The sequence below is a fragment of the Pyrus communis genome, chromosome 1 (genome assembly GCF_963583255.1).
Source record: "Pyrus communis chromosome 1, drPyrComm1.1, whole genome shotgun sequence".
Classification (NCBI taxonomy): Eukaryota; Viridiplantae; Streptophyta; class Magnoliopsida; order Rosales; family Rosaceae; genus Pyrus; species Pyrus communis.
The window spans coordinates 24570387-24631334 of record NC_084803.1 but is presented as its reverse complement, the minus strand read 5'-3'; the positions used below and the strand labels follow the sequence as shown (position 1 = coordinate 24631334).

The window sequence follows — 60948 nt, the reverse complement described above, 5'->3', positions numbered from 1 at the left end:
AATAATAAATAATAAATAACAAATAAATAATACAAACAATAAATAATAAATTTTGTACGTAACAAATAAATAATACAAACAATAAATTATAATGTAAATTTGGGTATCAAATAAATAATATATTGTTACCTGATCCGAGTAATTTTTGTGACAACCCGTTCCAAATTTTACGTTTTTATTTTATTTTAAAAGCGTGAATTTACGAAATTGCCCTAGAGGCAAGGACTTTGACTTCCGTTGACCATCGACTTGAGAGATGTGAGACTTATTCTTTAAGCATATCCTCGTAGTACTCTTTGGTACGAACGTATAGGCGAAATCCGTTTGCGAGTCCGGATTATAACGGTATACTTATTGACGTTTGAAATTGGTTATTTAAATATTTGAATTCCCACATTGTGGGATTAGTGGACCAATTAAATTAAAGGGACAAGGAACCAATTAGAAAATAAGAGTTAAGCTTGCAGCCAATCAAAAAGAAAAGAAGGAAAAGAAAAGAAAAAAAAAAAAAAAAAAGGGAAGAAAGCTTCCCGTGCACCCATACCCGCACCACCGCGAGACCATCTTCCAAGGCCGATTCCGGCCAACTTCGGTGGATTTTTTGGATGCCACCACCACCATCTTGAAGCTCTCATTCCCCTCTACAAAACCCACCCAAGAACCACCTTGATTAACCATGGTATGGGGCGGTTTGGGGCCACGAAAGTTGACGAAAATCAATGGTGCTCCGGCCACCCTTTTCGATTTTCCGGCAAATCGGCAAAGCAATGGCCGATGCCACCACTTGGGCTTTGTAGCCCATCATCCCAGGAGCAAAACCCAACCAACCTTGACCCCGTTGGACCACCGTAGACGACGAATCGATGTCGGGAAGTTTTAGGCACCCGCCGGCTTCGTGGGAAAAATTGACCATCTTCCGTCCACTTTTGGACTTCGTGGCAGGTATGAAAGTTGCTCCACTCACTGAGATCTTCATTTCTGTGAAGTTTGAGAATTTTTGGAAATAGTTGGATTTTCCGGCGAGTCGGGGCGGCCGACCGCCACCCGCGGCGGCGCGTGGCCAGTGAGCCGCCAATGCTATTTTTAGGCTATTTCGAATGTTTTGAATTCAGTTTTGTCATTTGAATGACGTAGGTTGATAGTTGGAACCTAAATTCGTTACGATACGTTACTTGATTAAAATGTGAATCGATGATCCGACCGTTGGATCGTCACCAAAATTGGATACATTATAATACGTAATATTTAAGGATCATAGGAATTTATGGATCGGGAATCCGACTTACGGATCTTCCTGAATTGGATTTGTAAGTTAGTAAAATAAATGTTCACGGCCACTTGTTTTAGGCAATTGGCGGAGATCTGACCGTTGGATCGTAATGAAACTTTAATATGTTATTCTAGAAACATATTGTGGATCATTGGGAGTTGCGGATTGGAAATCTGATATGCGGATCTTCCGGGTCAAGTTATACAAGGTTGTAAACCCTACCGTCGATCTTTGATCGACGGTTGACTTGTGGTCAATGGGTATCAAACTATTTTAGAATGTCGTTGAGGTTGTGTTTTATGTGAATTACGTATTCTTCGGATAAGAGTTCTGAGATGTGATTTGATAATTGGTCACAGGGACCAATCATTCAGGACGCCTCGATGTGTGCGCTAGAGAATCTTAGCGTGGACTCCAGGTGAGTGGATCTTTTCCTTTTTATTGTGCATATTATTGAGAGTTCTATCGACACTTTTAAATTGATTAGGTATATTACCTTCATATAATTATTGTGAATGCTTGAAGTACCTATATGAACTACGAATGGCTTGATCCCTGTTTAGGGTACGTAGGCAGTCTAACAAGACGTTAGATGCAGCCATAAAATATTTGAGACAAAAGCCTTGCTTGGGAAATTGAGTAATGCGAAGGAAATTGGTAAAGACACGTTTTAGTTTTGTGAATTAGTTAGTTAAATTAGAGTTAATTAGGTTGTCATGGATAATTATCCCTGAAAATAAGTAGTTTGAGAGTAGGGCGTTACTGATTGTACACTTCACACCATATTGTTTATAATTGAAAATGCTACGACATGGTTGAGTAGTAGATTGCATCATGATATATCCATATGTATATTACTTGCATATAATTATTGGGAATGCTTTCAAGTGCAAAGGTGAACTCAGGACACCCAGGTAAGTTTAGGTGAGTTTATGGTATTAGTTGAATCGATTGCGTTATAGCATGACTACATTTATGAGTTAGGCAACTTCGATACTATCGTACTGGTTGCCATGAGTTGCACATGTTATATTGAGATGCATTGAGAGCTCATAAACCTGCACCCCGGTGTTAGTGCTCCCGCCCGTGGCCAGGGCACAGTCCTTCACGTGATGTTCACCTCCCGCACCTTACGCTCACCTTGGATCCAAGGTAGGTGCACAGTCCTGTCGTACAGACCACTTTAGGTGGTTCCGACTCGTAGGTGACCCGCGATTATTCGCCCAGTCTTCACGTGATCGTAGCACTTGAGCGTATTTATTTACACCCAGACCTGTCGTACAGACCACTTTAGGTGGTTCCGACTCGTGTGCAGGTATACTTATTGAGCTATATGCTAGCCAGGATTGATGAGATATAGATAAGTCGTACAGGTCACTATAGGTGACTCCGACTTATATGCTAGCCAGGATTGATGAGATATAGATAAGTCGTACAGGTCACTATAGGTGACTCCGACTTATATGCTAGCCAGGATTGATGAGATATGGATAAGTCGTACAGGTCACTAGAGGTGACTCTGACTTATATGCTAGCCAGGATTGATGAGATATGGATAAGTCGTACAGGTCACTATAGGTGACTCTGACTTATATGCTAGCCATGATCGATGATATACGGATAAGTTGTACATGTCATTTTAGATGACTCTGACTGATATATTACTTTGTATTGATTTAGTTCATTTGGCCTACTTATTAATGTATGGTGGATTTGATGGCAAACCGTGGTTTTGGTCATTTCTGAGTATGGTTTGGATATATGTATATATGTTGTACTGTCTTATGGAAAACGATACGGGTTTTACATTTAGGGCCTTACTTTTAGAGAGGTAATAACTTTGGGAAGCTTGGTTTTATTGCTTACTCACACCTTCTGTTTGCTGCCCTCCAGGTTTTAGCTGCTGAGTTTGTATCGACAAGAATCTGTGGTGAATCTTAGTATTATTGGATATTTCTGAGGGTATGATTCTTACCCACACTACTGTACCTTACTTATGCTCTGACATCGCGTGTGAAATGGGTTCGCTCCCACTCATAGCGCACTCTGGTACTTAGACACTTTTAGATTCAAATTTATTCATTTTTTTACACTATCACATTTTATGGCTTCGTCACCTTCCAGGTGTCGGCCAGCACAGCTCGATTCAGGGTCCAAGTGGACTTTCTGGGTCGGGGTGTGTCAATTTTCCCCACTTCGAATATTACTACTAGCTTGTGCCAAGGCGTCTCTCCACGTACTAAACAATTGGCTAAGTAATTTCCAACGACTGAACATCGATTCTTTGGTTCTTTTCCCACCAATTTTCTCAAGAAAATTGGTATGAATAAGACTCCACATTTCTCGCAACTGTATCTTATTACCCGTAAGCGAACTATGAGTAACTTCAACCCAGCTAGTATACAACGCAACATCTTCAATAAGCGACCAATTCGTACCTGCACCAGTGGTCATTTTGTTGAAAAAAATGGATTCAAACTTTGAGACAAAGAAAGGAATGTGAGTGAAAGTAGTTGAGAAAATATGAAATTGTGATACTGAGAAGGTATTTATAGAAAAGTAAAAACAATTTTTTTTTACAATTTTTTTTAGATTTTTCAGATTTTTTTTTTGAATTTTTTTGAATTTTTTACAATTTTTTTTAAATTTTTATTCAATTAATTAATCTCTGCCGTTGGATATAAAAAATTTGAATTCCAACACTCCAGATTGTGCCACGTGTCACAACGGTAACTTTTCTTAATTTTAAAACTATTTTTTATTTATTTATTTATATGACTTTTTTTTTTTTTTTTTTTACCGTTGAGATCGAACGGTCCACATTAAGTGACCGTTGAGATCTAACGGATCGTGGGAAGCCACGTGGCTTCCCAACGGTAACTGACAGACTTTTTTTTTTTCTGATTTTTGTGTCGGCGACGCGCCCCCACGCGCGGGTGGGGTGCATGCGCCTGACACAAAAAAAATTAAATATTGCGCTGACGCCAGCCTGGCGTCAGCCTGACGTCATGTCCACCTCGGGCTCTCGGGCTGGCAATCCCCCACGGGCTCGGAGCTTGTGCCTCCCCCTTCGGTCAGGCTGGCCCACGCTGGAGCTCATCCCCTGACCCTCGGGCCCTTGTTTTCTCGCCTGTCCCCCGAGCCAAACCCAACGCTGGGCTTGCTCTTAAGGCATTCTTTTAAGCCCATAACTTCAGCGAAAGTAATAGTGGCCCCATCATGGTTTAAAACACCCGCTCTCACAACATGGCCATCACAATTTGTGAGAACAAAAGTCGCAGCCGCCTTGTTCTTGGACACCAATCCATCAAAATTCAGCTTTACCATATCTCATCTTTTCTAATTGCAATTTTTATTATCCTTCATCTTTGTTCATTCCAATTTTTAATCAGTGTTATTATCTTTATACATATTCTTTGCCTGTTTATAAATTAAATTATAAAGCAAAGTAAATTAGACGTTTTTAACTTCCCTGACGTCTCTGGGCCATATTTGGTATATGTATGTATGTATAGAGGAAATCTGCGTGGGAGTAATTAAAAACTGTAATCTGGTTAAATGTGTTGAGAGTATATATTTCACACCTATGTATTGTTTGGACATTATGACATAGTATGTCGTAAATACTTCAGCTTATGATGAGAGTAAAGGAAGCGTTCCGACGAAGTAGTAGGTGTAAGTAGACCATCTTGAACGAATGTAATCTCTTACAACATCTATTTGGTATTTGCTTAAACTTTGTGCTACATTTTGTTGGTGGGGTTTGTTGATCCTGCAGTGGCAGAGCCTCACTCCCCAAACAGACCGTCTCAAAACCAGGCTCAAAAGTCCAGTGATGCTCATCAGCTTATGACCGAAACCAACGGTTGGACATGATTGTAACTCCTCAATCTTAAGGTGCCAAGCTTTTCCCTTTAATTAGAGAGCTGTTATTGGCACTCCAAAACAATCTTCAGGCGCTTCTCCAAGTGACATTTTTCTGTTATCCGACTTTGAATAGACATGTAGAACCATACACAATTACAAGTCCAGTCTCATCCAAGAAAATTTGAACTGATCCACATGTAGGAAAAGAAACCAATACTAACTAGTTAATTAGCAACCTATAAAAAGTATAACCCAACTGCAACTAAGACCTGAACCCATCATTTTGAAATTGAGTTGAACTCAAACAACGGCGGCAGCTTTCGCTACAATCCCTTCTTGTACTTTTTGAGAGCCACTGAGAACATTTCCATTACTTGCATTCCCTGCTGCCTCCTCGTACGCAGCTGCATGAATACCAAGTGCAGCCCGACCAGATGGATCAGGATTTTTTGACCATTCTGCATCCCATTCCACAGCTTTTGCTGTACTGCATGCCACACTTGGACCACCGGGAACTGTTGATCTGGCAGCAATCTGTTAAGAAATAGCAGATTGAACACACTTAATTAAACCAACCCTTACCCATTTTTCATCAAGGTGCACTATTAAACATGAGAGCAAAGAAATAGCATGCCCATCATAATTTCATTAGATACTATTTGCCTGCTTAGTACAAGAATACAGCGTGCACAGAAATCTTTCACCAACTCCATCGTGATGAACAAAAAAATGAAGCAAGATATAATGACAAGGCAAGTGAATAAAATCTCTTTCATGCAGCCCGCTTTCCTTGGCTCTTCATAGAATTTGTATGTCACCTTTGGAAAGAACTTCTCAAATATTGTCCGGTAATAGTATGCTTCTTTTGTGGTAGGAGTATTTTCAGGGTATATGCATTGATCAGCATTGGATCAGCAAAGATGACTAATTAATTATATGGAGATAAAGAAGAAGCAGCTCTAATGTATTCTGACGCTGGTTTTGGAACAAAGTACAGATGGAACTCTAAATTGAATTGCAATGACATGTTCTACCGCCAAACTCTTGATTTGGACCACAAATTCAAAAAGGACATGCCTAATCAACAGTCCAAATTAATAGCCTGGCAAGTGGCAGACAACAGAGACAACAGAATATTTCCATAAAAAATATCACTTCAAGTTAAGGTGATGCTTACTTGACTGTTTGCATGATCTTTCAAGCCATCAATCCTGGCTTGAACTCACGCCGTCATATAAATGTTGAACACCTTTTCATTACTGTGGTAAATGGTCACTTACCTTGATTTTTTTCCTTAAAAAATACTTATTTTTACTTACTGTTCCCTAATTAAGTTATTTTGTTAGGAAAACTAATGAAAAAGGCTTGAAAACTTTGAGTTTTAACGATAAAGACAAAATAAAAGATAAAGTGAATAGTACCATGATTGACTTTTTAGTGTAAAAATGTGATTTTTCGTTAAAATAAACAATACCAGGAGTTTTTCGTTAAAATTTCCTATTTTGTTGGGCATAGCCCTAAAGGTTAGTTTCCTTGTAAAAATGTTAAGCGAGATAAAATCTTATAGCCACTCAGTATTAAGGTTTGGTGATATTCTTCTTCACAAGAAAGTGAAAGATATTATGTTTGGATCTCGTAGATAGCGAATTCGATACCAAATTAGATTGCTTATTGTGTGGCTTTCCTGAAATCTCCCTCCGTTTAATGTAAAAATATCAATGTATTAAAAAAAAAAAAAAAAAAAAAAAAAAAAAAAAAAAAAAAACCGTGCATCCAAACGACGCCATTTTACTATGAGTAGGGACCGCCCCAGCCCCCGAGTCTTCCCAAAGTAGAAGCAAAAGACGATTCTGAACAGAAACATACGGAAAAAATAACGTCAAGCAAATAACAGGAAAAATCTCCAACGGTCTCTCTCTCTCTCAAGTTCGCCGCCAAAAATGGCGGCCGCCAAGAAAAAAATTAATGTATTAAAAAAAAAAAAAAAAATATCAATGTATTAAAAAAAAAAAAAAAAAAAACCGTGCATCCAAACGACGCCATTTTACTTTGAGTCGGGACCGCCCCAGCCCCCGAGTTTTCCCAAAGTAGAAACAAAAGACGATTCTGAACAGAAACATACGGAAAAAATAGCGTCAAGCAAATTACAGGAAAAATCTCCAACGGTCTCTCTCTGAAGTTCGCCGCCAAAAATGGCGGCCGCCAAGAAAAAAATTCCGGCGCCGCCGAACTCTGAGCAAATGAACTCAAGGGTCTGGCTCTTTTCCCTCCTACTCACACTCCAATACGGAGTTCAGCCCCTCATCTCGAAACGCTTCACCAGGTACTCCCGCCCCCTTCCTCGATCCCTAACATTTTCACCCCAAATCATCCATTAATTCTCTGAAACTTGTATGTTTCGTCTGGAATTTCTTCTCGCAGTAGGGAAGTGATCGTAACGTCGTCGGTTCTGACGTGCGAGATAGCCAAGGTTATCTGTGCCCTAATTTTCATGGCCAGAGACGGCAGCTTGAAGAAGGTGTACAGAGAGTGGACTTTGGTTGGTGCGTTGACCGCCTCGGGGCTCCCTGCCGCCATTTACGCATTGCAGAATAGTTTGCTGCAGATTTCTTACAAGAACCTTGATTCCCTCACCTTCTCAATGCTCAACCAGACTAAAATCATTTTCACTGCTTTCTTTACGTATTTGATTTTAAGGTATGTGGGATGAACACATTGTAAACTCCGAAATGTTCATGTTGGGTTAAGTAGCTATGGTAGTTTTTAAAGAGCTCTAAGGTGTTTGAATATCGATGGTATGGTACCCATTAGACTGGTTTTGGTGTGGTTTGAGCCTGCAATGTATTGGTTTTTGGTTTCTACTTGATGGATTAACGTAATGTGAGATGATTCGGAGAGTTCTGAGGTGTCTGAGATTACCCATTAGATTGATCTTTGAGTACAAATCTGTTGTGTGTAGGCAGAAGCAATCGATTCAACAGATTGGGGCGCTCTTCTTGTTGATTATGGCCGCTGTCCTTTTAAGTTTTGGGGAAAGCTCCAAAAAAGGGACTAGTGGCGGCAGTTCTGACCAGATATTGTTTAGTGGGATTATTCCCGTTTTGGTGGCCTCTGTGCTCTCAGGTTTGGCGTCCTCTTTGTGTCAATGGGCTTCCCAGGTTAGCAAAACGTTTCGGTTTTTGTAGTTTGAAGATGCTATTCCCTAGTCTGGTCAATTTAACTTTATTGCTCTTATATTCCAGGTTAAGAAACACTCATCGTATTTGATGACCGTAGAGATGTCTATTGTGGGAAGTTTATGCTTGTTGGTTAGTACCTCTAAGTCTCCAGATGGAGAAGCTATCAGAAAACATGGCTATTTTTATGGATGGACTTTGACAACTTGGGTAATGACCATTATGATATTTGACATTTTCCTTGAGTTTTGAATATTTGTTTGACTCCGTTGGGGCTATACACGGATGAGGAATTTGCAACTACCAAGGGAATTTAGGATAAATTGGTTACAAATGAACCCCAAGGCATTGCATGGAGGGATTTTAAATGCAGTAGATGATCATTACAAGGCATAAACAATTTCAATTAGTCATTTACAAAGGCGTTTAAATGCATTGTGTCTTGTCCATGCAAATGCCTCCACCAAAACTTTTGTAGTGCGTTTCTAACTAATTTAAGTTAAATCTCTCATCCAAACATACCTGAGTTTCTTTAATTGCTTAGTAACACACACATGCAATAATCAAAACCACCAAAACCATTGGTTTAGTTTTGAAGGCAGATAAAAAAAAAATTTTGGATGGTCATGCTGCTCCTCTTTGGTCTGCTGTTATTGTTTAGATATCCGTCTGCATAACATCTGTTTTCCTCTTTCTTTCTTTCTTTCTTGGTGTTGTGTTTTTTTTTTGTTCCAGCTCTCCTTTGCTGTTTACTTGAGTCTGATTTGTAAGTTGTAACCATAGAAACTATATAGTCCCTGTTCAAAACACAATTATATAGAAGGCCTGTTTTATCCCAGTTGTTCCAATATTAAGTTGCTCCCGAGTTGGGTCTAATTCTATTTGCGTGCAAAAACTTTGTATTTTTTTTACATCATAGGATTAAATCTGTGGCAGTAATTATCTTCTGTTAAGGAAAGTGGTGCATGCTGGGGTTTACTTTTCTGTGTTGTATTTGAAACATCCTGCTTCATCAACAAAATAAAATAACTAAAAGAATAAAAGTTGTCTGTACCATCCATCCAAATTATTATTGAGAAGATATAACTTTTTAATTAATAGTACTTGGCAAAGAAAACAAATGTAATGTTATTCTCTGTTAACTATGCGTTGCATGAGTTATGGTGTGCCTTTTCAATTAATAATAATCATTATTATTTTTTTCTCAGATCCCAGTTATGTCCAATGCCCTTGGTGGAATTCTTGTTGGCCTAGTCACAAGTTATGCTGGCGGCGTTAAAAAGGTAAGTTTGACAAAATAAGGATCACAAGAGCGGTTGCTTGTTGCTCTCAAGCTTACTATTAGCTTTTTTTCTAATATTTTGTTGCAAACTGAGGCTGAAAGCGAAGAGAAAGGGTTAAAACCTACATAGTTTATTAATTCACTGCTATGCTTGACCACTAGAATCAACATGCTACCTACTTTTAAGAAAACAATAGCTAAGTTACCTTGATCTTCTTTATTCACAGAACATCTCAGCTGAATAAGTTCTCCGTAGTTCTTAAGTTTCATCCTGTTCTTCATTGAAAATTCTTTCAAAATCTGACAAAATATGCCAAATGGTTTGGTAAGTTAAATCTATCCTTTGGCATGCACTTATAGTTTCTGAGTGATCATTTTGGTGCGAATGGCTGGAAGATAACTCGCTCCAGCCATAAACAAATTTCTTATACAGTTTCATTCTTGCAAAGGCCAATTCAGTTTTAAATGTACTTACCGCAGAAGCTCTATCTAACATGGTTGCAGGGGTTTGTTATTGTTTCTGCCCTTCTTGTTACCGCTATGCTGCAGTTCATTTTTGAAGGGAAACCACCTTCACTGTATTGTCTCCTGGCGCTTCCTCTCGTGGTCAGCAGCATTTCGATATACCAGAAGTATCCATACCGTGTTAAAAAGAAAGAAGCGTAAGTCCTGTTGCAACATCGGGGGAGTTGTTTTAGCCCCCCTGATCAAAACGGCTTTAAATGGTTTGGACATATTGGAGTTAGTTGATTCCAGAACGGTGGAGAGGTATTGGAATTTATTGATTCCAAATACAATCACGCATTGTTTTCGGGTTAAATATTTGACCCGGGTTCTCATTTGCTCAGATACCTCTTTGACCGGTGTCGCAACTGGTACGAAGGTAATTGTAATGTTTTCTTGTTGTAATAGTCCAACAGATAAATGAAGATTTTTGAGATGATGATTTATCATTGCAAGATTATGCTTCTATGGGATATGTAATAGTGTGGACGCTGGAGATCAATAAAATTGTTACCTTTTTATGTTTTATTCTCCACAAGATTGTTGGTTACAACGAATGAAATGCCCAGTATTGGCTAGGGACGAGAATGCTTTGTTGGATGTGTGGCCACACGATAAGTGATAAGATTAAGAACGAGAATATCTGAAATAAAATAGAAGTGGTCGCAATTGACGATAAAATGAAAGAAAATTGGTTAAGATCGTTTTGGACATGTAAAACGAAGATCTACATATACTTCAATTAGAAAATACGATTATGAGACAGAGACTCCTGGTAAAAAGGGTAGAGGAAGGCATCAGAAGATATAAACAGAGACTTTAAGAAAAGACATGGAATACTTGGAGCGCAATAACGTTCTAGAATTTATATAAATGATCTCACTTAATGGGATAAGACTTCGTTATTATTTGTTTGTAATACAAGATTGGTAATGACTTAGTACACAACCCATTAACACTAATATATGTTGTAACGAGATCCAATGATCATATCTGATTGTCGATAGGTGATTCATGCGTGTATTATTGGGCCGTTGCAACCTTGTTTTAGGCTCCGTCGTCAACTGAGGCCCACTTCCACTGAGAAATGAAAAGTGAAGCACGAAGCTCATCTCACGCACACAAAGCTCTTCACCCGCGGCTGCTCCATCGTACCAAATTCAGAGAGGAGAGAAATTCGACATGGGAAGCAGATTGGGAAGGAGGGTAGTCCACTTCGCGAACCTACCCATCAAGCTTTTGATGCCCAACAATTTCACCAACATCACAGAAATCGCTCTCAAAACCATCCCATCGGCCTCCAAGATCGAAATCAAGCGCGTCATGGAGTCCCTCTACGGCTTCCAGGTCGACAAGGTCCGCACCCTAAACATGGAGGGCAAGAAGAAGAAGCGCGGCGGTCTTCTCATCGCAAAGCCCGACTACAAGAAGGCCTACGTCACCCTCAAGGCCCCCCTCTCCCTCTCCCAGGACCTCTATCCCATCGGAATCGTCCAGCAGGACCGCAATCAGCAGGCGGTCAACCAGTCCAAGTCTGCCGTCGTTGAAGAGGGCGACACCGAGAAGCATTGGCTTTACGGGAACAAGGAATGGCAGCAGCAGCCGCAGAGCGCTCGCAGGGGTAAGAGCAGCGCTAAGGGTTCGGCTGTTTTTGGCGAGGGCGCCGCCAAGTTTCCCTGGAGCAACATGAGGTTTCGCTAGGCAGGTTTGATGAGATTTTAGGGTTTTTATTTGGAGATTTCGAATTTGTGATATTTTAGGGTTTGATGAATTATATGGCCATTTAGTGGCTATTTTGCTAGTGAACCTCTCTTTGCTAGGACTGCAGCATTTGGTGTTCGATTAGAGGAGCATTTCGGTGTTATGTTTATTGTTAATCTTGTCTTATATTGCGCGGTTATGTGTTTTACTTAACCTGGTGGTTGTTCATAAGGTTTGAAATTGTCGAGGACGGAATTTAATGGGATTATTATGACATATGATATGAAAGAAATGTGTTTTGTTTGGTTGGCAATCGGTGTAAGGTGTAAAAAAATGACGGCTGCTACTCAACAAGTTTATTATATTTGTCCATAAAAATGTTTCGTCGCCTTGTGCGATCCAGTTCTGAAAATTTGCAGGCTTGTAGTTGTAGCAAAGGATATAGTGAGCCAGGTGTTCTATGGGAGCCAGGATTATTGTAGGGAAAAGTAAGGTGTAATGATAGGAAAACTTCAGACATGTTCTCTTTATTTCTTTTAATGTATATTTGATACATTATGTATAGGTATGCAATTACGAATTATCAACTATCCCCAAGTGTTCGTAAACAAACTAGCTGATACAAATGATGGTCTTGAAGGCATAACTCCCACATCATGTGGAATGTCTCTGCCTCCTAGGCTAATGCAGTTTAGGACATTGACGACCTTCTTATGGAGGTGGTTCTGCGTCTAGATGGGTTGGTTCTTTGTTGGTTGTTTCCAGTTTCATTTTCCTCAACTTTTGTATGGAAAGAGTTCTTGATTTTTCTCCATCCCAAACTCCAACCTGATACATTCTTTTGCTTTTTGCTTATTATCCTTTCATACTCGTGTTGCAGTTCAGAGTAGTCCCTCTGCAGCTCTGCCATCGTTACTTTTACATTCTCAAGTTCTGCTTTAAGATTTTTAATCTCTGCATCTGTTGATGAGTGGTTCCTCTCCTGTTCAGAGTTATCGCCACTTGGTGATTCCTTGTCTTGCATCACTGTCCTCATCTTTACTTGCTCTGAGAACAGAACCTGCACATGTTACATAACTGCTTTGTACAGTAAGAGATGTCAATTTTGATGGACCACGTTCTAGTTGGCTCTGAGATTATGGGCTCCATGTGTGATAAATGCAATGGTTGCCGAATTCTCAGTTAAGCGTCTATGCCTTTGTGAGGATTTTACTTCTCCATTATGATAAGGGTATATATAGAACAGTCTTTTCCCTGTTTGTAGGAATGCTATTAGAATTAAGGTTTTTGAAAATTTTCTGTTTATTTGATGATTTTAGGTATTCTATTTAAATGACGTAATTTTTCTTTCATTTCAAAGGGGCAACAGTTGAGTGATCTTTGACATGCATCAATCAATTTAGCCCAACAAGATTTAAATGTCTAATTAGGGTTCGTATTAGAGATTCGGATTGGAATTTATATTTGGATGGTCTTTGCTGCTATATATTTAATCACGCTGGTGTAATTCAATTTTTTTTTCTGGTTACAGTGTAATTCAAATTTCACTAGAGAACTCTTAGTTTGAAATTTGTTCGGTTACTTTGTTATACAATACTCAGTTTCTAGCATGTTTTGTGTGAGATTGAAGTCTTTCCTTCCAATTGCTAGATTATTCAACCCGAGACCTGCCTGAGCCCCATCTCATGTTTTCATCACTTAGGCGGGTGCCTATATGTTTACTCTTTGAATTCAGCATGCATAAAAATTGTGCTAAGCAACAAAAAATGAGGCACTTATTTCAATTTTTTTAGTTTTCTCTTGCCATGTATTTTCATCTTCTCAAAGGTCTCTAATTAGCTTCATTGATCATGCTGCTTATAAACTACAAGTCCCTTAGTCTCTGGTTGGTGGAGGTTCTTGGGTTACATTTCATTTTCCTGTTACCACACGATAAACTTTAAATATACATATTTTTGAATTTAATTGGAATGCAAGCGTTTAGATCTGTCATGGTAGAAGGTCTAGATTCCTTAAGGATATAAATGATATCATAACATTTTAGACTAAGTTTCAGCATGGGCCAATTTGAAACTTGAAAAATGTTACCTGGACAATGGTTCTCATAGGCAGTCGATCATTTTGTGCAGCGTGCATGCACGCATCAAGTGATAGTTTATTGCAGTTCATTATTCTGCATAGCCTTCTCCGGTCATGCTCAGGCAGCGTAGGATGAGTCTGAAAGAAAAAGGGTTAAGATTTTAGGTTATAAATAAAGTAAAACTAGAGAAACAGGTGAGAAGGTAACCTTTAGATAGGTATCAATGGCTCTGTAAAGTCCATCATCACATGCTCGAGCATTTTCTGGCAGTAATTCCGCCATTACATGAAACTTGGTTATGGAGAGTTTCGGGTCTCCTGCAATCTCTGATAGGTAGTTGTCTAACAGCTTACTAACAGCAATTTTACCAGTCTTCTGTCGCTGTTCTTGCTGCTCATGCATCAAGAAATATTCCACAATCCGTTGCACAACTTCAATGTCGTGCATTGTGCATTCTTCAGGTGAACTGTACTACACATTATGATAATTAACAAGAACATGAAGGTTGGTTACGCTGTTAAGATCTATTGTATGTTTCCAATTCATAGTAAATAAAGAATGCAGAATACTCACTCAACCAGTTTCCCTTGATCTGCATTGTAGTACCTAGGAATCAGCAAATCGTTCACATTGGCATCTTCTAACATCATCCCGGCTCTCTTTTCAAGCTCTGAAATCAACGCTGGTGATGCAGAGTACAGCATGGCCAACTTTAACATCTGCAATAAGAACTTACATGGAAGAGCTTTGTTTTGAGGAGGTAGTATGCTTACTATGCTTTCAATAATTGCTTTTTGCTCCTTGCTGTATTCGTAACCCCCGTCCTCCTTCCTCCTATTCAATACACTGAACTGCATGTCATTTTTTCCAAGCCCATGTCCTCTTAGTCCTTCAAACTCTATATCCACGCCTGTCAACCATCTTTCTGCATAGTGCACGATACATTTACCAACAAACTCTGGTCTGTTACTCTTTGCCTTTATTGCTGCTATAGTCCTCATGAAATGATCTATTCGAAAGGTAAACACTTCGTTAAGCCACCAGCCTTCTTGACCATCTGCATCCCCAATGGCGTTTTCTCTGGATGCCTTCCAAGCGATTGAGTCACAGCAGCGTCTGACGATTTGAAGATTTTCAGCCCACGGAGAGAGAGTTTCACAAGATTTAAGCACAGAAATGGTGTCTTTCCGTGAAGAAAGGGCAACCAAGGTGAGAAAAGCTTCAGTCTTAGAAATGAGATTTCCATCTTGAACTTCTTCAGTCATTTCTAGAAATTCCGAGGCGCATCTTAACGGAGCTATATTGTTAGGGTTTAAGTCCACTGGAAGACCATAACAGAATTTTAAAATGATTTCAAAGGTTTCTGATCCGCCGGGGAAGTTTTCAAGCTTGAGGTCATAACCGAAATTTGAAGGTGAAGGATGAATTTCCAATCGACCTATGTAGCCACATTTCGATACCAAGGGATACTGCAAAAACAAAGAGAAATGAACCATGAACTTATTGACTACTGTGTAGTTGTGTGTTGAAGTTATGACTCGAGCCGTGCATGTTTGTATTGCTCTGTAAGTTTACCTTGTGGACGTCGAAGGTGATGCCTTGAACTTGAATGGTTAGGTCTGTCGGGACATGAGAATTGATAAACCTGCACAAATCCACCAAATAAATGTCTTTACTCGTTATGGAATATATGCAGAGTTAGAATTTAGACAAGACTTTCTCTCCTTGTACCGTGACAGTTGTTTCTTTTCGAAGCTACCGGCTATAGTGATGTGTTTGGTAGGAACAACGATGCGCTGGTCGTGAAGTTTGTCGGAGCCCTCGTAATCGGCCTCGGCCTCTGGAATTTGCGGTGGATTTAGGGACATGTTCACGGCGACGCTTTTGGCCGGATATGTTATGAGAGACGGTAGAGAGATTTGGATGGAATAGCATGATATAAGAGAGTGGGGATGTGACGTGAATAAATGAATGAGAAGTGAGTATGTGGTTGTGAAGAATGTAGATCTACTCCTTATGAGGGTTGGTGGAGTGCCGTTCTCTAATTGTTGCTGGCTTGGGACTAACAAATTTCTAAATGTTATGTTGTTTGAAAGAGATGGAGAATGTGAGTTTATCAGCTCTGACAGGTCTATTATCTGCCATGTAATCATGGAAACGACCAACAGATGGTTGTGTGGCTATCAATATAGGAGGAATCGTCTCTCTCCTAATCTCTCTCCCCTTCTATGCCTCCAATTTGAACGGCGGTTAAGACACGTCAATATCTTATATTGATTTTTATAGAGATAAAAAGACAAAAAACAAAATGTGAGAATAGGAGAGAGAAGAGGAATAAGAGGGGAGAGAATCTTACTCCATCAATATATTAGTAAGAATCGGGGGACACATTTTTTTGAGAAACTTTCTTACTACCCATTCCCCACACACACACACACACACACACACACACATATATATATATATATATATATATTTAGTCAAAATGATCCTTAAAATTGACATAACTTCTTAATTTGGTCATTGAGATTTGAAATCGATAGAAGTAGTCATTGAGTTTGTCCATTATCAATAATTTTGGTCATTTCGTGAAAAATCTCTGTTAATGAGAACCAAAATGACAAAGTTACCCTCAATTGAATAAACAATGAGCCAAAATCATGTGACAAAAGTTGAGAATATTTTGTGTCATTTTCTCCTTATTTAACAAAGACTTTCCATAGAATAACCAAAATAATTAATAGTTGGCAAACTCAAGATGGGTTATATCAATTTTAAATCAGAGATCAAAATAAGAGTTATGCAAATGTCTTGTATAACTTTTGTGAATCTCATGTTTACAGAGAATGATTGGAAGTGTTGATGTAACATCCGATCTACTTAAGGGTTCCATGTGGATGCCTTGTGGATTGTATTTAACTTGTCCAGATCTATGCCAACAAGTTGTACTAATTTCCTTTTCAACAATACAGCCACATAAAAAACAGATAAGTCAACCGACCCCATGTCAAGCAAGAAATCGGCACACCACTGAAATCGCCACCATCACAATATATTCCCAAAAGTAAACTTTCATATCAACAAATTTAACTCTTAATTTTGTACTTAAAGTCATATTTGAGAGTTAAGGTGCTTGGTAGAGTTGGAATCTGGATGTCGAATGTTTAGTCCGGTGATGGTTTGCCAAAAAATTTGATAAAACAACAACAAAGTCTTATCCAACTAAGTGGGTTGGTTGTATGAATCATAAAACGTCATTTCGCTCAATTATGTGTCACGTCTTCTATTAGATTAGTTCACATGCAATAAAATTAAAGAAGAAGCGGCAAGAAATTGAGAAAAGTAATTGGAGAATTGGTAATTTACGTGTTACTAGATTATTTGCTCTTGCCATATCCCGAAAGTGGATGTTTTGAATTTTTTGTATCGTCCGGATTGACGCAACTTTGGTTTGTTGTGTCTGTTATGGGGCCGTAATATATGGATTCGAAGAGAATGGCGAGAAGAATAAGACTAATGGTAAGCATAAGCCTGTCAAGTTTAATGGTAAGCATAAGCCTGTCAAATTAAAATCGGACTTTTGGTTTTTTGTCTGATTAATGTCATTTGCTTTCATTTTAATTACCTAAACCTTATGAAATGGCAGGTGGTAATTTGTTTATTTAGGTCATTTGGCTTCTCATTTGTAATGATCTTTCAAGCTTTTAATCAATTAATCAAATTATTCTTTGGGATTTCTATCAAACTGGTGTACTCCAAAACTTTATCCTTCAAGGATTTACGCTTGTAATCCTTACTAGCTTCGTACTATGTCAAAATCTTACACTTTTTCATGGTATTTCAATAACTACCTATGGAATTAGGTTGACATTTTTTTATGTTGGTTGACCAAATGCATTCCCTCTTAGACTTGTAAACAGGTTGGTTTTATTAGGTTTGCTTGATTTCAACACGACCCATTAACTTAACGGGTCGTCCAAACCTAATTATTAAGCTAATGGGTCACCCATTTCACCCATTAACATTTTTTTTTTTAAATTTTGCATAAATGAATTAAAAGTGAAAGAGTTAAAAGAAAAGTAGAGCGGATGTTCGATGGGGCAAAAGTTCTTCCATGTTTACTTGCAAAGTTAGCTGGTGGAGAATAATGGTTTTTATTTTATTTTTCAAGGATTGATGCATGTGATGAGTTCTAGTCAAACATTGTGAAGCTTCCCAAACAATCACCAAAATTCAGAATCTTCCCACTATCTTGGTCCCAATCTGCATAATAAAAAAACTCCAACCATCATATAACTCAAAATTTTCAATTTTTATATAATTGAAAAAGAAATATTTGATATAAATGGATGAAGAAAATGAAAAATGGGGAGGTGTACCGACTTGAGAATGGCCTAACTACTTTCTCTTGATGGTTAACAAGTACTTCCTAGCCACCGGTCTGATATGGATCAACCTCAGATACCCTATCTCAAACTTGCAAGCAGCTTAGACAATTGGAATGGAACAATGACGGAAGGAGGAAGAGGAAGCTGAGCTCCCAATATTTTTTTGTAATAATATTTTTTAATTCAAATGACCGTTAGTCCCATAAGCTCCATGTAAGCCTTTAATACAACTTCACAATTCCACTAATGCCATCTGGCACTTTTACTAATTATCTAATTAACAACTAAACTCCCATATTAACCTCTACTAAGTGATTAAGCCGATCACTTATTACATTTCATATCATTAACCCCTCCCTTGAAGAACAACCTTGTCCCCAAGGTTTTAAAAACAAAATCTCGAAATTTGGTAGTGAATTCATCAAAGTCTGCCCAAGTGGCTTCATTGGTTGTCAAACCCTCCCAAAGCACCAAGACTTGAACTCTTGCAACATTTCCCTTCTTCTACATGCGCCTTTACAACACTTCCTTTGGCTTCTTAGCTTCTAAGTTATCTATGACTAGCTCTGGTAAAGCAGCAATAGGAATGGTCTGAGAACCCAACTTCTTGTTCAAGCAGCTCACATGGAAAACATGATGAATTTTTGTGCCCTCTAGATGCCTGAGTTTATATGCTACCTTGCCAATTTTTTCCAACACTTCAAATGGACCATAGAACTTAGGGTGCAACTTGTGAAAGGTGATAGGAGCATATTTATGCTACTTAGTTATGTTGTTTCCTTGCATTTAGTGAGTTAATTACTATTTATTTTAGTCTTTTAAGCTATTTTCGTATGTTATTAGGTCCTAATGGCAAAAGGAGCAAGAAAGAGCATTTTGAAGCTAATTGGAGCATTTTTGGGCATGGATTAGATAGCTTAACCATGGAGTAAAGAGGATGGACGAAATTGAAGTCAAGAAATGCTAGGAAAGGCTACAAATCTGGTGGATGAAGTCCTAATGCAAAGAAGATAAGGAAGTAGCAAGAAATAAGGAACCTTATCCAACCTTATCTTATCCTATCTTATCCAACCTTATCCTTTCCTAACTCTAACATTATCTTGTCCTATCCTATCCAAATCAGGTTAGGACTTAAATCTAGCTAATTAGAGGGGATTAATTACACATTTAAACACCTATTTCAGTTTCTAGAAGCTTTATCCATTTGTTTGCTGCATGTGGACCATTCCTTATAGGTTTAGGAGTTGCAATCCTTCCTCTACACCTATATCATATGTCCTTGTCCCTTTAGGTTTAGGAATCTGCCCTAAACACTCTTTCTAGAACACCTTATCTTCTCCTTACATGTATGCCGCACCTATCCTTCTAGAAGACCCTGAATCCTAGCCGTGCACTACCTATCTCATTCCCCTTTGGTTTCTGCCTAGACTTAACCCTTTTTCCATGGGATTGTGCAATCCTTTTCCTTCACTAAGTGTGCATAATTAGCCTATATATACAACCCTATGCCGCACCCTTTAAATCATCCACTCACTCATTCATTCATTCATACTTTTAGCCATAAAACACCACAATTCACCCTACACCACCCTAGTGTCGCAAGCAAGGAAGGAAGGAGAGGAGGACTTGTGCAATCTGCCATCCAAGGGAGTGCCGTGCATGCCATTGGAGTGTGGAGCGTTTTCTTGGTTCTTTCTATCCTTAGTCTTAGTTCAATGTTTAAATTTAATTATCTTTGTTTTGCGAACATGAGGAACTAACTTCTTTTTAGTTGGAGGTGAATTCGAAGCCATGATTATATGTTTTATATGAATTGATTACGTCCAGTTATTATTTCTTAAGGCATGAATGTGATTTGCTTATCTAAGTTATTAAAACTGGTTTATGTATGTGGGTTGGGGGTTAACACTTAATTTGCACGCATGAATTTGATGCTAGAATATAAGGGGGTTTCACGTAATAGTTATTCACTTATATTCACAAGTAGTGGAGGTTGCTAGTCACAATCGCGTTAAGTAAATCCTTGGTATGAGTCTCATGCATTTCATAGTGATGAATGCCTTGTCAATGCTTATAGTTTTCACAAAACTTAATGACTTTTGATATGTATCTTTGTTATGCGTCTCATATAAAGAACTTGAAAAAGATAATTTGGTTGTAATTCGTTTTCATTCAATTCAATGAAATAAGGAAAACTTGAGGGTTAGTTGTGCGATGCAACTAATTTGGGGCGTTGTCATTCATAGTCTAAAGGAATAATAACTGGACATTGGTTTATATGCATATATCATGTGTGGAGAAGGACCCTCTAACTAGCCTTTTACCCATTTATTTCACTTAAATTCGTTTTTAAAAGTGTTTTCTATAAAGTTTTTGTTTTAAGTTCAAAATTCGTCAAAAACAATCCCGATTTCACTTAGTCTTCATATTTGAGTCAAAACCTGTTTCCTTGAGTCTTTTGAGTCTAGTTAAGTCCTATTTTCGTCCAAAACACTTATTGAGTCTAAAATTGAGTCTTTTTTTATTATTGTTTGTTGTTTTAAATGTCTAAAGTTAGTTTTGAGTCTATAGAGTCTAGTTTAGTGTTTTTGAGTCTTATTTATATAGATTAGCATCCCTAGTTAATCCCCAGTCTAGAACGATCCCTACTTACATATCTACTACAATTGTTACAAATAAGGTTTAATTTGTGTGTCAAGTTAATTTTCACATCAAAAGGCATGGGAGTTTAATGATTGCAACTAATAAGGTATCAATATCCAATATACCCAATCTCCCACAACAAATTCCTTCTCAGTTCGATGTTTATTTGCTTGATGCTTCATCTGAGTCTGAGCCCATTCCAAATTAGATTTCAGCAATGCCAACATCTTATCCCTTTCTAGTAATGCTTGTTCCACCACTTTCAACTTAGTTGTGCCCCTTTCATAGGTAGTAATGAGTGGAGGAGGAATACCATAAACAACTTAAAAGGGAGTAAGTTTGGTAGATGTGTGGTATGAGGCGTTATAACTCCACTCAGCCCAATGAGGTTTCTAAGCACCGGTTCATAACTTCAGTTTGTCCATCACTTTGGGGTTGGTATCCAGAACTCATGCTCAGTTTGGAGCCTTGCAATTCGAAGAACTCTTGCAAGAACTGACTGAGGAACACAGAGTCTGTCACTAACTAATGCCATGGAGTTTAAACATATGGTCCACAAATAAGTGGGCTACACTTGCTGTTGTGTATGGATGGGATAAAGCAACACAGTGGGAAAACTTAGATAATATGTCTACCATAACCATGATCACTATCTTGCCCTTCCAGTTAGGTAACCCCATAATGAAATCCATGCGGATGCTAGTCCATATTTTCTCTGGAATAGGAAGAGGTTGAAGTAAACCTGGTAGAGCTATGGTTTCATATTTATTTTGATGACAGATAGCACACTTAGATACATATTTCTTAATATCTTGCTTTATTCCCTACCAATAAAAGCACCTTTTGAGCCTTTGATAGGTTTTGAGCACCTTGGTGACCAGAAGTGGGAGTGCAATGGTGTTCCTCCAAGATTTTGGACTTCCAACTAGAGGTAGGTCTTAGAACAATTCTGCCCTTGTACTTTAGAAACCCATTATCAATGTGAAATGTGCTTAACTTGGAATTAGTGCCCTGTGAAAGATCTGTAATGGAGTGTGCCACCTCTTGTGACTTACTTTTAACCTATAGATCATGGTCCAACCCTCTGTGCAGTTCATCTAGCCATCCAACATATGGAGATGTGATAGCCTTACACTCCAGCATATTAAGTGACACTTCCACAGGCACATCAGAGAATTTCTTGGGTGTTGGAACCCTAGATAGGGCATTAGCAACCACATTATCCTTGCCATGTTTGTACTGAATCTCGTAATCATAACCAAGCAATTTTGAAGCCCATTTTTGCCTAAAAGCAGTGTTAGCTCTAAGCTACAAGAAATATTTAAGGCTAATGTGATCAGTCTTAATGATAAAGTGTCTTCCTTGCAAGTAGTTTTGCCACTTCTTTATAGCATGCACTATAGCAATGAATTCTCTCTCGTATGTAAAAAGAGCTTGGTTCCTTGGCCTCAATGCTTAGCTAGTGAAAGCCATTGGTCTACCCCCTTGTTGCAAGAAAACTTCTATCCCATTACCAGAAGCATCACACTCCAACTCGAATGGCTTTGAAAAATTAGGAAGAGTCAAGACCTATGGTGAAGCCATTACCCTCTTCAAGTGCTCAAAAGCCTCATTAGATGAGGGAGACCATACAAAGCTATCATTCTTAATGAGATAATATAGAGGTTGACAAATTTTCCCATATCCTGGCACAAATTTTCTGTAATAGCCAGTTAATCCCAAGAACCCTCTCAATTGTTTCACAATGGTGGGAACTGACCAATCAAGTATAGCCTTAAGCTTTCTAGGGTCAACTGATACTTCTTTTCTAGACACAATATGGCCTAAGTACTCCATTGTGCTTTGACCAAAAACACATTTTTGCTTTTGTCACATATAGTTGATTCTGATGCAAAATTGCAAAGGTTTCTTGCAAGTGAAGCAAGTAATCCTCCCATGTTTTACTATAGATCAAAATGTCATCGAAGAAGACCAAGATAAATTTTCTAAGAAAGGGCCTGAAAAGATCATTCATGAGGTTTTAGAAGGTAGTAGGAGCATTGGTGAGTCCAAATGGCATAACCAGAAATTCATAGTGACCTACATGAGGTCTAAATGCAATTTTCTCAACATCTGATGGGTGCATCCAAATTTGATGACAGCCGGACCTTAAATCCAACTTAGTGAAGTATCAGGCCCCAAACAATTCATCTAGTAGATCATCAATGCATGGGATTGGATATTTGTCATTCACAGTGATGGCATTCAACTCCCTATAATCCATACACATTCTCCGTCCACCCTCTTTCTTTCTCACTAAGAGAACTAGAAATGAAAAGGGGCTATGACTTGGCCTTATGAATCCTGCATCTAGAACTTCTTGAACTGCCTTCTCAATCTCAGACTTTTGAATCGGGCCATAGTGATATGGTCTTATGTTGGGTGGTTTTGCACCAGGAATCAAGGGGGTTTTATGGTCATGGTCTCTAGGAGATGGTAGGGTAGTAGGCACTGCAAAAACTTTCTCAAATTGCCTCAAAATCTCCTACAACTGTTGCAATTGAAGAAGAGTGAGGTCAAAGGCTTTTAGTTTTTCCCTGGACATAGAGTACAATAATATTCCCAAATTAAAGTTATAAGATTCCTTATCAAGCTGCTGCACTGAAATTTCTTGTACCAAAGTGTAGGAGGAACATTGTGATGCAACTTGTATGTTATTGGACCCTCAAAACCATGTCACAACCTCCCAGTGGTAAGGAAAATAACTCAGCGAAGCATTCATAACCACCCAATAATAGAAGGACATCTTTATAACAACCACTACCCTTAATCTTTCCCCCATTGGCGATCATCACTTCAAATGCTTGAGTACCTTTAGCTACTCAACTCCATTTCTTAGCTAATTGATGCGAGCATTATACGCATACAAATTAAACCCTATTTGTGACAATTGTAGTAATGATGTAAGTAGGGATCGTTCTAACCGGGGATTAACTAGGGATGCTAAACACTTGACTTAAATAAATAAAACTAACTTTTAAAACACTAAGACAAACTTAAAAGACTCAAAACAAGTTCAAAAGACTCCAAATACTTTAAAAACATAAAATAAGACAAATCAAATGATTAAGACTTAACAAAATAAGGGGGGGGGAAGTTTGATTTGACGAAAATTGAAATAACAAAACAAGTTAATAAACTAAGCAAATTGTAAAACGAATAAACGTAAATATGAATGTGATGAAAATATGGATGATGGAATAGCCAAGGGGTTCTTCTCCACACATGTTACACTTGCAATATAAGATTGATTTTCGGTTGGTCTTTCGATAAATTATGAAACTCAATGCTCCAAGTTAATTAGGTTCGCTTAAATTAACTTTCAGATTTCCCTAGATTCATTGGATTGAATGGAATACGCATTACAACCAAATTATTCTTAATCAAAGTCCCTAACTATGGAATACGCATGAAAGAGACATTCAACAAAGATCATTAAGTCCAACGGAAATCATAAACATTGACGAGGCATTCGTTACTATGGAATACGCATGAAACTTATGCCAAGAATTCGTTTAACGCGATTGTTTATAAGCGTCATATTCATGCATGAAAATTAAGCTTGCAATCTCAATGAACATACATAAATACGTTATCAATCAAACAGTTAAACGAATTGAATCCACAACTTATGAAATTCCAACCAAAAGTAATCAATTCATATTGCAAATATAAACATAGTTTCGAATCACCCCCTAGCTAAAGGGGGTTTAGTTCCTCATAACCTTGAAATCAAAGAGACAACTAAACATTCCAACAACTCAAACTTGAATTGTATGAACGTTTAGGCACTCTTCTCTTCCATTACAAAACAAAGAAAATTGAATTTAAACTTTGAAATCAAAGAAACACCTAAACATTCCAACAACTCAAACTTGAATTGTATGAACGTTTAGGCACTCTTCTTCTTCGTTATTATGGCACAAGGTCTAAGGGATGTTGTTGGTGTGTTGAATGGATTGGGGAATTATGGAAATGGATGAGGAAAGATAGAAAATGGAAAGAAACCCACGACAAGGCTTGGAATTTCAGGATGTAAAGATGGTGTGTGTTTGTGTTGTGGTGTGAGAAATGGAGAGATATGTAATGGGGAGTGAATGAGAATGAATTGAGGTGTGTTTATGAATGAGAATGCAAGGGTTTTTATAGGAGGAATGGAGGTGTGAATTAGTATTTGTTTAAGCATGCATGTGGATGGTTAATGATGAAAAACAACAAGGGAAGCATGTGAAAATGGAATTGCATGTGAAAGCCACGGCAAGAATGTTTTCTTGCTGAAAAATGCATGTGAATGCATGGCTTTTGCATGTGAAAGCATGGCTTTTGCATGTGAAAGCCACGGCAAGAATGTTTTCTTGCTGAAAAATGCATGTGAATGCATGTGAAGATGCAATAAATAATGCATGTAGGGTTAGGAAATAATGAAGAAATGCATGTGAGATGTTTGGAAAGGAATAAAGAATGAATGGTGGAAATGTGAGTGAATGATGTGCATGTGTGAGAATGCATGTGGAATTAAGAGGAGTATGGAAGTGAAATAAATGAATGATATGTTAAGTGATAAGTGAATGATATGTGGTGAGTGATAAGTGAATGGTTTGATAAGTGATAAATGAACTAGTTTAAAGGGCTAGGGTTTAAGTACATAGAATGGGCCTAAAATAGGTTGGTTTGTATGGCATAATGTGTTATGTGATTGGGTTAGGGCCATTGTTTTGTGTCTTCAAGTGCATACAAGGCCTTCAAATTCGTCCATCCTCTTGGCTCCATGGATAAGCTATCCAATCCATGCCCAAAAATGCTCCAAATGGCCTCAAAATGAACTTTCTTGCTCCCTAGGCCCTTAGAACCTGAAAACACACAAAAGAAGCATAAAGGACTAAAATAACGAGAGAAACATAACGTAAATGCACGAGAACAAGCCATTTAAGTCGCATGAATATGCTCCTATCAAATACCCCCACACTTAGCTTTTGCTAGTCCTCGAGCAAAACAGAATAAAAACAAATAAACAAAACGACACTAAACACGTAAAACACAACCTAAACCTTCCAACAACCGTCTTAGGGATTTCCAATGCACATGACATGTTAAAAATCATCATTCTCACAGATTTTAGTCATCTTGACACTTAAGTACATTCTTAATCATAGTCACCATATACTAGTTCACAATTAAGCATTTAAAACCATGTTTTGAATGTAGTAACATGCCTTAGAGAATTTGCTCAATTTCTTTCAAGATATGCACTCAATTTTTACTCAGATTTTCTAACTACACACCCTAATCTAGTCATATGTGAGAAGATTGATGTAAACATGAAAACGACACTCACATATATGTATCACAAAGAACGCAAATTCTGGAGTTAAAAATCAAGTTTAGATATGATCTCATGAATGGAATGCTACTACTTAGACGCGAGAACCAGTGACACCATAAGCTCATACCAAGTTCAAACTCCACAAATTGAAATACACAACACTCAAGATAGAAGTCAAGGGTTGTAACGGGGCTTGGGGTATGTGGATAACAAAGAAGGGATATGGAAAACAAAGGTTCTTAAAGAAATAGTGAGCAAAGCATTTGAATCAACTTAGAATTCACTTTTGAATGAAAACTCAACTTTTGAACAAAAAGGGAGAATTTAGACAATTTACGCCCAGAATTGGTGTTTTGGAACCTTTCTTCAATCACTTATTCTCTTTTTTTTTTTTTTCTTTTTTTTTTTTTTTTTTTTTTTTTTCCTTTTTTTTCTTTTGAATCTCAAAACAAAAACACTTAAACATTCTCTCCCCCACACTTATTTTCTTTCATAATGTAACTCAAAAGGAATTCAATTAAGTCATGCTCACTATCTTTTAAGAACAAGGGTAAGGACGGTCATATTCTAGGTTAGGTGAAGATAAAGTGGGTTAACAAAGAACATGGGTTAACATGGCTCAACGGGGGTAAAACTTACAACATATACGAAATATGGGAAGCGAGGCTATTTGGCTATGGTGGCAACTACACAACTTCATCTTGATATATGTTATGCAAATCAATAACATGCTTTGAATGAAATGGGCATGAGTTCTAGCATTTGGAACTATATGATGAAACGCCTTCTAAGCAGTAACCAAGCAAAGAATAATGAGATCATGCAACGATTTTAGAAAACAAGAAATCACAGATTATACTCTCCAAAGAACGTTATAGGCTCAAGTCTCTCAGGGTTGTAGCATTTGTTTGAGTTCCTTCCTTCAGGCATGTTACAAAAACTAAATTTTCTTTTATGATTGCATGTGAAGTCATACATTATAACCATAACCAAGCATATACCAAGAGTAAATCAAACTTTTCTCTATGTTTATAACTCTTTTTAACAGTCATGCAATTACAAACCAAATCCTTATCATTGTGTTGGAAGGTATCCTAAGACACAAACACACACACAAAAACAACTCTTTTTGGGTTTTTCAAAACAATTTTTCAAATTTTTATGGGATTTTCGAATTTTTAAGACAAAACACACTAAAACAGTTTTTAAAACAGTGAGAAACAACATGTGAAGTGATAGGTGATAAAATCCAACGAATTTGCATCAAATATACTTAGTTACCCCCCCACACTTAAATCAAACATTGTCCTCAATGTTTTAAGCATAGATTCACACAAAGCATAAGTAAATACACAAAAAGCACTTAAACATACTAAACATGGCATAATGTAATTAACAAAGAGAAGAGTTTAGAGACGCAAATCTGGTTATAGAGTGTAAATTCCCTCTTCTCCTTGGTGATTGCATTGAGGCTTGATGTTGTTGATTTCACAGGGGTTCTCTCGAACTGGTTGCCACCCATCGTTGATTTTCCTTTGTACTACTCTTGATCTGGGCAGCAGGATTCCCTTTAGGGTCTCCCCCGAAGGTCTGAGCTTATCCCTTTTATCTGTTTCTTTGTTCAATCTGTGCAGGAGTGGTCCCTTCTCTGGAAGTGTATCAACCGTTGAAGATGACTACTCGAGAGCAACGCTAGGTAAGCAATCAGGAATAAGTTCCAGGCAGTTGGCTCCAGATCGGAAGACTGACTCCAAGTGCCGGCTGATTGCTTCTTTCACTTTGCCATGCGAGTAAGAACAAGGACAAAGAAAAAGACAGGGAAAAAGCATGATATGAGATACTTTTGCTTTTGACCTTGATGATATGAGATACCTTTGCTTTTGAAGAAGCGGTGAATGAATCAGCGTATTTCAATCCGCCGTTTCCTCCTGGGTCATTTGTACTCCAGGCATCTGGTATCATCTTTGGGGAAGAAGAAAGAATTGAGTATTTCGAAAGGCTTTGCTGGGAGTGCTTCCTCAGAGGTGAGGAAAAGTTGGGCATTTTCTTCAGGTTTTACCTTGCCAAAAACAAAATGAAGGTCGACATATATAGAGATAATAGCAAGTGGTGGTACTTTTTACCCTTGTCGACAAACGTTTTGATCTCGCAAATCCGTCTTTTTGAAATAGTGGCGCCTCTTCGATCTTTGAATACGCCTCTTCGATTTCTGAGCAGGCGCCCCTTCGATTTCTGAACGACGCCCCTTCGCTTTCTGAATGACACGTGGTAGTGCAGATGCGGCTCCTTTTGACAAAGCTGCACGCGTTTTCTGAAAAGCAGAGAAAGCGTCGCCGAACTTTGCGCTTGTCGGCTAAAGATGTGTAGTTGCGATGATGGCCTCCACGTGCGTCTTCTGAAAAGCCGAGAAAGCAACGCCTAAATTACGCCGGAAATTCCGGCTTCTTGAATCGGTGGACGCGTCGCCTTGGCTTTTTATAGAGCTATCGATCACCACAACAAACACACTCTGAAGACTTCCCATTCTTGAAAATCGACTCCGACCCTTTGAAATTTAACTCCATCCCTTCTCTTTGAACACTTTTGAAAAATGGCAAACTCATCGAACCTTAGCTTGGAATTGAGCCTTAGCAGTGATACGGGCGCGCCGCGTCAAGGTAACGTATGGCGCCCTTCTTTCTTTTCTTCTAACGGTCCTCTCACAGGTGAAGACTCCGTGATGCAGGATGCCACAACAGCTACAATAGTAGCTAAGAACCTCCTCACTCCAAAAGATAGTAGGCTGCTGTCAGGACGGTCCGATGAGTTGGCCGTTCAAGAGTCCCTCGCACTTAGTGTTCAGTGTGCGAGCTCTGTGTCCAATATGGGCCAACGCATGCTTGCCCGCTCCCGTCAGGTGGAATCATTGATGGCAGAGGTGGAAAGTCTCAAGCAAGAGATCAAGCAGCTGAAGTATGAGAATAGAAGTTTGCATGTGCTTGCAAACAACTATTCAACGGGCATGAGGAGGAAGCTTGATGAGCTGCAAGAATCCAATGTTCGAATGCAAAGTGACCGTCAAAGTGACCGTCAAAGGCTTTCGGCTTACTTCCAGAGGCACATTTTCCTGGCTCGTCCAGCGTTTGGCCAAGTATTGGGGCCTGGAATGCTCTAGCTCCGATGCCTCCCGCTCCGATGCCTTCCGCTCCGATGCCTTCTGCTCCGATGTCTTCTGCTCCGATGCCTCCCGCTCCGAGAGTTTTGCCCAGTAGTGGGGCTTCAAGTAAACGCCTTTTGTGAAGGCTCCATCTTTCTTTGTTTAGCAGTGCCTATCAATAAACAAAACATTTTCTTAATGTTACAATCATAGACTCACAGAATTAATAAACAAACAAACAATAACAACTAAACAACCTAACAAGGCAAAAACGAAATAGCAACAAAGAGAAGAGTTTTTAGGAATCTGGAATTGGAGTGCTTTCTAAGTCTTCCTTTGTTGAATGCATGGGTTGCCTCCCAAGTAGCGCTTTCTTTTACGTCTTACAGCCGGACGGTACCTCCGTTTAAGCTTGACTAGGTTCCACGGCATGGAGGGGTACCTCCTCCACGACATGCTCCTCAAACGTCTCGTAATAGGGCTTCAATCGATGCCCATTCACTTTGAATTCTTGCTGCGTCTTTGAACTTTTGATTTGTACTGCACCATAAGGTAAAACGTTAGTAACAACAAACGGGCCAATCCATTTAGAACGCAACTTACCAGGAAACAAACGTAGGCGAGAGTTGAAAAGTAACACTTTCTGCCCAACTGTGAAGGTCTTGGTTCGAATCATTTTATCATGGAATGCTTTGGTCTTGGCTTTGTACACCCGGGCATTCTCATAGGCTTTATTCCGAATCTCCTCAAGTTCATTCAATTGGAGCTTCCTATGAACTCCCGCTGCATCTATGTCCATGTTGAAAGTCTTCACGGCCCAATGTGCCTTGTGCTCTAACTCTACGGGCAAATGACATGGCTTACCATAGACGAGCCGAAAAGGTGACATCCCAATGGGTGTTTTGTATGCCGTACGATATGCCCACAGTGCATCATCTAAACGTAAGCTCCAATCCCTCCTTGTTGGTCCAACGGTCTTCTCCAAAATTTGTTTGATTTCTCGGTTAGACACCTCGGCTTGGCCATTTGTTTGAGGATGGTAAGGTGTGGAGACCTTATGGTTGACATGGTACTTTCTTAGCAATGCCTCAATGGTCCGATTGCAAAAGTGAGACCCTCCATCACTTATGATTACTCTCGGCATTCCAAACCTAGCAAAAATGTTAGTTTTCACGAAATCTGCAACCACCTTAGAATCGTTAGTACGGGTGGCTTTTGCTTCCACCCATTTAGAAACATAATCAACGGCTAGCAAGATATAAGTGAAACCATAAGATGGAGGGAAAGGGCCCATGAAATCAATGCCCCAAACATCAAAAATTTCAACATTAAAGACAGGGGTTTGCGGCATTTGGTCCTTGGTACCTATGTTACCCATTCGTTGGCAACGATCACAAGACATACAAAAGGTTCTAGCATCCCTAAATATAGTCGGCCAATAAAAACCACACTCTAGAACCTTGAGGGCAGTGCGTTGTGTGCCAAAATGACCACCACATGCATATGTGTGACAAAAGCTTAGAATTGAGTGAAATTCAGAATCATGCACACATCTACGTACAATTTGATCTGAGCAATACTTCCACAAATAAGGGTCATCCCAAACATAGAAACGTGCATCATTTTTAAGCTTATCACGTTGGTGCTTGTTTAGTTCATTTGGAAATTGTTTAGCCACCAAGTAATTCACTAAATCTGCATACCATGGTTCACTTACCTCAATGGATAGCAGCTGCTCATCAGGAAAAGTTTCAGGGATAGGTACGGCATGTTCATGCTCCTCGTGGATCATTCGGCTTAAATGGTCAGCCACTACATTCTCGCTTCCTTTCTTATCCCGGATTTCAATATCAAATTCTTGAAGAAGAAGAATCCAACGGATAAGCCTCGGCTTTGCTTCCTTTTTCGTGATCAAGTACCTCAAAGCTGCATGATCAGAATAAACGATTACTTTAGTACCAATTAAATATGAACGGAATTTATCTAAAGCAAAAACCACAGCTAGAAGTTCTTTTTCCGTCGTGGAGTAGTTCAATTGGGCATCATTGAGAGTCCGAGAGGCATAGTATATGACATGCGGCCGCTTGTCTCTTCTTTGTCCTAGAACAGCTCCTAATGCATAGTCGGATGCATCGCACATGAGCTCGAACGGAAGGCTCCAATCTGGAGGTACAATAATGGGGGCCGAGACTAGCTTCTCCTTGAGTTGGTTAAATGCCGAATTACACTCTTCATCAAACTTGAATGGCACATCTTTTTGAAGCAATCGGCAAAGAGGGTTGGACATCTTGGAGAAGTCCTTGATAAAACGCCTATAGAACCCTGCATGGCCAAGAAACGAACGTACCTCTCTAACCGAAGTAGGAGAGGGTAAGTGACGTACAAGGTCTATTTTTGATTTATCTACTTCAATTCCTTTTTCTGAAACAATATGTCCTAAAACTATACCTTGTTTCACCATAAAATGACATTTCTCCCAATTCAAGACAAGGTTAGTTTCAACACATCGTTTCAAAATTAAGGTCAGATTATCCAAGCAATTATCAAATGAACTCCCAAATACACTGAAATCATCCATGAAAACCTCAATGATCTTTTCAACAAAATCGGAAAATATACTTACCATACACCTTTGGAAAGTGGCCGGTGCGTTGCATAAGCCAAATGGCATGCGACGATAAGCAAATGTTCCAAAGGGACATGTGAATGTGGTCTTCTCTTGATCATCCGGGGCTATCACAATTTGGTTATATCCAGAGTATCCATCAAGAAAACAGTAAAAAGCATGACCGGCTAACCTTTCGAGCATCTGGTCGATGAATGGCAAAGGAAAGTGATCTTTCCTAGTCATGGCATTTAGCTTCCGGTAATCGATACATACCCGCCATCCAGTCTGAATGCGTGTAGGCACGAGCTCATTCTCATCATTCTTGATAACAGTTACTCCGGACTTCTTGGGAACGACTTGAACTGGAGAGACCCAACGGCTATCGGAGATAGGGTAGATCACTCCGCAATCCAAAAGCTTGATTATTTCCTTCTTCACCACTTCCATCATTGGAGGGTTGAGACGGCGTTGAGCCTCTCGGGATGGCTTAGTCCCCTCCTCAAGAAGTATACGGTGCATGCATGTGGTAGGGCTTATTCCTTTAATGTCGGCCAAAGTCCACCCTATGGCCGTTTTGTGCTCTCGAAGCACCTTCACAAGCTTCTCCTCCTCCATTGCCGTGAGACTTGATGAAATGATGACGGGCAATGTTTCGCCTTCTCCCAAAAACACATACTTCAAATGGTCCGGCAACGGCTTAAGTTCAAGCGATGGTGCCTGAACAACAGAAGGTAGCATCTTAGTGGAAACTGAATTTGAAAGTGAGAGTGGAACCTTACCATATTGTTGTGGCAATGACTCAAGGGCTGCCACAACCTCAATTATTTCTTCACTAGAACCCATGGCAAAGAATTCCTCCTCCTTGCCATGGCCTTGCATTGACCAAAATCCTTCATTTTTGCGCTCTATGGCCTTAGTGATGGTTGTTTCCAGGGCATCCTCGTTCAATTCTTCAAGGTATACCTGCGCCAAAGAATCGATAACATCAATGGAAAAATAAGAATGGTCATCAACGGGATATCTCATAGTTTCAGAAATATTAAAATCAATCACTTCCCCATCGAATTCCATTGTTAAAGTGCCTTTAAACACGTCTATCTTAGTTCGGGCCGTCTTCATGAATGGCCTCCCAAGAAGAATCGGCAAGGATGGAGCATGGGTGGTTTCCTCCATTTCAAGGACATAGAAATCCGCCGGGAAGATCAAATCATTCACCTGCACTAAGACATCTTCCAATACGCCCTTTGGATAGGCATTAGATCTATCGGCCAACTGAATAATCACACCATCATTTTTCAATTCACCAAGGTTCATTGAAGCATAAATAGAGTATGGCATGACGTTAATTGAAGCTCCTAAGTCTAACATAGCATGTTCGAACTTAGTTTGACCAATAATACAAGGGATTGTAAAGCTACCTGGATCTTTGCACTTTGGTGGTAACTTTCTTTGTAAAACAGCGGAAACGTTCTCACTTACCCTTACTACCTCTTTATGTGACGCCCTCTTCCTTGTAGTGCATAATTCCTTCAAGAACTTAGCGTATTTGGGCACTTGCTTTATGGCATCTAGGAGCGGAATATTGACTTGAACTTTCCGAAAGGTCTCTAGAATGTCCTTCTCGGCTTCTTCCTTCTTTGATTGTGCAAATCTGCGAGGGAAAGGAACATTGGGCAGATTAGTGTTCGAAATCACAACATTTGGGACAACATTACCTGAGATGGACGGATGGGAAGGTTTAGATGGTTGCGGCTTGGGTGGTGCTACACTCGCCGTGGGGTCGGATTGCTCATCTTCCTTGTTTTGGGCAGATTCATGTGCTTTGCTTCCCGCTTCTTTTCCACTTCTTAGGGTGATAGCTTTTGCAGATTCGAAGCCACCCTTTGGATTGACCTCCGTAGTGCTTGGTAACTTACCATTCTCACGAAATTGTCCCAAAAATTCGGCCATTTGTCCCATTTGTTTCTTTAGTTCATTCACCTCCTTTGCTTGGTTCTGCATTCCCTGCGCCATTGTGGTTAATAATTGATATGTTTTATCATCATTCATAGACGTACCTGAGTTGGTTTGGGATGATTGTGCTTGAGGAGGTGGTTGTGGTGCCATTGGCCTTGGAAAGAAACCCGGAGGTTGTCGGAATCCACTTTGTTGGGCAGGTTGTTGTGCATCTCTCCATCTGAAATTTGGGTGATCTCTCCAACCTGGATTATATGTGTTAGAATATGGGTCGTTCCTTGGTTGGTTTTGATTCCCATAGCCCATGGCATTGGCAGATTCCCACCCTCCGTTCTCAATTAATTGAGGGCATGTCTCGGATGGATGCCCTTGAATGGAGCATACACCATAGATTGTAGCTCCTTGCGCTTTGGGGCCCTCCACAAACTGCGACAACATAGATTGAAGGTTAGCCATTTGGGATTGTAATTCGGAAATAGAACTTACCTCATTTACATGATGTGGCCGTGGGGCGTCTCTCTGCCCAACACCTTCATATTGTTATGCATTTAGAGCACGGTTTGCAATTAGGGTCTTGGCTGCCATAGGTGTTTTGTCCACCAATGCACCTCCCGCCGAAGCGTCGAGCATTTGCCTTTCAATGGGAAGAAGGCCCTCATAGAAGTATTGAAGGAGAAGCTCCTCCTTCATTTGATGTTGAGGACATGATGCAACAAGGGCTTTAAAACGCTCGTAGTATGCCGGAAAAGATTCTCCTTGACTTTGTTGGATTCCGCTAATTTTCTTCCTTAAGAGAATGACTTTTGAAGTAGGGAAGAACTTCTCCAAGAACGCTCTCTTCATGCTTTCCCAAGAAGTAACGGTCCCGGGTGCCAATTCATAAAGCCAATCCTTAGCCTTTTCCACAAGAGAGAATGGAAAAGCCTTTATCATCAGAATGTTCCCATCAACATTTATGGGTGTCATGCTCGAACAAACAACCTCGAACTCCTTGAGATGCTTGTTGGGATCTTCCATGGAAAGCCCATGGTATTTCGGAATGTGGTGCAACAAGCTTGACTTCAACTCGAATTCATCAGTCTTGCCTTGGGCAGCCTCGGGGTATTGAATGTAAAGAGGGGCTGCATTGGCCAAACCCGAGGCAGAAAGCTCTTTGATGGTTCGATTGTCCATGGCCATGGTTGGTACTTCTTCTTTAACCCAATCTGGGGCTTCCTCTTCTACTTCAGGTTCGGGACTAGGAGGATTAGACTCTTGCAATTTCTTGTTCCTTCTCAAAGTTCTCTCGAAATCACCGTCAAAGTCGGAGATATGCTCACGAACAGGTTGTGAGCTACGGGTCATAAACTAGCACCTACACACAAAAGTAAACAAGATAAATAACCAACTTAATAGACTTGGCACAAGTAAGAAAACAAAACACATACACACGGTGCAAAAAAAATTAAAACAAAATAGAAACTAAACAATTTAAACAAGACTCAAGACAAGGGATTAGCAATTTTGCCAATCCCCGGCAACGGCGCCAAAATTTGATGCGAGCATTATACGCATACAAATTAAACCCTATTTGTGACAATTGTAGTAATGATGTAAGTAGGGATCGTTCTAACCGGGGATTAACTAGGGATGCTAAACACTTGACTTAAATAAATAAAACTAACTTTTAAAACACTAAGACAAACTTAAAAGACTCAAAACAAGTTCAAAAGACTCCAAATACTTTAAAAACATAAAATAAGACAAATCAAATGATTAAGACTTAACAAAATAAGGGGGGGGGGAAGTTTGATTTGACGAAAATTGAAATAACAAAACAAGTTAATAAACTAAGCAAATTGTAAAACGAATAAACGTAAATATGAATGTGATGAAAATATGGATGATGGAATAGCCAAGGGGTTCTTCTCCACACATGTTACACTTGCAATATAAGATTGATTTTCGGTTGGTCTTTCGATAAATTATGAAACTCAATGCTCCAAGTTAATTAGGTTCGCTTAAATTAACTTTCAGATTTCCCTAGATTCATTGGATTGAATGGAATACGCATTACAACCAAATTATTCTTAATCAAAGTCCCTAACTATGGAATACGCATGAAAGAGACATTCAACAAAGATCATTAAGTCCAACGGAAATCATAAACATTGACGAGGCATTCGTTACTATGGAATACGCATGAAACTTATGCCAAGAATTCGTTTAACGCGATTGTTTATAAGCGTCATATTCATGCATGAAAATTAAGCTTGCAATCTCAATGAACATACATAAATACGTTATCAATCAAACAGTTAAACGAATTGAATCCACAACTTATGAAATTCCAACCAAAAGTAATCAATTCATATTGCAAATATAAACATAGTTTCGAATCACCCCCTAGCTAAAGGGGGTTTAGTTCCTCATAACCTTGAAATCAAAGAGACAACTAAACATTCCAACAACTCAAACTTGAATTGTATGAACGTTTAGGCACTCTTCTCTTCCATTACAAAACAAAGAAAATTGAATTTAAACTTTGAAATCAAAGAAACACCTAAACATTCCAACAACTCAAACTTGAATTGTATGAACGTTTAGGCACTCTTCTTCTTCGTTATTATGGCACAAGGTCTAAGGGATGTTGTTGGTGTGTTGAATGGATTGGGGAATTATGGAAATGGATGAGGAAAGATAGAAAATGGAAAGAAACCCACGGCAAGGCTTGGAATTTCAGGATGTAAAGATGGTGTGTGTTTGTGTTGTGGTGTGAGAAATGGAGAGATATGTAATGGGGAGTGAATGAGAATGAATTGAGGTGTGTTTATGAATGAGAATGCAAGGGTTTTTATAGGAGGAATGGAGGTGTGAATTAGTATTTGTTTAAGCATGCATGTGGATGGTTAATGATGAAAAACAACAAGGGAAGCATGTGAAAATGGAATTGCATGTGAAAGCCACGGCAAGAATGTTTTCTTGCTGAAAAATGCATGTGAATGCATGGCTTTTGCATGTGAAAGCATGGCTTTTGCATGTGAAAGCCACGGCAAGAATGTTTTCTTGCTGAAAAATGCATGTGAATGCATGGCTTTTGCATGTGAAAGCATGGCTTTTGCATGTGAAAGCCACGGCAAGAATGTTTTCTTGCTGAAAAATGCATGTGAATGCATGTGAAGATGCAATAAATAATGCATGTAGGGTTAGGAAATAATGAAGAAATGCATGTGAGATGTTTGGAAAGGAATAAAGAATGAATGGTGGAAATGTGAGTGAATGATGTGCATGTGTGAGAATGCATGTGGAATTAAGAGGAGTATGGAAGTGAAATAAATGAATGATATGTTAAGTGATAAGTGAATGATATGTGGTGAGTGATAAGTGAATGGTTTGATAAGTGATAAATGAACTAGTTTAAAGGGCTAGGGTTTAAGTACATAGAATGGGCCTAAAATAGGTTGGTTTGTATGGCATAATGTGTTATGTGATTGGGTTAGGGCCATTGTTTTGTGTCTTCAAGTGCATACAAGGCCTTCAAATTCGTCCATCCTCTTGGCTCCATGGATAAGCTATCCAATCCATGCCCAAAAATGCTCCAAATGGCCTCAAAATGAACTTTCTTGCTCCCTAGGCCCTTAGAACCTGAAAACACACAAAAGAAGCATAAAGGACTAAAATAACGAGAGAAACATAACGTAAATGCACGAGAACAAGCCATTTAAGTCGCATGAATATGCTCCTATCACTAATCTAGAGTCCAAGAAATTATGAGTACTTCCTGAATCAAGCAAAATTCTCATTGTTTGGTTCCTCACAAGACCCTCAACTTTCATTGTTTGCACTGATTGCTTGGCAGGTGTGCCATAGAATGCACATTCACTTAACTTCATGTGTAACAACTCAGGAGCCATAACACCTTCTTCATTGTCAGTCCTTAACTCTTCATCAACTACATCCAACATCAACAGTAGTTTATGGGGACATTTATGACCTCTAACCCATTTTTCTTCACATAACCAACACTCTCCCCTTTCCTTCTTGCACAAAACCTCTTCAAGGGTGAGTTTCTTATAAGGCAAGGTAGGAGTTCTAGGTTGAGGGGTAGGGAGTTGGGGTAACACCAGAGCGTGTGGTTTCAAAATAGTTGCAGGTTTAGGGAACATTGGTTTGAGTGCATTGAATTTAACATCACCTTGAAGAGCAATAGAAATAGCATCATGCACAGTAGAAGGCCTTAACAACTTAACATCATACTACAATTCTCGTTTTAAACCTCTTAAGAAACAACTTTTAAGCATCACAGGATCAACATCACCAGATCTAGTTGCAAGTTTACGGAATTTAATAATGTAATCCTTTAGAGTACCTAATTGCTGAAGTTTGAAAAGAGACTCAATGCTATCTTTGAATTTAGTGGGACCAAACTCTTGGCAAAAGGCCTTGGTGAACTCCGATCAAGTAGGTGTTGAATGCAAACAATTCATCAATCAAAACCATTGTAGTGGTTCACCATCTAAATGGACTGAGACTGTAACTACCTTCGGTGCTCTGGAATGGCATAGTTCGAAAACTATTGTTCAGCTTTGTAGATCCAGGCCAGTGGATCATTGCCATCACTGAAACGAGGGAAATCCAGTCGTTATTGCCATTAAAGACGAGGATTAAGGCCTCCCTTATCACAAGTGTCTTGTCTATGATGGCGAAGTGTCTCAATACTACGAAAATCAACATCATCAGTGAGGATCTAAAAAGGAGCAACTAGAATGGCGGATTACGATAACGGATCTGAAGGTTGCCCTGCAACCCCCCCTCGCTGATAAAAACTTGCTTCCGGCGAAATTGCTCGAAGAACGCTTGCAATTTGAGCTCCCACGACGCCGATAAGGAAGCATTGTTGGTGGAAATAGCAGTCTGAATAATCTGAGGCAGGTCAGTGATGGTAGCTTCCACTATACTCATACGAGAATCCATGGCAGAAAACTTGGAATTGGTGGTGTGGCGGGGCAGACAAAAAGGAAACCAGGATCGAAAGGCTGATACCAATGATAAGGATCAACCTTATATACCCTATCTCAAACTTGCAAGTAGCTTAGAGAATTGGAATGGAATAATGGCAAAATAAGGAGGAAGAGGAAGCTGAGCTCCCGATATTTTTTTGTAATAATATTTTTCAATTCAAATGACCGTTAGTCCCACAAGCTCCATATGAGCCTTTAACACAAGTCCACAATTCCACTAGTGCCATTTCGCACTTCTACTAATTATCTAATTAACAACTAAACTCCCATCTTAATGATTAAGCCTCTAGTAAATGATTAAGCCGATCACTTATTACATTTCATATCACGGTCGAGTGGTGGCGCTTCAGCTGCTGTAAGAACAGGACGGCGGAATCGTGTGCTAAAGAGCCACAAATGATGAGAATGGTGGTTGGGTCATGAGTTAGGTTCTTGCACACATGAACGGAGCTACTATATGCCTAGGGGGGCAATTTTTTTAGGAAAAAAGTGTACAATTTTACATCCTAAGTTATTAGCTCTAATTAAGCTACAACTAAAAAAAAAAACTAATGAAAAGGGCTTGAAAACTTTGAGTTTTAACAATAAGGACAAAATAAAGGGTAAAGTGAATAGTATCAGGATTGACTTTTTAGTGTAAAAATGTGGTTTTTCATTAAAATAAACAGTACCAAAAGCTTTTTGTTAAAATTTCCTTAAAAAAATAGGCAGAGATGGACCAAGTGATGACAACTAAAATAATAATTAATAGTTTTGGATCCCTTGTTTCCTAACCTAGGTCCCTAATGCCCCCAAAACTCATCCCCACCACCACAAAGCAATTTTTTGTTTTCGTCTTCTTCATGTTCTTCTCCTCCCCTTTCAACCAAACTCAATTAAAATTGGGAGTTTCATAATAGTTGGAGTTCAACTAATCAAGTATCAGAATTTGACATAAAAACTTCACTCCACAAAGTGTGTGTGTGTGTGTGTGTGTGTGTGTGTGTGTGTGTGTGTGTACTTCATTAATTCGTTTTGGGCATTACAATTTTGAATTTAACTACTAATTTATAAATTTTTGTTCTATGAATTCTCTAAATTACATATACATATACATAAATACATATATATATATATATATATATATATATGAGTATACTTCATTAATACGTTTTGGGCATTACAATTTTGAATTTAACCACTAATTTATAAATTTTTATGAATTCTCTAAATTACATATGAACCCTGTAGTATCAATATGTCTGACTTCGCCAACAATGATATTATTTGGAGGAAAACATAAATGGATGCCCCCATCCATACACATCTCTGACTTCGTCCCTGCTTGCACCACCACGTGGAGGTTGAGTTTGCTCGGAAAAAGGAGGAGTATGGATCTAAGAAGAAAATTGAGATTAGTTTTTCTTTTAATGAAATCACATACATATCCTCAACTAATGGGTGTTAATGGGTTCGCGAGTAGACCGGAATAATCCATAAAATAACGGGTGATTAATGAGTCCATCCATTAATGACCCAACCTATTCGTAAAGAATAGTTTTTTACTTTGTTATTCACTCTAAAAGTATCTTTAATATAGTTAGGGTTATTATGGTTAGAAGAAGAGTGGTTAAGGGCTTTAACACGAATGTAACAAGGGTTGCAAAGATAGGGTTAGGGTTTATGTTATTTCGGATGTTGAATTAATTGAATTTTTCTATTTATTTTTTATACTAAATTCATTAGTCTTTAACCATAATTGTATAGTAAGATAAAATAGACCCTTCACATTGAGTATTTGAAAGGTGATTTTCACACACTTATTTTAGCTTTTAACACAACCTCTCTTTATTTTTGGCCGTTAGATAGAACAAATCAAACAAAAATAAGAGCCAAAATTAAACTAAAATGTGCAAGGAGTTAAAAAAAGTGTGCTTTTATCATTTCCCTAAATATTTATGTGGAGTATGTTCAAATAACCATTTGGTCAAGGAAAATGAAATAAAAAAGAAGAAATCCAAAAGGAAGCACCAGTAAAAAAATTAGGGGCATTTTGATCTAGATGCTTGGTTTTAGAATTTCTTAGACCGAATATCTAAGGCCTTTAGGTTTTAACCATTGGAGAAAGATTTGGTTACTTTAGACCCAACTATTGGAGAATGATTGAGTTAGTTTAGGCCTAACCATTAGAGAATGATTGGGTCAATTTAAAATCTAAATTTTAGGTTTTATCCCAAGAGTTGGAGATAGTCTTAAAGATTTGATCAAACTAGTTTGCTATAATTTTAATTAATTTAAAATTACACAAACTATTATTATAATTGTTTTACCTTTTCACCAAAAAGTGTTTTACTTAAAAGTTATTTTATAAAAAAAAGTGTTTGGTAAAAAAATAAATTGTCGGCATATATTAAAAGTAATGGTCTCCAAACAACAATTTTTAAAAGCAGTTTGTAGGTTGCTTTGAAAAGCTTTTTTCGTAAACAGTAGAGTAAGCATTTTATGAATATTTTAAATTCCTCATATAGCCTTATTAGTGTTTAAAATGACATTATATATCCTTCTACAAAAAAAAATTCCTTTGGAAAGCAAAGTGATTGGCAATGCCCACTACTATAACCACTGATCTGACACCACCACACTATTATCACCACCATCGCTGCCACCACAATCGTTTAAACACTAATAAGGCTACCATTGTTGCCACCACTACCGCCAACCCAACAATGTCTCTACCGCCACCACCACCACCACCATCACTACTACCTTTACACCCCCAACCACCACTAGCACTGCTACCTTTACCTTAACCACCATACCCTAATATTGGCGCTACCACACCCTATTATAGGTGCCACCATCGGGTAGGATGTGTGTGATGTGTGGATGTTTAGAAAAATTACATTAGCACTCTTCAAATTTTGGACGTCTTTTATTGTCGTGTTGGAATGGGCTTAAACCAACCAAACCAAATTGATTAACAATAGTTTGATTTGGTTTGGTTTCAATAGGGGTATTAGTCAAATCGAATCAAATTAAACCGTTAAATGCTAATTGATTGGGCTATATTTTTTATGTCAAGCCTAACCGTGACCACCCTTACTATAGACCTTATCGGTAAGAGGCAGAGATGCTGATTAACCTTAAAGGGTTTTGCTACTTTCTCCTTATTAATTTTGTTTAGTTTAAAAAAAAATGCTAGGTTTGGCACATTATACTGTTAGATTGTTAAATGCTGGGTCTCATTGGTTTTTCAAAAGCTTAGCTTAATTTACAAAGCAGCATTCAAGCTGATTGCTCGTTTTCGATGTTGGATCTTAATTTGAGATCCTACTTCCATGGACAACGTCGTGTTTGCACGTTGCGAGTCTTTGCGACTCGTTCATGCACATGCATACATGCGGTTTGGTGTAAAATATACATCACCTTTTCAATTTGAACTAAAGAAATTGAAGGTATATGCACGAAAAGGCCAACATTTTATTGGCATTTCTTTAGACTTTAGTGCCGATATGTGAATAGTCCGGTGCCACCCCATTTGAGTTGGTGAATCTTCATTGCTTTTTCAATGCAGGTGAAAGGGGAAGTTGGACGTCGTCACAAAATCTCACTTCAATAATACAACAACAGACGCTTAATCACACATGCTCTATCTTTTTTATTTTCAAGCGCACCAAACCTTTTTTCTAGTCCCACATTCTCTCTTGACCGTAGTTTGACCATTGAACAGAAAAATCTCTTCTCGAGTAGAGATAAACAATGTATCATTCGGAAATGTCGAATATACACAATTCTAAATGAAGTAGAATTTGAAATGCATTTAAGATAAAAAACTTCTTACATAATAAAACAAAAGGCATGACACACTCAAATGATTAATTATTAGTCGCATGGTTGCAAGAACGTTTACCTTACACCCAATGTCGCGTGTTCACAAGAGTCTTTGGAGTGGTTAACAGTCATCGAGTGGTGATGGGTAGGTACGTAAATTTAAGAAGAGATGAGGGGCAGATTCGGGCAGTAAACAAAATATCAAAGATTTCTGACTTTTGCCGGTTTCGTCGTGGTTGGCGGTTTCCCCTCGCCCCCTATATAAACATGTTCAACTCAAAAAATCGAAAAAAAACATAACGCAGAGTCAATGTTTTGGATTCAGATCCAAAAAAGCAGTCGGAAGAAAACGAAAACGAAAACGAAAACGAATTGAGGGAGCTGAAACAAAATTAATCAAATCAATCTTGAAAATGGCGACGGTATCCCCTCTGGCCAAATACAAGCTCGTCTTCCTCGGCGATCAGTCCGTCGGCAAAACCAGCATCATCACCCGCTTCATGTACGACAAATTCGACACCACTTATCAGGTCAATTCCCAATTTTTCAGTTTTCCAATTTGTTCGTCTTCGTCTCAATCGATCGATCGATCGATCAGTTTTTTAATTTTTTTTTTAATTTTTTATATTTTGGTGTAATGTTGTTTTTATTTGCTTGCAGGCTACGATTGGAATCGATTTTCTGTCAAAAACGATGTACCTTGAAGATCGGACAGTTCGTTTGCAGCTCTGGTACAGATTCCTGTGTAATTTACGGTTGATTTTGGAATTAAGATTGTGATTTATGGGTTGATTAAATAAATGATTATTTAGTTAATTAGGGGGACGTTGATTGTAATCAAAATAATGTACATGTCAATTTGTTTGAGGCTGATCCGATTGTTTGTTGATTGCGATGTGTTTGCGTGCCATCCATACATACACATTACGATACGAATAATGGTGTCTTTGTAGTGTTTTAATTTGTTTATAAGAGTAATTTTGATGTATTGGATGTTGCTCTGCGTGAGGGAGAGATAGGGTGGATGTGGCATGTATCCTAAAATACGTATATTAAGCTCGGATCCAATGGGGATGACAATGGTTAAGATCTTGATTGTACTGCATCATTTGGAGCCAAATAAGTGAATGGAAACCGTGTTAAGAATGACACAAGTCCCCATTTGTAACGAATTAGTGCTTTCTTCAAAATTAGATGTTTGTTTTTTCATTTATACCACCGTCCAGTTGTAATGTTTTGTTTCCTGCACACCTGATCATAGTGGTTTTTGTTGCTTGACTCTAAATGTGTAGGTACGTCTAAGTTGACAAGCAAATATATTGTCCTATTTCGTGTTTCTTTCTATGAGTATTTGGTGAAGAAAATGTTAGGGCTTGTTAATGTAACTCACTCGTTGCTTTGTTAGTTTGTGTTTGTTTACATGATGTACATAATATGTTTGTTTAGGGTCTTTATTTTTCTGAACCATGGTATTGTTACTTTACAGGGATACTGCAGGGCAAGAAAGATTTAGGAGTCTGATTCCAAGCTATATCAGGGATTCTTCTGTTGCTGTAATCGTCTATGATGTAGCCAGTGAGTATTGATCAAGAGAAGTTGGGTTTTTTAGAATCATATGGTCAATTCAAAAGTTTCCTCTTTCAATCTGAATTCAGTTTCACCCGGAAAACTATAGAGCGCGTTTGTCATGGCCGAGCCTCTTAGTTGGTAAACACTAAACAATTTTGTTTCGGTGTTAAAAAAAATTGGATGGTTGGAAATCAGATACACAGAAAAACCAACTTTCTTTCCTTCTGCCTCTGTGCGGTTGCACATCCATGTATGTGGGCACTCTTGTCTCGTTGCACAGCCCTTACAACATGGAGCATTAAACTCGTTGATCAATTCATCATTTACCCTTACTTTCTACTCCTCATACAAACATTTTGTTTTCTAAACTCCTGGTTGAACCGTCACATGCAGATAGGCAGTCATTTCTGAACACCAATAAGTGGATTGAGGAAGTACGGACAGAACGGGGGACTGATGTCATCATCGTGCTTGTGGGGAACAAGACTGATCTCGTTGATAAAAGGTGAGGGCTAAAATTATTCCCTTCCCCTTCATTTTGCAAACAGTAATGTTGTACTTGTGCTGATTAAACAATTTTAGTTTCAGTCCATCTTAAGCACTTGGACATATGTACAGAACCAAAACCTACACGGTCCATATAGGAGTTTCTTCTGCAAGTGAACCATTACCATTCAATCTTTCTAAGGCGATAAGAAATCCAGGCCACCATTTGATGTTGTATTTTGAATACAATACAATTCTTGCTTTATTACAATGCATATGGAATAGACGTATGGAGTGATTTGTTGAGTTTATCCAGTCACTTAAACAATACTAAGTAGTTCGTTTGTTTTAATTTATTAAATTTTCAAAATTGTTCTGACTATATGGTGTTGTTGATCGAACAGGCAAGTCTCGATAGAGGAAGGAGATTCAAAATCTCGTGAATTCGGAGTCATGTTCATTGAAACTAGTGCAAAAGCAGGATTTAACATCAAGGTAAAGATAAATAAATTACTGATCAATTTTATTTGAGGTATATTTCCCAGGAGGATTTTTATACTACATTGACATGATAATCGTCTTAACTTATTTAGCGTGATTTCTTCTGACACAAGTATTCTTGGTTTCCCACATTTTTGTTTGACTACTACAATTGCAAAATTGCAGCCTCTGTTCCGTAAAATTGCGGCTGCATTGCCAGGGATGGAAACCCTTTCTTCCACAAAACAGGAAGACATGGTCGATGTAAATCTAAGGGCGACTGTTAACTCATCCCAAACAGAGCAGCAAGGGGGAGGCTGTGCGTGCTAGGCGGCCATTCATTTATTCGAAGGAAAAAGAGAAAGCAAGTAGCATAATCAAAATCCAGCCAACGTGATGATCAAGTAACAGATATATTTACAGCAGTGTGAAGTGGCGTCGATGCTTTCTGTTCCGTCATGTATCAGGCGGTTTTCTAAGTGTTCATAGGAAACTAGAGGTAGCAATTCTTCTGTTCTAACCTACTTAGTATATGAGAGCTTGGATTGTTTGTTATATTTCCTACAACATATATTTTTTCTTGCAGTATATGCGAATTGCGAATTGCTCCCTGTCTGTTTTGGAGCAGAAATATCGAGAGATTAAGAAAAGGAAATCGTCTATAGTTAGCATGCCAGAACCCCGTGGCAAATTGCGGTTTTCGAAAAGATATATTGAAAATGAAACTATTCTTCTAATAAATTACGCCATTTTTTTTCAATGGTACGAACTACTCGATAGTAGGAATGAACGATAATGAATGAATGAATTGAGGAAATACTATTTTGTCTTGCCAATTTTATGGATAAAAAGCTAGACTACTCAGTAGTCCGGACTACTAAAGACAAACTCTGAATTAAAAGAATGATCAGACAGTTGACTTGGCAATATCTTTGATAGGGATATATGGTGCAACGTGTTTAACTAAGTACAAATTAAACATAGAAATTGTAGAAATGGAAAGTCTCTTTAGACCTCAGGATTCAAAGAAATAGTTGTCACTCACTGTTCGAACTTAATTTAACGGTAGATCGTCATTTAACTTTTTTGTTGTACTTTTTCATCTACCATTGAATTAAGATCGAATGGTGGGTAACCACAATTTCTTTAAACCTTAGAATCTAGGAGAACATGACTTAGAAAAGGAATACCTATATTTATCAGAAGAAAAAAAAAAAAAAAAAAAAAAAAAGAAGAAGAAGAAGAATGGTTGCGGCCAAGAATAGTTAATGAATTGGCTTAATCACATCTACATTCTTGAAATTAAATTCGAGCCTCACTTAACTATTTGAAATTCAAATTGTCATTTCATTCCCTTGAAATCTAAATTTGTGTCTCATATTACCCTCTACCGTCAGAATCCATTCATAGATACGTCAAAATTGTTTATGTGGCAAAAATAGGAACTATTGTCAGTAAGATATGTGCCACAGAAGTGCAATGTAGTTGTAAAAGGGCGGTTGGGAGAAATTAGCATCACCGATGACCTTTCTCCATGGCATAGACGAAACCAATGCCATCATTGTTGGAAAATCAGCCGAAGAAATATTTGGAATACACGTGAAGAATTATTTTATCGACAAAGGTTTTTATGACACAAGAAATGCTCCGAGCAAAAGATCGTCAAATTTTTTCAACTCAAACTTAAAAATGACACGAGCTGAAATGACGTACTCATCCAAGCTGTTTTCAAGGATCAAGCACAAACTCGCCCTTCAAATAAATCTCTCTCTTCATCTTCTTGAATGAATAGTCTCTCAACAGGGAACCTTGTCCTATAAACGTTGCATAGTAAACTGTTCGTTTGACTAAAGATATTGTTGGTGTGGTTTGGCTTATACAAGCCAAAGGAGATTTGCCAGACTTGAGCCACATGCTCAGTTGGTCAAAAGTGATTCAATTTTGATAAATGATGAAGTGGTTTTCTTTGATAGTATTAGTGTGCTTGATAAATGATTGGGGGCTGGGAAATTGGTTTTTGCTTGTGCTTTTCTTAGGCGTGTATTAAATTGGATGTTTGGTTGGTTATTTTGAGGCTTTTCACGTAACTTTCGATACCTAATACAAAATGTAAAGAACCCAAGTTCAATTTGTCAATTTCTTTTTATGGCTACAAATGAAATTTGGCATAGTTAAACAATCACAATGTTGCCTTCATTTGATAGGTATCATATGTCATCCAATTTATTCGTATGCAAAAATTAAAGCTTAAGAGCTAGTTTGTTAACCAATTAGATTGGTATCATATGTGGTCTGATGACCAATGAAGAAAAGGTGGAGGATAGATGGTGAAAGCAGTGTGAATCGATGTTCTAAAAAACGGTCTATACAGCTAGCCAACACCACAATTAAATACTAATCAGTTAGAAAATCAAGTATGACGTCTATGTGGGCCTAGATAGAAAAGTGATTGTCTTGTTTTTTTTAGTTGACTTTGAGTCTTGACTTACTCTCTCCCAGACAAAAAAATAAAAAAAATAAATAAATAAATAAACCAAGAATATGATGTGTTCGTCTCTCTTTGTTATGGTTATTTGATGTTGTCAACAAATTGTAGTACTTTATAATTTAATTATATTATGCCAGTTATGTTTCCCCATTACTAGTATAGTTTTTATTTATTTATTTATTTATTTGTTTAAGGTATAAATATGCACTTATTTATATGTCATATAATAAATTTAATTAAGATAAAAAAAATAAAGAAATAAAATAAAATAAAAAACCCTAGGCCACCAGTTAGGACCCTACCCAACGCTCGATAACAGCCTAGCAATGTTTAAAACATAGGTGTGAATGGAATATGTATGGAAATCAAACACAAAATGTCTTGATTATGCTCCCTCGGCTGATTTCTGCATCCCCCTTTAGGTTATTTTCCTTCAGATGGCATAAAGCCCATGATTGAATGTTATAACCCGCAACTCTTAAGTTGCATAAATTTTCCGAAAGCCAGATTACATTTGACTTCCTAGTAAGGAGTCCATGTCCCACGCCCGTAGGCCGCCTATCGTAACCGCGCTTAATAGGGCTTGAGTCTCCCAAACCTGCTAACCGAACAAGATGAAATAGGCTAAAAGAGACTCCTCTAACACTATCAATTTGAATTTCTTAAATCTCCTAACATATCATATATATTGATAAGTAAATATGGATGTAGATGAATTTATAAAAAAAAAAACAAATGAAATGGCTTAAATTAATCCTTGCGATGTAAGGAAAAAAATCCTTTTGATAAGCATGCATCACTTTTGGTTATGTTGTAGTTTCTAGAAATGAGTTGGTTAATTGAACTAGAATAGGTTAGGTGGTTCGCATACAATGCGTTATTGGTTAGTACGTAAGGGAGAAAGCAAAAACTAAAGGAACATAAAACTAAACACGTCAAAAGAAATGGGTTTCTTTACCTATAAATATGATCTCCATTCATCCATTGCTTAAATCAAACAAATAATTTGTAATCACTTTAGCATCCATTTAAGAAACATACACCTTGAGCAATGGACTCCTCAATCGGATATGTAACTTTCATTGCATCTTTGCTCTTATGTCTCTCATCGTCTCCAACATCAATTGCAAATGCAACAGCGTCTTCATTAATTAGTATTGTTTGCAAGCAAACCCAAGACCGATTCGGCTACAACTACAATCAATGCGTAGAATCTCTTTGGAAAGATATTCCAACTCGATCAGCATCTAATCTCAAGGATCTTGATACAACCATTGTTAAATTAGCACTAACAAATGCACAACAAAGCAAAGCTTTCTTTGTCAATGCGCTCAACACCACCGGCAAAGGTATTGTTAAGGGCTTCGAAGCAATAAAACAATGTGCTGATTCATATGATTTTGCGGTAGACGGTTTTGCTTTCTCAGTGCGAGGGATCAAAGATAATGACAAATCGGTATCCCAAATACTCACACAAGTACAAGACGAAATTGTTCGTTGCGAAAAAGCATTGAGCTCTGTCGAAATTGAACTTCCTAATTTAGTATCTTCGACAAACTTTTTGACCACGTTATGTAGGGATGTCGCATTCCTTATTACTTCCCAGTTATGAAATATCTAGAAAAAATACGTGAATAATGTATTAAATTTAATATGTATTACTTACATGCTAAATAATAAACATACAACTACTATATATTTAATTTGTAAAAGAAAAGAAAAGAACGAAAAATGATTGTGAGAAAACAAAAAGCTATTCTAATGTTGAATCCTTCTGTGTTGCTCTTTTGGCTGTCCATATTGCACATACACCCAGATATACTACACGGAAATCTTAAGAACACAATATGCTATGCATCATTAATCTTGACAACATCAGTGGACACTTTCAAACTATAATTCTTTGTTGATTATTCGAATTTGAAAATATGAAGAAAAAAAAAACACAAGACAATGGGCATATATAACCATGATAGCATTTCAAATGACCGCAACGCATTGAGGACAACAAGGAGTCACATTGATACTGATACAATTACACTTTTGAGCGTTGAGCAGTATGTGAACCCAAAAAAGTAAATCCCCCACAGCACCCCAAACCCGCCTTCAAAATCCCACCCTTCTGAATTGGGTTGATATATCGAAAGTTTGACATGATAATGATAATCAATTTTGTCATACCAAAAATTTGGCATGGTAATTGGTACAAGGGTTTTGGTACGGTAACCGTACCGAAACCATTCTGGCTACCATCCCAATTTTAGTCATGTAATATAAAAATGTAAATAGCACTCCCTAACTAAGGTATTTCGGCATCCTCACTTTGTCATGTAATATATGTACATATACGCTACACTCTGGCACTTTTTTTTTTAACACTTCCCACATGTTTAACATTGTTTTAAAACCTGTGGCATCGCGCGAGATCAGCTGCTTATATAACCTACCAAGTTGTTTATTGGAAATAGAATAAATACATTTTTTTTCAATCAAGAATTCGAATGGCTGTTTCTTTTCAGAGAAACCAGTGAGTTAGAACATTTTTTTTTTTTTTTCCAAGTTCCAATAGACAACTTGATTAGAAAAGAAGCATTGCCTATTAATATTATGCAGAGTCAAGGAGATTATCCAAAGTACAACTACGACACCGTGAAATATCCAATATTTACATTAGGAAGAAGGTTACTTCAACACCAGTCCATGAGACGCAGCAACAGCAGCTGAGAAGGCATCCTGAATCAGATGGCATCGAATTAAACACGAATGAAACCGTCTGCACTCTGCCTAACTCTCAATGTTAGGTATATCAAAATCATTGTCCCCAAACTTGACCTGAAAAATGGAGATTGTTGATCGTCATTGATAAAGAACGGAGAAGAAAAGTGAAATCGAATTTCCTGGGTTTACAACATATGTTAAGTCCAAATACTTAGCATATCAATACAGGTGCAGATGTGTCCAAATTTTCAATCAAAATATAACTCATTTCACCAAAGCGGTACAAAACAGACAAAAAAAACGCTTGATACCTAAGTTCCAACCCACAAAGCACACCTTGCTGTAGAGCAGCAGAATAACCGCAAAGATAAAAATGATCAAACAATAACAAGAAACCACGCCGACATGATTCAAACCAAACTTCAAAATACATGGAGAGGAAGTGCTAATATAGTATGAATAGATTAATATACTTTAGATTTGCATGTAGTCCTTTAAAGCCTACCCTATTACTATCTGCAGTTCCCCATTCTATTTCAGATCCAATGTCCTGATTTTTCCTCCGTTTTTCTTCTCTGATAAAGGGCGCCAGCCCAGAACAAACCTGTATACGAAAATTAGGAACCAAAAGAGACATAGAACCTAACCAATGAAAGAATTAAGTTGATGGTGTCTTCCTAGTACATTCAACCAGGTTGCAAGTTGAACTTTAAGTCCATTAAAGAATTCTCCACGTCATCAAAAGCTCTGCTGTTCCACCCAAACCGTAAGCACCAAAACATGCAAAGAGGGATAACTTTTTATTAGCTTTTAGACGCACCCCTTTGCGCAAAGAGCAGGCCAATTCAGAATATGAAGGTCCATAACTCCTGGCTATATAACAGTAGACAAGAGAAGGGCCACCGATTCTGCTGATGCCTTACTTTGAAAGCACCAATTAGCAAGACACCACAGATTTTTTATAGCTATAATTTTCGGTAAATCAGTACCTGGTACTGGGGTTCCAAATCTAATTGCATACTGAACAACTAGAATCCCACTACAAAACATGGTCTCCCTGATTGAACTGGTCTGTGCCGACTAGAAACCATGTATTTTTCCTAGCACTTAACACACCATGCCACTGATACTCACTACCCATATCTCTCATGTCCATCTTAAAAACTAGAACGGTGTTTCCCTACAAATCCAGCAACGTATTACATCCCATCTATTTCATAATTTTTGAACTTTGAAGCTCAATATCAAAAGCAGACACATTGGACCAAGAAGGGTGAACAAAACAACAGTGTATCGACTCTTTCACCCCAAATGGCCAACAATCTTCACTATCCCATCATGCTTTCACTTGGAAAAACCTTATCTTCCTCTATTTGAAGCAATTTTCCCCTGCTCGCTGAATTATAAATGGTGCAGGTTCGGCATTACATTTTTTGTATTGGGCATCCTGTTTTTGGCCCAAAGCTTTTCCCTAGTAGGCCGTCATGCAGCCTCTTTCTGCTTTCTAGGGACCAACCTTGGTAGAAGAACTACAGAGACACTGCAGTTTATGTCCGTTATGGGTTATGCAAAATCCCCAAATGAAGGAGATGAAGTTTTGATTGTGTATGTAGCTTGTGATATCATTCTGTTGCATCCATTTCTATCGGATGGACGTCTAGATATGAAAGGGGCAATCTAGTCATGCAACAAAACCCAAAATTTCAACTGTAGCTTAGCCATCAAGCAAATACAGCAAGCACAAAATTAACTGTAGCCTAGCAAGTACAATCTAATTTGCTGCAAAAATGTTCATGCCCTAACAAAATGATTGAATCATACATTGAATCATACCAAAGGAAGTATAAAAATAATTGAATCAATAATAACTTCATGATTTTACTTCTCAATCAATAATATTACACTCAAATATATATAAAATATATATATTACACCTATAAAGAAGAAAGGTAAGAAGGAAGACCTGAGGTCTACTTTGGCCTCTCATAACATTAAGCATGAAATGGAATCTGAGAACTCAATAAACTATGTTAATGCAAACTATTTGAAAGCTTTAATATTCAGATCATCAAACCCTAAGATAAAATGCCTCTCCACCCTACTATTGTTCTGAGAATTATATTTTGTCCAATCGAGTCAAGTACTAATATAAAACTAGTGATAGTAAAACGTAAAAAGTAGAACATTAAGCTTTGATATTGACGGCAAAACAAGAAAAACATTAAAATGTCAATATTCCTCATCTCATTGTTGTCATGATAAATTACACTTTGTCTGATCAAGTCAACTACTGGTTTAAAATACTCATGACATGAAGTAAAATTAAAGTATTGTGGAAGAAACATTTAAATATTTTAAAAGCAAATATTTAAGCAGCTTGTTTGGTTTACCACTTACAAGATTGAGAACAAGAAGACGACTTTTCTGGAATCAAATGAGGCACTGCGTTTGCATCTTTTCCACCGGTTATTTGGTGCTTCATGAATTTTCTCAGTCACTGGGTTATCTGTTGAAATATGAGAATAAAAATCAACTTCCCATTTTATTCGAACGTGATCATCCAGCCCATACTCAATCGGCAGTGGATGGAGAGACTCAAGATCGTTTAAACTACTATGCAAGGCCTTAATTCCCCAATAAAAGAGAAGTTTTATGGTCAAGTCAAACATATGTATCTCTTCCATTAAAGTGACAGATGCCTCAATCTAGTGCTGCTAGAGAAATTGATTATATCGATGCAATATGCATCAATATACAGAAGACCCTGGAAGATTCAACATATTACGGTCTTAACGAAGAAAAAGTAAATAAATGACAGCACAGAATCCTGATAAAGGGATCATCCACAAAGCATGTGGAAAATCAGTACAAAAGAATCAGTATAAATTATGACTTATCACCTGGATTATCATAACTTATGGCTTAAAAAGATATTTTTAATATTCAACCCACTACATCCAAGTAGAAAACATCGTTAAGCCTCTTTAAGGGCTTGCTCACCAGCAGAATATTCTATTCTTTTTGCTTGCAACGATGTATCGAAAAATAATAGCTCAACGATTAATAATTTAGAAAATAAACAGTGCAAATTTGAAGGTATAGAAATGCTTACATACCTCTTGAAATGCCATGGTTGAATAGAAGCTGCAAAAGTTTCCCACCAATGTCTAGGCTAGGCTGTCTCCGAAACACTCTCTGAAAGTGTTATACCAATGATATTAAAATTATGACATAAACAGAAAATGTCAAAATATAGTTGGTATGAAATTTTTGGACCATCTGGAGTTTCAAGTTTATTCTAGATAATATCATAAAGCATAAAAACATGACCTATTGTAACTTACAGCTAGTAAGTCCTCGCGTTTTAAACTTTCAATTGCTTCCTCTTTGGATTCTGGTGCTTGAATATATCCCTTCTCCAGATCTATCTCAATGATGCATGAGGGATGAGAATCTTCCCTATTTGCTTGTAAATCATTGCAGTTCTGGCAACTCAGCTGAGCATCCATGCACATCTGACTTTTACATGAATTAGAAACTTCTGAAAAGTTCAAAAATCCCAATACTGAAGGGCATTGTGGACTGTTGCCTTCTGTGGCTAACATTGAAATGCTATACACATCTGTAGCCTTCACAAACAGAAAACTTCAAAATGTTGTAAATTGAAACAGGAAAGCCTTACTTGAAACAACATCAATGAGATTTTGTTAGCATAATCAATACTGACAACGGAATGAGGAAGCTGAAGTAGATGAGGCTTCAGAAACCCCATGTCACCAACACGGGTCAATGAGAGAATCCAAAAACAAAAATTAATTTATTGATGTATTTTATAGCATAATCAATAAATTAAGAAAGTGCACCTGGACCCGCTTAGGTGTCCGCTTGGACTTGCTTAGGTCACAACTCTGACTTGGACTTAAAATCGATAACTCTATTTGCATTTTAATTTTTCAATAAAATGTAAGACTTCGAACTGTGGAAAGTCTTGGGAGAGACGGGTATAGCATGGCTCACAGATCTTTTCAATAGGATTTTGAAAACGAAGAAGATGCCAAATGAGTGGCGAAAGAGCACTTTGGTGCCTATCTACAAGAATAAAATGTAAGAGACTTTGTTGAATACTTGGATGAACACTCATTCTATGTTTGTTCTCCATGTTTTCGATATGTTCTAATACTTTATAATTTGTATGACATTTTATTTTGCAATTTATGTATCCCATTTAATTATGTGTGCTTTTAAGTATAAATAGGCACTTATTTATACAATATATAATCAATTTACTTAAATCTGCCTAGGCGCTAGGCCCCAACCCGCCGCCCAACTAGCGCCTAGCATCTTTTAGAACCTTGGAAACAACACATAATGGGTGAAGTCAAATGGTTCTGTCTAGGTATATGATGAAAACATCAATTTATTCATACATGTCTATATATCATCCGTTGGATAAATGCAAGTAATATACACTTAGATGTCAAATTCTACACATATTTTTAGTTCCTAATGTAAGACAAAATCACAAATCAGTTGGTGCATTCATATGTTTGGTTTATCAAGTGGCCTTCTGTGATCTAATGATCCAAACCTTCTATTTGTTAACACTATCAAAGGACCACCCTTACGAAAATAAAAATAATTATATAACTAAATCCTAAGACATTTAGTCACTAAATATAATCGAATAAATAGACACAGTGTTCCCAAAAACACTGAAAATGATAATCAAATGGTCCAACGACTTCCATTTCATTTTATTTTTTGCAAGGATGATTCTTAAATAACGTTACCAAAATTTAGAGGGTCTGGATCATTGGATCACATCGCAGGATGGACCCAACAATGCTCTCCTGTATACTTCTTGGAGAAAAGGACCCCTCTTAAAAAGGGGACTATGCTTTAAATATTAAACTAGCAATGAAACCCATACAAACCTATAAATAGCATAAAACTATTCCAGCACAATTTTAACTGTTTGAAGGAGGAACTTACATCTGAACCGTGAAAGGGATATTTTGGCTTTGCTGGAAGGTGAGCCTTCTCTAACAGAATAGGCTGAATATCTGAAACAAAATGCCGTAAATGTTGAAGAATTTAAGAGAGCGTACATAGCCATTAAATCAAACTAATTGACTACAGCTGTCTTTTTTCCTTGATGTAGAGAAAGAGAGAGAGAGAGAGAGAGAGAGAGAGACCTAGAGAACAATGACGGTCGACCTCATCAATAGTTTGCTTTAGCAACTTAAAACTTGAACAGCTAGCAGGTAAGCTGCAACCTCTATCCACAGTTCCTTGGATGTATGGTTTCCCCTGCCAATAACGTAGGGGTTAGATGTATACCTGCTTAAAAATATACCTCAAAATAAAATTTTAATCCCAACGTATGGTATTGGTTGGAACAGATATCATGTCTGGAACAACACCTGTGTCGTACAAATGATTTCCAGGCCTAAGGAATCCCAAAAACTTCAAAACAAGGAGATAAAATTAGTTCATTTTTTTTTCCTGGTTGCCTTTTCCTCTTTTGGCCAATATAAGGGCAGATATATTTAGACAACGTTTTTTTTAAGAATTGATTTTATCCACTCTATCGCACTCAAACATTCATTGTTGCACTAAACAAGCAAGACATACAACATTAAGCACCTGAATCCAACATTTGTGCTTAAGTCATTTTGGCAATGTCAAAGCGATAACATATAACTCCATAACAATACATATCTCAGAAACTTTTTCCTGAATTATATGGATGGTTACCGAAGAATAATCTGAGGCAAACTTAATAATAGAGAAAGACGACATAGACTTGCCATTCGAAAGTTGAACAAGCAAATTACAATCTCAAGCAACATAACATACAGGAAGGCACTAGGCAACCTTGATGAGAAAGGGCTGTCTAGTAGTTAGCCTTATATCACATCAGTGTGATTATGTGGATGTGGGCTGTTAGTTGCAAGTTAGTTAGTACCCTTAGTCATTCAAGTCTAAACCTTGATTAGTTGACAGCTGTAACAATTAGTTAGTCCATTTATGATTAGCTGGTTGATAGAGATTTTCATTTTACTGTTGGTGGGTGGGTGGACTAATGGAAAATCATGTTGTAAAGCCATTGTGTTTCGATCTTTGGAATGAAGGGAAAATCAAAGGGAAGGTTAGTAGAATTAGAGCTCTCTTTACAAGTCTTGGTGTTGATAGTGATTGCATTCAGTGGCAAATCTGATGAAGGGCTATGGGGGCACGTGCCCCCTCTCGATGTTTTTGTGTTTAATAAAAAATATACTTAGTTTTAAACAATTTGACAAAACTGCCTGAAATATCTCTTCAATTTTTCTTCGTGCAATAGACGAGTTCAACAAAAGCCAAACAACATCAACATCTCTCCAATGCAACTCTATCACTCAATTCTCGTCTAAACCCACTGGGAGGCTGATATAAAAGTTGGTGATGGTAGCTCAAGAAGGTGAACATGGAGAAAACCTATATGTTTTAAGATAATCTTACCAAGATCAAAGATTTATACAGTAACCAATGTGAAATCAGAAAACAAGAAAGGGTTTTAGTGAATAGAGCTCGAGAGAACCAGTGTAAGCTCAATGAAGAAAGTTGAGATTCCACCATAAACCAATTGGGAATATGAGGAGTAGCCCAATTACTTATAAGCACATGAATGTCCTTTTCCCAATGTGAGATTAATGCTCTCAACACGCCCACTCACGTATGGCAAATTTTCAAGTCTAGCACGTGGACAACACAAATCAAGTCTAGCACGTGGACAACGCAAACAGGGTGACGTGGAACACATGTGGCTGTTGGGCTTCATTTTGATACCATGAAGAAAGTTGGTTCCACCACAAAATTAATTGACAATACGAGGAGTAGCCCAATTACTTATAAGCACATGAAATGTCCCTCTTTCCCCGGTGTGGGATTAATACTCTGAACTTGATTAATTAGAACTGACTCAATCTCAATGACACATACACATATCAGCTAAGCAGGAACTAGCTGTATGTATGATGTTTTGACCCAAAAAAAAAAAAAAAGAAATAGCTACGCTCCAAGGCTATCTATGAGAAACTAACCCACAAAATACTAAACATAAAAATAAGGGATAATCCAGATTATCCACCATCGAAGCCATCAGAAAACCAGCTTTGTAACTGTAATGCAGTTTCAACAAAACAAAACCCATTTCAATTCAAATCCAAATAGATGAGAAATGACAAATTAGGCGCTGAAATCGTGCATATAAAGTTGGGTGTCTCTGAAACTCTAGCCAGAGTGTTAGGTGAAAGATGATTTGTTGTTTCAACATGGAAATTTAAATTTCTGAGTAGGTGAAAGAGTAGAGAAATTCAAAATGCTACCTAAAATTATAGAGAGAGAGAGAGAGAGAGAGAGAGAGAGAGAGAATGTGATTGGAAAAATACCTCATTGGAATCGGAGGTATTAACAGCCGGCATTGCAGCAAAATTTGGAATTGCGGAGAGATAGTTCTTCGTCCCCACTCCCAGTCACCCACTACTGCTTGCCTTTCAAGTTTCAACAATTTCAAGAATCTATAGAGAGAGGGGGGAGAGAAGGAGAGAAAAGTTAACGTTACACAAGTTACATGGGTATTCGAAATGGATCAAGGAGGAGATGGAGCGCTTTGCTTTTCTTTTTTGCTTTTTTCTTTTTATAAATGGCGCGATTCGCCAGGTAAGGCTACTGACCGTGACGTCCTCCCCCACTTAAGTCGACAAGTTCCATCCCCTTCATCATTAGTGACCATTTTGCCCCCTTCATCATTAGTGACCATTTTGCCCCTTTGCTATTTTTTCTTCCAACCATAGATTGAATTTACTTTTTATTGTGATTTTCACACCCTTAACTACTTTTTTCACACCCCTTCTTATTTTTTAATACTTAATTGGTACCCTATTATTTAATCTTCCATATATACCCTTCCTACTTTTTGATGGTAATTAATGAAAGATTAAATAGGGAGGGGTATATATGAAAGATTAAATAGTAGGATACCAACTAAGTATTAAAAAATATGGAAGGGTGTGGGAAAAGTAATTAAGGGTGTGTGAAAACTACAACCCTACTTTTTTTTCTTTTTTAATAAAAACAATATGCGACTCTAAGGTCACTTTCAACCGAAAAATCTAAATATATTCTGTCCAAAATTATAGGCATGCAGAAAAGTATTTTTAAATGAACAGTATCAGATCATACTCATATATCATCTCTAACCGAATGCGTTAAACATAGTCTCCTTAATAATTTATTAGTTTTAAGTTTATACTTTAAATTTATTGGTTAATTTAATAAACTACTGTTCAATGTTTTCAAACTTAACCGTTGAATTTAGATTATTTATTGTAACAGATGAGCTGGGACCGAAAAAAGGGACTAAGAGGAGGCTACACATGGCTAGTCTAATGTCTCTTTGGCCAAATAATAGTTTGGTGGGCTTCATAAAATTATAGCTTAGTCATCGATTAGAGATGAGTTTGGGAATTGTTATTGGCACTCCAAAAATCTCATTCTACACTCCAAACTTTCTATACTTCGAAAGAAAAATGCACTTGTGAGGAGTGTAGAATGAGATTTTTGGAGTGCCAATAACATTTCCCTTGAGTTTTTGTGCAATATCAGTTTACTTTTTGGCTTTTGGACCTTTAGGCCATCTCCTTTGGACTGATTTGTGGTCATGTCCATTGGCCTAAATGTAATCATGTTCGTTGTTTTTGTTTAATTTGATGACCAAAAAAAAGAGTGTTTGAAGATTTGAAATCACACCCAAAATTTATTGAAGGAATTGAGATCTAAAATTAGTAGTCTAATTCACCATTGGTTTAAGAGAGCTTTAACGAAACACTTCTGGTACTGTTCACTTTAACGAAAAAGAACAATTTTACTATAAAAAAAATCACTCCTAGTACTATTCACTTACAAGACTTTTTTGTCATTTTGATTAAAACTCAAAGTTTTCAAACTTTTTTCATTAGTTTTAAATCAATCACCCTACTTCTTGAACAACTGGACTTATCCATGTCATTTAATTTTTATGATATTGATGCAAATACAATATAAACACATAAAACATGGAGAGAAAATGAAAAAAAAAATGAAGGGCATAATAATATTTAGACATACCTTTAGACTTGAGCAATTTGGTGGAATACTTTGTGTAAGTGTCAAATTTGTCTTGATGTAGCATTTTTGTGTCCGTGAAGATTAAAGTAGAAGGAAAAGGTTTTGGCACGAACAATGAGACAAAAAGTGGATGGAACATGAGTGACTAGAGAGGGTCACGGCTTCTTTTAAGTTTCAACTATTTCAAAGGCTCCTGTGACCGTCTTCAAAAACAAACCCAAGTCTATAATTTGCCCCCAATACCCACGGTTTAATTCAGTGGTATTTATCAAAAATAATATTCTTATCATCTATTTGTATCATCTCTAATAAAGATGGGACTCGCTATTTAATATTACGGACTAGTGATATTCCTCTTCACTTGTAAATGAGAGGTCTTAAGTTCGATTATCACTAAAGGCGAATTTGAACCACATTATTGCTTGCCCGGCTAAGTCCACATGCCCCCTCTTAATGTAGATAATATCATTTGTTCAAAAAAAATGAAAAAAAGAAGACCTATATGTGTTGGTGGATCATGCCTCTATTAGAGATAATACAAATGGTAGTACAAATAAGTGATAAGTGTAGCATTACTCGGTATTTTATATTTTATATTTTAATCGCTAAACATTTTTTGGTTGAAAGATAAGTATATAATATCGTAATCTCGTTATCTTGGTTGTGTAGTGATAAAAATACCTATGATTACCTATTATTAAATGAAATATTAAAAATTGAGATTAAAATATTATGATTTATGTTGTAGGTATAATTTACTGAACAATTATGGAGGCCATAAAGAGAGAGGGTGCGGCATATAGGGAGAAGGAGAGAGATGTGTAATTGTGGGTGTGTTCTATTCCACCCCATTGTGCATTTATTTATAGTAGTAGGATAGGTAAAACCTTTCCCTTTAGGATTACAACATTTAATAGGTAATCTACTCCTAATAGGAATATAAAAGATATTCCAAGATTTACTAAGATTTACACGATCACATTCCTAATTAATAGGACTGCAACACTCCCCCTTGAGTGTGTAAATATTCAAGTAAATGGTGCATCAGGTCTTCAGCGATGAAGCAAGTACATTTGATGAAGTCGTCGGCACAATGAGCGAATGCGAGTCTCAAATCAATGGAAGAATGCATAAAAAGTAAAACTCACAAAATCTCGCTATGGTAAAACCCAAGGTAGGGAAAAACCCATAGTCTAAGGAGAAAAGTGAAAAGTTACATTAAGTCAAAACTACACGTCTTTTGGACATAAGTAGAAGAGCTCTCAAGGGTATGATCA

At 37.8% G+C, this 60948-nt stretch overlaps 5 protein-coding genes and 1 pseudogene across 6 annotated transcripts; 4 read left to right on the top strand and 2 right to left on the bottom strand.

Moving 5' to 3' along the window:
• The first annotated feature begins 7234 nt into the window (after positions 1–7234).
• LOC137746428 (UDP-N-acetylglucosamine transporter ROCK1-like) lies at positions 7235–10627 on the top strand. Its single transcript, XM_068486450.1, has 6 exons — positions 7235–7460; positions 7559–7834; positions 8097–8295; positions 8380–8523; positions 9522–9596; positions 10100–10627. Exons 1-6 carry the CDS (start codon positions 7330–7332, stop codon positions 10259–10261), a joined length of 987 nt encoding a protein of 328 aa, XP_068342551.1. The 5' UTR covers positions 7235–7329; the 3' UTR covers positions 10262–10627.
• A 654-nt stretch (positions 10628–11281) lies between these two features.
• Positions 11282–11976, top strand: LOC137748053 (uncharacterized). The gene has a single exon (XM_068488155.1). It carries the CDS (start codon positions 11282–11284, stop codon positions 11798–11800), a length of 519 nt encoding a protein of 172 aa, XP_068344256.1. The 3' UTR covers positions 11801–11976.
• Positions 11977–12116: 140 nt separating this feature from the next.
• Positions 12117–15832, bottom strand: LOC137748042 (BTB/POZ domain-containing protein DOT3-like; annotated as a pseudogene).
• A 27259-nt stretch (positions 15833–43091) lies between these two features.
• Positions 43092–46080, top strand: LOC137711465 (ras-related protein RABH1e). Of its 2 annotated transcripts, XR_011065061.1 has the most exons (7): positions 43092–43313; positions 43444–43514; positions 44270–44358; positions 44746–44857; positions 45243–45333; positions 45505–45817; positions 45905–46080. XR_011065061.1 is itself a non-coding variant. In XM_068450715.1 (6 exons), the coding sequence occupies exons 1-6, from the start codon at positions 43197–43199 to the stop codon at positions 45646–45648; spliced, it is 624 nt and encodes a 207-aa protein (XP_068306816.1). In that variant the 5' UTR covers positions 43092–43196; the 3' UTR covers positions 45649–45906. The 2 variants fall into 2 exon arrangements, 1 of the variants encoding a protein (XP_068306816.1); XM_068450715.1 differs by having other exon boundaries at positions 45505–45906.
• Positions 46081–48857: 2777 nt separating this feature from the next.
• LOC137730656 (uncharacterized) lies at positions 48858–49418 on the top strand. The gene has a single exon (XM_068469631.1). The coding sequence runs from the start codon at positions 48858–48860 to the stop codon at positions 49416–49418; it is 561 nt and encodes a 186-aa protein (XP_068325732.1).
• Positions 49419–50240: 822 nt separating this feature from the next.
• LOC137713677 (uncharacterized) lies at positions 50241–58210 on the bottom strand. The gene is made up of 7 exons (XM_068453011.1): positions 57955–58210; positions 55720–55834; positions 55517–55587; positions 53869–54153; positions 53641–53719; positions 52922–53030; positions 50241–50638 (listed from the first exon to the last, which is right to left on the bottom strand). Exons 1-7 carry the CDS (start codon positions 57985–57987, stop codon positions 50560–50562), a joined length of 771 nt encoding a protein of 256 aa, XP_068309112.1. The 5' UTR covers positions 57988–58210; the 3' UTR covers positions 50241–50559.
• Positions 58211–60948: the final 2738 nt, after the last annotated feature.

Excerpts from the sequence above, each read along its gene's own strand:
- LOC137746428 (XM_068486450.1), top strand. The coding sequence starts at position 7,330 with ATGGCGGCCGCCAAGAAAAAAATTCCGGCGCCGCCGAACTCTGAGCAA. Across the intron at positions 8,524-9,521 it reads GATGGACTTTGACAACTTGG|ATCCCAGTTATGTCCAATGC; the intron begins GTAATGACCATT and ends TTTTTTTCTCAG. Across the intron at positions 9,597-10,099 it reads ATGCTGGCGGCGTTAAAAAG|GGGTTTGTTATTGTTTCTGC; the intron begins GTAAGTTTGACA and ends ACATGGTTGCAG.
- LOC137748053 (XM_068488155.1), top strand. The coding sequence starts at position 11,282 with ATGGGAAGCAGATTGGGAAGGAGGGTAGTCCACTTCGCGAACCTACCC.
- LOC137711465 (XM_068450715.1), top strand. The coding sequence starts at position 43,197 with ATGGCGACGGTATCCCCTCTGGCCAAATACAAGCTCGTCTTCCTCGGC. Across the intron at positions 43,314-43,443 it reads AATTCGACACCACTTATCAG|GCTACGATTGGAATCGATTT; the intron begins GTCAATTCCCAA and ends ATTTGCTTGCAG. Across the intron at positions 45,334-45,504 it reads AAGCAGGATTTAACATCAAG|CCTCTGTTCCGTAAAATTGC; the intron begins GTAAAGATAAAT and ends GCAAAATTGCAG.
- LOC137730656 (XM_068469631.1), top strand. The coding sequence starts at position 48,858 with ATGGACTCCTCAATCGGATATGTAACTTTCATTGCATCTTTGCTCTTA.
- LOC137713677 (XM_068453011.1), bottom strand. The coding sequence starts at position 57,987 with ATGCCGGCTGTTAATACCTCCGATTCCAATGAG. Across the intron at positions 55,588-55,719 it reads CGACCGTCATTGTTCTCTAG|ATATTCAGCCTATTCTGTTA; the intron begins GTCTCTCTCTCT and ends ATTTTGTTTCAG. Across the intron at positions 53,031-53,640 it reads CAACCATGGCATTTCAAGAG|ATAACCCAGTGACTGAGAAA; the intron begins GTATGTAAGCAT and ends ATATTTCAACAG.